The sequence below is a fragment of the Benincasa hispida genome, chromosome 12, assembly GCF_027475165.1.
Source record: "Benincasa hispida cultivar pf3 chromosome 12, pf3_genome.v1.1, whole genome shotgun sequence".
Taxonomy (NCBI): domain Eukaryota; kingdom Viridiplantae; phylum Streptophyta; class Magnoliopsida; order Cucurbitales; family Cucurbitaceae; genus Benincasa; species Benincasa hispida.
Genome location: NC_143489.1, coordinates 1973680 through 2045768, shown reverse-complemented (window position 1 = coordinate 2045768; position 72089 = coordinate 1973680). Strand labels below are relative to the sequence as shown.

The following is a 72089-nucleotide window of genomic DNA, read 5'->3' as shown; positions in this document are numbered from 1 at the left end:
TGGCACACTCATATTTGTTGTCACTATTTGTTGTTCTATTTCTAAATAACGGTCGAGTGTTTATGTTTTCTTTCGTAATTTAAAAATAATAAAATGTAAATTAAAATGTTCATATTTATATAATTATTATCTCATTCATTTAAAAATAATTAGAAAAAAAATCAATGTGTCCCACAAGGCGGACGTCGTCGATTTTGAGCTGGTTGTCGTCGTCGACTTCGAACTTGAGGTTGCTCTGGTTTCTCTTGATGTTACTCTGGTACTTTTGCAGGCGCTTCATAGTATAAATATTCATTATGCTCTCCATGGTCTCAGCCATGTTCATGCACATATGAAACGATGGACCAACCTCTGAATCATAATATCCTAAACCAAATGTTGGCATCATCATTATCAGACTAACATAATCAGTTTCACTCCCCGTCTGCATCATAGGAGGCAATTCTTCCACATTGTGGGCAACCTCATCAAACTCATCTTCTTCTTCTCGAATAGGTCCCCTACGTTTAAGAACTGGTAGAAGAACAATAGGTACATCGTACATATAATATATCTTCTCCATATAGCTCTGGTTGTTACTGCATATAGCAAGAACCTAGTTCGAATCATTTGCAACATTATGGAGTCTATTGTTATTCGATCTCTGTGAATTATAAAACGATTAGACAATATTTAAAATAAATTTAAATTAAAAATAATTAGACAATATTTATTTATGTATCAGATGACCCACAGCTACTCTCGGACAAGTAACGTAGCATCTTGTAATATTATTGTACCAGTCGATATAATTTTGAGTGACATCTCTATCAAATTGCCCAATAGAAACCCCTATTACAATAAATCAAGCACGATAGTGCCATCACACTTTTCAAAACAATCTCCAGTTTTAAATCGATGTCATGCAGTAGGGTTCAGTATTACAAGGCGATGGGACATCCTGCTGGAAACCGAATTGTCTCATTACCCCGTCAGGAAGATCTCACTCACCAATATGAAAACATATGAGAGACTTATTGTCCGCCATATGTTTTAACTATTTATACAGAAATTGAGCAAAGTGTCCATAACAACTTTGTGAGGCTCCCAAATAATCTAAAACATAAAACATTAAAGAATATTAAAGACAAATACATTAAAAATTGTATAAAAAATTTAATTTGATTCAGTACTAATGTACGTGATCAGGTTAAAGCAGATCAAATATGTATCTGTACTGACTAACTACAAGTGTAGCTATCCTAGTCACACAAAATTTGTCTCTCCACCTATATTTTTAAATTAATTTAGATTTTGAATTAATTAGATCAATTATATAATTTTTTTTTGTTAAATTAAATTGAATTAGAATAACATATCTAGAACCGTAGGCTCGTCCAGCTAATTGAGCGTCATTTACATGTTGGAGCTGTGGAGCGATTATTGAAAATCGTTCCCAAGCTCATAATTGTAAAAGTATCAGAGGCCCAACGATCTCACAAACTTCAGGTAAGTTGTCAGTCATGCTAAACATGCTCCACCCCAAAGATATTGTCCCACATAATAGAGGTTAGCTAACAATGGCAGGAACATCAAGTGAATAAAATGACTTAATTTATCAGAAAATAGACTTTCACCCATCATCTGTAGTATATATGTTTGCGTATATCTCATGACGGTTTCCTCATCCGCATCATCAGCGAGCTCACAGATTTGTATCCCTAACCATATCAAACTTAATCTCGCTCCTTTAATTTTATCGACGGGTGGGGTCACATCAAGGAACAATTGACAAATATGCAACCAGTCATCATACATCACTCTAGAGACCGGCTCACCATCAACAGTTAACCCGAACAACACTTCTATAGAGTGATAGTGCACTCTCTAATAGGCATATGAAATGTATGCATCTTAGGCCTCCATATCTCGACCAATGTTATGCTGAGATACCAATCTAGCTAAATGAATCCCAATCTGGCAATTCCATAAAATCTAGATGTACGAAGTAACGGTAGTATTCAAGGATGAAGTGGGATAGTGTGATGAACAACTGCCTCTCAACGTCTACAGTGAAAGAACTCTAAATCTAGAGAACCAGTGAGCGGAAGCAAATCGTTCTAAACTCCATTATGAAAGAACATAAACATTTACAATCAAACAAACAAACAGATTGTGCATTAAGGACTAAATTACAGCATGCTTCTTAATTAAAATAAAAAGAATCGAGTATAATACCTTTGAAGAACACTTTCTTCACGTATTCTCTCGATCGATCAGCAACGCGTCCAACAGCACGCACGCAACGAGCCTCTAGAAAATTCTCGATCATCAGCGAGTACAACTCAATCCTCGACCCTTGAACAGAATTGGACACCACCACACGATTACCTTGGTATTCTCGGTGTGAGAATCCAGGAGTTGTGGGCTCTGTATGGATTTGGATAGACGGAATGAGGAAATGAAGAGAAAGAATGATCGTATAGACAATCGAGTATACGATAGAAGAAGAAGAAACTTATCGTATAGACTTGATACTCGATCGTGTAGACAGCAAGTAACTATCATATAGGAAACTCGATGACTTATCATTTACTCTCTCCACAAGTAATCTTATTACCTCTTTTGTATAGCATGTGGAATGAAAAATGAAAAACTATTTTTCAACTTTTATCCCATAGTTAGCCATAAATCGTATATATCCATCCACTAATGTTGTTATTGGAGAAAAATAAAATACTAATTATCTCATAATTAATATATTATAAATAAATACAATAACTAACTTATCGTATTATATTTATAACATGTAGGTTTAATATTGCATCATATGCAACATATATACCATAGTTCTTTTCCTCTTTTATGGCATTTAATATAAATCATATTCATATTGATTCCTCCAATCAAATAATGTATAAATACATCAAATCAATATATCATATATAATTGAACTAATTTAATTATATCATATATAATCAAATTCTCTCTCATTAATTTGAACATTTCAAACTATCCCAATAACTGATTCTCAACATGAATTCATTGAGCTACCAAGAGGACCTTATGGACCTGTAGCTTGAAGCTCCAAGGATACGTGAATAACTGACTAAACTCTTTAATCACGGTATCTACCATCCATTAACTACCGGGCACTCCACTAAAGAGCGACAGCTGCACTCTTCGTGCTATAGATATATTTCTGTGTCCATTGGATATAACCAATCAACAATATGATGATCATTCACAAATTGCTCATAAGTACAGCTAGGCCAAATTGTCATTTTGCCCATGTAGTTACATCTAACTTCTTAAGTACCATTGATTCCTCTATTGAACAATATATCATAGTCCTACTATGATTAAATTCTTCTAGGGCCAAGAGAAGGTGTGGCGCCACATTGTTCAAGCCCCGGAATCAGCCCTTAAGGGAGCAATTTATCTACTTACCCCTACTTTGGGGAATGAGGGAATTCCATCTTGTATAGCTAAGTTTCCAGCTCCCTAATTAGACGAATCCCCAAAGTGGTAGGTTTAAGTCAGCGATCTGGCCACTCGTATCCATGCAAATCAAAGGACCACCCTCATAGGCAGAAGTTCACAACTCACTCAAGATTAAGATCATGTTATCTATGGTCATCCTAGTGAAATGAAAGTCTATGTCATGAATGGCATTGTATAACGAGACTATACATTTCGTGGTCTGGTCTCATACAAACTCATTTGTATAGAGCATCCCTGCTCGCATGTGTAATACACGAATGATCAGGATCAAACTATTTGTAGCACTTTAGAATATTTGTAATACCTAAAGTAGGCTAGTGTCACCAGAATAAGGTTTCCTCCTTTATACATATACTACAGACCATTTAGGTTATCACTTAAAGCACGATCCACTTGTATTCCTCCACATACATGTTTAAGTTACAACGATAACCAGGAATCTTAGTTTATTGGTTTGTGGTTAATGTAATTAAAATATCTCATATTTCATAGACTGAAGTGAATGAAATATCTCATATTATATACCACAAAACTGTTTGTTCATACATGTGTTTACAAACTACAGGACCTTACAAGATTTAGTACATCAACCCCAACATACAGGATATCTCGCCACTGGTACGATCTTGCCATAGAACTGATGATCAATGGATCGATTAGTTGTACAGAGCATTGAGATCAATCGGTCCTGGATTTAAAGTCACGATCTAAAAGAAAAAATATATATTTATTTCTCAAATAAATAATGTATAACTTAATAAAAAAATTAATGTATAACTTAATAAATTACAATAAAAAAATTAATTACACAATAAAATTATCATTTACACAATAAAAATAGTATTTACAAGATAAAAATATTAATAATAAAAATCTCTAATTATTTAGAGCCTGTCTTCGTAATGAAAGACACTCTCTTCGATTATGACCTAACTGATTAGAAACCAACAATGGGTTAGGATGTAAGACAAGCATATTAGGGTGTGTGATCCAATAATCTTCATGCAGTACAGGTTGAAATTGAGGAGAGTAACATGCAGCATATGTTGACAGTTTATAGTAGTCCTCAATAAAATATTTGTAGTTCATGTTAAAATGTAAGCAAACTTCCATAAAATATGAGCATGGAATTCCAAACGCTTGCCATTGTTACATGAACAGTACCACTCGAATCCTTTTAGACTCAATATTTGAACATTTCCTCCTTTAACATTGAGGCTGTGATGTCCAGTCTTCACATGAAACACACCTTCATATCAATCGTATGACTATACTTCATGTTTACTAGATCTTGCAACACATTTATTAATTTTTTCGTGTGTATACCTTAATATTTACTCACTTAGTATTATTATAAATATATTTGAACCATTTTGTTAATTACAAAAAAAAAAAAAAAAAAAAAAAATTATCAAGTGTATTTATCTCGCCGCTCTAAAGCTACCCTTATTTCTTCTCTTCTTTTTTCTAAATAATTTACGCACTTGAAGAATGTTATTTGAGCAAGAGTATTTATCGGCAACATTCGAGCTCCTTTGAGGACTCCATTTATGCACTTCGATAGATTTATTGTCATCCATCCATATCTGAACTCTACATCGTATGCTTTTACTCCATACCAATGTTGTTAAAAAAACTCAAACAGCTCTAATTTATTCCTTTGATATTCTCAATTGCTTTATTAAATTTTCAAATTTAGAATTGACATCCGACACGATAAACATAATTCTTTAATGTGTTGAATTTGTATTTTTTTATTGAAGTTGCTGATGATATGTCGTAAGCAGAATCGATGGTGACATTTTGGTCATGTCCAACCATTTGCTAGATTATTCACTGCTGAGATAATGTCAGCATGTCGATCTGAAATCAGACACAACTCTTCGTATGTAACAATATCTCTCAGATTTTTCAAGAACCATCCTCATGAGTCTGCATACTCCTCATTTGCAACGGTGAATGCAAGAGGAAGAAGATGCCCGTTTGAATCGACTGATGTAGCATTCAGTAACTTTTCTTGATATTTTCCATACAAGTGGGTATCATCTATCTGAATCACTGGCTGACATCTATTAAAAGCTTCTATACAAGGACTAAATGCCCAAAATGCAAAAGGGCAAGGATGAGATGTCCTTCAGTTGGCATTTCTTTCACTCTCCACTCCACACGTGCTCTGGGATTGGTCTGCTTAACCATATACAACCACCTGGGTAACTATTTGTATGGCTCATCCCGGTCACCGAACACTTTGGCCAATGCCATGATATCCAAATTTTATTTTTATGTCGGACTGCAGTTGTGCCACGCTAATTGATGGTTTTTCTCTTACAATATCACAAAACTTTAGTACAATCATCGATGAATCTAACTGCACATGACTTTGACTAATTTCTAAGTAAAAACATGTATGTTGACAACATACTTAATGATCTGAAACAAATCATGCGACTTTTTCTTTGTTGCATGAAGTCTCCATTTGAAACTTTCTTCCCACTTCTTACACCGAATTGTCCAAATCGTCGGTGTCGATTCTACAACCCCATATGGTGCGTGACACTTAATAGCAAAATATTTGACCGCGTGTTGTAGTATTTCTTTGTCTTGACAAATCATCCTCTTATACAATTGGGTATTGTCAACATCCATATGGGCTACAATTGGGTCATGTTCTCGAATACTATCTATTACATTCATATCCAAATCATTGAATATATCTAAAGGTAACTCATGTTCACGACCATCAAAATCCAACTCTTCAAATTCATCGTCCGTTTCTATTCTAAAATCCATGTATTGATTGTTAGCCACCATATCTTTATCATCACAAAGTAATGCAACTAATTCAGGATCATGGTCAATACATTGAGTTAGATCTTCAAACTAACTAAAGGGTGCATTCATGTTTATATCTATCCCTACCCTATTCACATTAACATATAAATGTATTAAATTCAGGAATAGTATCGCGATTGAGAAAATAAGTTCATTGCTTGTTCATTAGGAATAGGGAATGACATAAACCTTCCTGATCCTGATGGTGTTAGATTAGGATATTTATATATTATTTCTATCGGATTTGCTCTCATATCTACACCAAGTGACATCTCTACCATTTCAACGAATTGTTCAAAAACAAGTTCAGTGTTCACATTGATGCTAAAACTCCCACCTGGTGGTTGGTTATAATCAATTCAATCAACGCCATATATCATACTATCATTTGTAAACAACATAAATCCCAAACATTTGTCCGTCGTTTTCTAAAAAAATGATAAACAATACATTATTAATTATTTTACTACTTATCAAACTTAAATGCAACAATAATATAAACAAATATATATATATATATATATATATATATATAACACAAAAAAATTGTATTAAATAACATCAATATGTAAATATGTATTAAATAACATAAATATATAAATATTATTGAATTTAACAACTACTAAAATTCATTATGATTATTATGATATTTTATGAATCACTTAAATTCATAGTTAGTAACTTAGTTTAGTTATATTTATATTCTATATATTCATACTACCAACAGCATGTTTTAGTAATGTTGTTATATTGCAAATTATATATGTACTTCCTAACATTATAATATATATGACACATCACATAACTTTTAATTTTAAATTATATAAAAAAGCATATTTAAATCATAAAATATATAACTTCATATTTCCTAACATTATGATATTATTTAAAGTAAACAACATATTAAAAATTTAATAGCGATTTTCATGCTTTTTCAATATAGGCATACAAATCTTTTTACATTTTAAGAACATCTTTTAAAAGAGCAAGTTTACACTTAATTTAATTTTAATGCTCTCTTTCTTTAAAAGAGCAAGGTTACGAGTCTTCATATATAAGAAATTAAAATGATATATTTAGAATAATATAAATATTAAAAAAAACTAATAATAAATTTAAAAAAAAAGACAAACAATACATTTCTAATTATTTTACTATTTATCAAACTTAAATAAAAAAAACAACAAAAATATAAACAAAATATTAAAAGTATTAAAAACTAATAAAAAAAAACTTTGAACATCAAACTTAAATACTAAAACAATTGAATATTATAAAAAATATATATATTAAATAACAAAAAAATTGTATTAAATAACAAAAACTTTTAAAAATGCACTAATACTAAAAGAATAACACTAATACTAAAAAAATCTAATATTATTTAAAATGCAGAAAAAAAAATTAATATGGTAGGTCTAACATCATATAAATAAGATTATCAATATGTAAATATTATTAAACTCGACAACTATTAAAAAGATTAACTGACAAATCTACTAACATCAATATATAAGGAATTAAAATGGTATATCTAGAATAATATAAATATAAAAAAAACTCGTAATAAATAAAAAATAAACTCACAAATTCAATAGTAGTCTTACTTTTTTCCTTAAAAGTGACAATGGTTTCTCTTTTCTTTGTTATTTGTTATTCGGCAACAAAAACTATGAAAAATAAAATACTATGAGAATATGGATCTATAACTTATTTTTTATTTAAAAAAAAAAACTAAGAATTTTGTTGAGTAAACGTTACTTTTTTTTTTGTTCTTCGTTTCCCAAATAGCAACAAAAACTATATAAAAAAATATAATAGTATGAGAATAGGAACAAAATTTATAATTATTTTTAACAAAAAATTGAAACTTTGTAGAGTAAATATACAAACCTCACAATTTGATGGACAAATATGAGAAAAAAGATGATTTAGTAACAATTTTTGGAAGAGGAAGAAGAACGAAAAGATGATAGGCAAAAGAGTAAAAAAGGAAGAGTGGTTTTTTATAAGTTTTGGAAAGAGAAGAGAGCAAAATTTTGAGAAGTTTTAGAAGAAAAAGATGAACGCAGAGAGCAACGAAGGCGGTAGTAATGCAGAGGAGGAAGGTAGAGGAAAATTGTGATTTGAGAAGCTGATAGTGGGGGTTTAAAACATGGTAGGTCAACTTTTGAAAACTCGACCCACGGACTAATTTTGTATGCAGAATTGCAGGCTGGACAAGTGGAAAAAATAAACTAATCAAAGGTGAGTCAACTGGACAGGTGAAATGGGACAAGACATGTGTCTAGTGTTAAAAACTCGACTAATGTAGGTCGAATTTTCAACACTCATCCTTACTTCATTGTCAAGTTCTCAAAACTCGACTTAATCCCTTTCTCTTCCTCGGACGGCCAAACCACCATATATTTCTAAATACTTTAGAAACTACCCTAATTCACTAAATAGCTTTTCAAACTACAATATTTTAATAAAAACATCCTAATATTGTTCCCAAGTATATCACAAATTTATCATGTTAAACTAAAGTACTAAATAATGGAACATAACAAATTTCTATAATATCTTTTTTTTTTAACAATGTGGATGAAAAAATTGAACTTCTGACTTCGAGATTATACCAAATGGGCTATGTTGGCCAAATTTCCATAATTTGAATTTGAAAAAAAAAAAAAAACAAAAAAGTGGGTTATGCATAGAGAAATAAATGAACAGAGGTCAGAAATCTCACTCTCAAAGCATGCACAATCAATGCAGTACCAGAAATTTTGGTCAAAGATTTGCCAATGAAATCAGCCATTCCTTTCATCTTTTCACCTTGTACCCTTTCGTGGCTTTCCCACCTTGTTCAACATTTTCAACATTACCAAAGTCAAATCATTATTAATTTGATCTCAAAAACAAAGTTCATCCAAATTTTATTTAATAATTTGTTTCTCATAAAAATAAAGTTCCACCTTACTACCTTGATGTGTCCAATTTTTGCGAGATGATTCTATAAAATAAAATTAATTTTTTTTTTTTAAAAAAAAAAAAAAAAAAAAAAAAAAAAAAGAAAAAAAGTCCACTTCACCCGCAACAGATGAAACCCATTAATTAAAGAATTGTTTGACCCAATTTGTTTACAAATATAGCAAAATATTACTACCTATTAGTGATAGATCGTGATAGACCGATGTCTATTGCAGTCTATCGCCCACCGATAGATGTTTATCACAGTCTATTGTGATCCATCACTAATAAACAATGACATTTTACTATACTTGAAAATATTTTAACAGTTTTATCAATTAAAATAATTATCCTTAATTAAATTAATCAACAGCCACTGCCTTGTAATAATGAATAAGCAAAAATTGGGCAGATGGGGAGTTTGTGAACATTAGTGTGGGTTCATAACTTGATAATACAAACAGATATTCTACAAATATACAGTGACAAAAATAAAGATATCATCAAATTCAAAAGCTTTTCTAAAAACTGGTGTGCCAAATAGCTTCATCACCTTCCCCACATCTCTGGTGAACCTCCTCCATTCTCTCCACTGATTTGCAAATGCCACTGCAACTCCAATCAAATGATGCAGCACAAGGATTCCCAGCTTGGGCTTTCCACTCACAGTCTACAACATCCACAGTTAGTCAAATTAAATTCCTTATCTATAAACATAACTTTTTTGCATTTGGTAACCATCGAAACGATTCGACAAAATGTTTTGGCATTTGGTTAGTTTCGATGAAATGCGGTACTATCAGATATTGAATCAAGATAACTCTTCCATGGCCTAGATTTTTGGAATGGCGAAACATATTTAGACATGATGAGGTAGAAAATCCTTACCAAGTGGAGTGCCACAGCAAAGGCTCCTATCATCAATGTGTTCCACATCAAGACCAATGAACCATGAACCCAGGGAAACATCTTCATTTGCAAATTTATGTAGTATGGGCCTGGAGAAGAAGAAAATTCTTCATATAAGTTATGACAGCCAAATTATTACTAAAGTTTCGTTTGATCACTTCTTGGTTAGTTAATAATAAACTTATCACCTCTACTTTCATCTATTGGTTTCTTTGTTTTGTCAAATGTTTATTTAGGAAAGATAAAAACCACAGTAAAGAAATTACAAGAAAACAAACCAAATTTGGGTTATTAAACAGAGCCTACGGCCTAAAATGGTGAGCTACCATTCAGTGTCTGAAAGGACTTACCTATTAACTGAAATGTAGGTAGCCAAATCTTTGGAGATGGCATAAATTTGCCCAGTTGCATGTCTAAAATACTTGTTGCCTTCCTCACCAAATTTCCAGTATTCAGGTTCATGGTACTTTACCCCTCTGCAAAGAATTTATGGTGTTTAATATTTTGAAGTAACATTCCTGGGACTAACATTCTCAAGTATAGAGTATTTAATTTGCTTACTTTTGAGCAAGAACTGGGCCCGACTTCATGCAACCAATATAAACGCGTGGTTTTGATCTATGACGGGCCAAAGTAGAGCCGACCATACCTGTGATTTCTCAATCAGTTTAGTTATGGAGGACAATCTCAGCATTCCACCTCCAACATAAACACACAACGCACTCAAGAGGTAATAGAGCCAATAATCTTAGAATATGAGAATGCTAACCAAGATTTATGTGAACATCGTCATCAACTTTGATAAAGAAATCTGCATCCCACTTAGCAACTGCTGTTGAGAAGTATATTTGGGTTTTCGAGGATAATTCATGGTATCCTTCTATGTGGTTCTGTAAGAAAACAATCAAGTTCAAAGGTTCATTTAACTACGAATGTGTTATTTCAAATAGCAAGTACACAATCTGTATAAACCAAAGTAAATTGAAAGGTTAAAATGCATGGGAATAACTAAGCTAATTAAGAGCTATGGAAGAAAACAAAGTACATATTAACTACTTTAGTTTTGAATATAGCAACACCTTGAAACAACAATTAGTTATGTGTTAGAGTTAAATCAAGTATAAGACCAGCTGGCACATTATAGTGTACATGTGGTGGTTACGTTTGTTTTTTAAGTTCTGGCTGAGAGGAGCTGGAGAACATTTGACCACAAATCTCATGATTGTAATAATAAGAAACTTGAGCTCCAAGGGTGCACTCCCTCACATTCCCTCACAAGTCTGGGATGCTACACCCTTCCACCAATCTCCATATAATTCAAGGATCATCTATAATTATATAGCTTATCTATAACAGATATTTGGAGTCGTAGCTCTGTAGCCCAAAAAGAATCCTTGAACTACCATACCATTACAAAAGAAAAAACGAACGTAAAAGTCCTTCCTCTTTGAAACTACAGATTGCTTGACAAAAAATTGAACTTACAGATCGATATCAGGAGGAATCAGCAATTTGTTCTATTTACACAATGAAAAACTACCATACTTTTATTGATTATAAATACTAAACCAGAGAAAGGATTGTGTGACTTGGTCCAATAATGTCTGCTACTAACATTTCCTCAGACAATTGCTAGATCTCATCTTTCTGTATCTGCATCTGAGCATACCCTAAAAACAATTGCATGATCCAAATTCGTGGAGGTAGTAGTCCTGCAAGCATATTAAATGCAATGCCAAACTGCTAGAGTTGGTTTTATTTCATTTTAGTTGCGTAACTTGCATGGATGCAAAACCAAACTCTTAAGAATGTACCTTGCCATCATGGTTCCCATTCCTAGTTCCCAACAAAACACTACTGTGTATGCCCCAGCTTAAACCTTCATACTTCACAAGGTTTCTTTCTAGCCATTGTATCCCAGTTGCAAGGGTAGGAAGTCCTCGACTATTCTAATATCAGTTGGGGAGAATATGACTCCATTAAAAACACCCTCTGCTCATACTAGTATAACCATCTATCCATATTCTCCTGCGATCAACATTGGGATGTTAGCTTGTCTTCAAGGGTTTCTAGGAATGAAATTATATTTGACTAAAAATCCTATCATAAATATCACTTGGTCTTCAAATTTTCCTTGAAGTTTCATCATGTATGGATGTGAGTCCACATGATTTGAGTTTAATCAGACTCGGCTACTTCTATAGGTAAACTCTAAACCCTCTGAGCCATCTTCCTACAAAATTTTCCTCTTCTTGCATTAGCTTCTTCAGGCATTTGACTGTCACGTACAAGCAATTCATGCAGCTCCTTGTTCTTGCATCAATGGCTAATTGGAAATTTCTCATTATATGAAAGCACGAGTCATGTTAGCTTCTTACATGTAGTTTCAGATACGTCAACAACTACTTTTTGCAGTACAACTTTCTCCATCCCACAAAATCAAAAGTTGAAGGTGTGTTATCAAGAATTTTGCACTTTGCCAATGAAATTTGGATCGAGGATCAGTTGCCCTTGGGTCATAAGTGGTTTTGCATATTAAGAGAAAGTCTTCATCCTCCACTATTTCCATGGTTTCAATGATTTGATTCAGACCAACTGGTCGCAATATCCTCATCTCAGCTCCACTAACAAAATTGTCTTCCCATTTATTCTTTAGTATATTCATTTGTGGAGCAAATAACATTTTGAACTGACATCTATAAGCTTGATTGCTACCTTAGGTATAGAGATTTGAACCTCCAACCTCGAGAGGAGTAGATGCCCACTACAGTTAATATACAAAGTTGATAGAGTCAAGAATAGCCAACGGTTAGAATTAGTAAGAGGTAAAATTTACAAATCTTTCCAAGCATTCAAGAGGATAGACTCTAGCTTTCTCTCAATTATCATTGTCATTCCATAGATTATTTTAATTATTAATATCAGTTAGTAACTCTACCTAACAAAATGCAGATTAATTAAGCCAACCTCCCTAACACCCATAAGTGCCTCACCAGTTGCCAATAGTGATTAACTCTCTCTTCCCTCCCCACATATGCGAAATGCATCTATGGCCTATTTGGATCACAATATTAATGGTTACATACCAGTCTTAGAAAATCCTTATGTTGTGCATCCTCTGCATCAACTGCACGATCCAACACGCCACCAGGAGTTGCACTGAGAAAATAGCATGCTAAATTAACTATGAGATTATGAAGCATGAGATTTTGCAACAGAACAGATTCATGCAATAAGCACAATGCAGGCATTCATGAAAACTTTACCTATGTCCAATGATAAAGCGTATTATAATTCCCTTCTCCACCTCCAGCTTTCTTAGATCTTCACCTAAATTAAATATAACCACTTGTTGTGAGGAACGAGTTTGACTATTCAAAAAGAGAAAACAGTTGCACACAGAGTGACTATGCTATGGTTGAACCTTGAGGCATCCATGTTTCTCTAATAGAGTCTCTTCGCTTTCTGCTGCTGAAAGCCGTAATGATTCCCATAACAAAGAAAACCTTAGGTCGCTCCTTCAAAATCTTGATTCCGGAATCTGTAACCATAGGAGATCCTTCATCATCATCCGCTTTAGAAGCTCTAGCTGCGGCTAGCTGCACCTCCAATGATGAGATTGTTTTGTCTAACGTCCTGAAAAACTCATGTCATAATATGCTTCAAACTTAGAATGAACAATATGGCATTATCAACAATTCATTGTGCATCATTAAACTTGAGAAATGATTGCAAGGAAATAGAAAAGTTCCTTCAACAATACATATACAAGCATGAGAGTAAAACTTACATGATAACATCGTGGGTTTGTGATACTTGAGAAAGAATATCAGCCTGAAGGGAAGCCTCCTGTAACATGAACATGGTCATCAAGATATTGCTGTAAAGGAAAATTTGCAACATTTATTATACTCTAACTTGCCTTCTTCTCACAATTAACAATGGGCTGAGAAGTTTTTGATTGGACTTTCTCTAAAGATGCATCCTCCTCATCTGTTTCTACTGGATCGGGCACAGCCCAAAACCTATAAGACAAAGATAAAAAAATAATAATAATAGTAAATCAATCTACCAACTAACTTATCTAAATGGATAAAATTTCATAGCATGGAGAAGATATTGGAAATATGAATCTTTCTAACAATAATTAAGAATATGCACATTATCATACGTATAATTTCAATGTAGATAAAAACTCTAGGTTTAAAAGGAACAGCAACTAAGGGGCAATTCCATATCTTTACAACAAATCTAGCTAACTATCAGAGCACAAGGATCTCACTCTATTGATTTGAACTCACTGAGAGAATCTTTACGCATTACATCAAGAAGACAGGCATTACCTAAGAGTCTAAGACCATTCCAAAGTAAGAAAAGAAAAGAACTCACATTGCATATCTGCCCTGTGGGCCCAAATTTGAAGGTTTTAAGTTTGTAAAACAAAATGAGAGTTATCCATGTCCCCGTATTTCTTCTCAGTATCAGGTTCAAGAATATACTGATAGAATTCCAAACTAGGATTGGAGATTTTATTATATTCAAGTCGTACTGAACGATTACAAGAACAGAAAGAAAAGAAAGCTGCCCTGCTTCCTCTCACAGTAGAGAGCAAAGCTTCAGCCCCACTACAACTATCCCAAAATATTCACTAAATCTCTCCGGTCCTCTCCCCTCCCCTTTTAACATAACCTTCGTTTCCTAACTAACTAAGAGTCACTAATAGTCGTGGTCTCCATCTCCCCAACTGAAGCGCCTTCATCTTTTCCAACTTTTCCATTATTACCTTTACTCTTCCTCCTTTGATACTGAAATACGATCGGTGGCCTATCATTACCTCCTTCCTCCACATTTACCTTGTCCTCAAGGTAAAAAGTCGGAAATTGCTTCTAGAAATCATCCACTAACTCCCAAGTTGCCTCATATGCCTCGGCAAACCCTTCCATTTCACCAAAACTTCCCGTCCATTGTGCGAAGAATGAGGGCGATAACCCAACACCTCTTCTGGTTCAATCAACCATTTATGACTCTCATTCACCAATAGGTCCACTATTTGAGTTTCACACTGTTGTCCTACCACTTTCTTCAATTGTGATACGTGAAAAACAGGATGTATGACTGCTAATGGGGGAATTTCCAACTTGCAGGCGACCATCCCAATCCTTTCAGTGATTTTATACGACCCAAAGTACTTGGGAGACAACTTTACATACCACTGCTGATGTACAGAAATTTGTCAATAAGGTCTGAGCTTCAATAAGACCCAATCTCCTACCTGAAATTCCACATCCCATCTCTTCTTATCAGCATATTTCTTCATCTTGTCTTGAGCAACTCGCAAATGCTCTTTGAGAACCCGTAAAACCTCATCCCTATCTCTCAATTGCTGATCTAAAGTAGCATTTGAAGTACAATTATCACCATTATAAATCAAGGGAGGAGGCAGTCGTCCATATACAATCTGAAAGGGGGTCATTCCGGTCGACACATTATACGTGGTATTATACTAGTATTCAGCCCAATGCAGCCAATTAATCCATTCCTTTGGCCATTCAGAAAAGCAACGCAAATACATCTCCACATTGCGATTGACTACCTTAGTTTGATCGTCCAATTGTGGATGATAAGCCGTACTTCGATGTAGTTTGGTACCTGAGAGCTGGAAAAGTTCCTGCCAGAAATGACTCACAAACACCTTGTCTCGATCAGAAACAATGGACTTTGGAATCCCATGTAGCTTAACTACTTCCCTACAAAATACATTAGCTACAACTACAGCATTCAAGGGAGGTTTTAAGGCTAGAAAATGTCCATACTTACTCAAACTCAATTTGTCCACCACAACGAGGATTACATCATGACCCTTGGCCTTTGGTAATCCCTCTATGAAATCCATTGAGATGTCAGCCCAAACAACATCAGGAATTGTTAGCGGCATCAACAAACCTGCTGGAGACAAAGCCAAAGTCTTGTTCCTTTGACATACCATACATTCCTCCACGTATTTTTTAACATCCCTCTTCATTCCTTCCCAATACAACTCTCCTGATAAACGTTTATAAGCCCTCAAAAAACCATAATGGCCACCAAATACCGAATCATGTTATGTGTGTAAAATAGTAGGAATTAAAGTAGATGTTTTGGATAGAACTAACCTCCCTCTGGATTTCAGCACTCCCTGCTGTAAAGAAAAATCATGAACTCCCTCTTCCTTCTGTAGCACTCTGGTTTGATACTCTGTAATTTATCATCCCGTTCCACCTCTTTTTGGATGACTGCTATGTCTATCAGTGTAGGAGTAGTTAAGTTCGCGAGCTGAACATTGGATTCTACCCGTGATAACGCATCTGCTGCTCCATTTTCCAGTCCCGGCCGGCAAATCACTTCAAAGTCATACCCAAGAAACTTGGCAACCCACTTCTGATGTTGTGGTTGTATGGTTCTCTGTTCCAATAGAAATTTCAACGCCTTTTGATCCGTCTTGATCACAAATTTCCTCCCTAACAAATATGGCCTCCACCTTCGCACAGCCATTACCACAACCAATAGCTCCCTTTCGTACACCGGCTTGGCTCGGTCTCTCATAGATAAGGTGACTATAGAAGGCAATTGGTTGTTTCTGTTGAACTAGCATAGCTCCGATTCCATGTCCTGAAGCGTCAGTCTCCACCTCAAAAGGCAAACCAAAATCTGGTAATGCTGGCACAGGCAATGTCATCATAGCATGTTTTAACTTTTCAAATGCTTCCTGAGCCTCCTCTGACCATTAGAATGCCCCTCCTTTCAATACTTGAGTCAACGAGGCTGCAATACTCCCATGATTGTGCACAAATCGCCAATAATATCTTGACAGTCCTAAGAATCCCCGTATCTCCCTGATAGTTTAGGGTATTGTCCATTCCAAGATAGTTGTTACCTTCTCCGGATCCACCTCCACTCCCTTTCCCGAGATTATATGCCTCAAATATTCCACGCGCTCCTTAGCAAACTGACACTTCTTACGGTTAGCATATAATTCGTTCTCCCTCATAACAGATAGTACTACTTTCAGATGTTGCAAGTGATCTTCCAAATTCTTGCTGTACACCAAAATGTCATCAAAGAAGACTAAGACAAAGTGTCATAGGTATGGTTTAAAGATGGTGTTCATCAAGGCTTGAAAGGTGGAAGGAGCATTGGTTGGTCCAAAAGGCATTACCAAAAACTCGTAATGGCCTTCATGGGTTCTAAAACTTGTTTTCTCAATATCTCCAGGATGCATTCTTATCTGATGATAACCCGACTTCAAGTCTAACTTAGAAAATAGCTCCGCTCCATTCAATTCATCAAACAATTCTTCTACCACTGGTATAGGAAATTTGTTCGGAATAGTTGCATTATTGAGAGCTTTGTAATCCACACAAAACCGTCAGCCCCCATCCTTCTTTCTCACCAACAGTACTGGGCTTGAATACGGGCTTGTGCTGGGTCTGATAATCCCTGAATCCAACATCTCTTCCACTAATTTTTCCATTTCAGCTTTCTGCTGATAGGCATAACGATACAATCTTACATTGATTGGATTCGTCCCCTCCTTCAAGTGGATGTGATGCTCAATACTTCTGCATGGAGGAAGCTCCTCCGACCATTCAAACACATCCTCAAACTTGTGCAACAAGGTGGGTATTGATTCCGAGATGGTGTAGACTTCCTCTATTCCATACCATTCAGCCATTGATACGCCTCCTTCTATCATTCAACATTCAATTAGAAACCCCTGTCCTCCTCAATCCACGATCTCATCATGCTCTTCAAACTCACTCTCGCTTTCGTCAAACTCGGGTCACCACGAAGAGTTACCTTACGATTCTTGTGATCGAAGGTCATTGTTAAGTTTCGCCAGTCCACTTCTGTCTTCCCTAACGAATGAAGCCATTGCATGCCCAAAATCATGTCCACTCCCCCAAGCTCTAACGGCAAGAAACTATCCTTCACCGTCCATTCTCCGATCGTGACCTCCACCTTACACAATCCTTTTCCTTTAACCGCCGAGCCAGATCCCAAGACCACTCCATAATTTGTAGTTTCTATAATTTCCAAGAGCAATCGCTTCGCTAATCCTTCAGATATGAAATTATGAGTTGCTCCGCAATCAATCAATAACACGACCAGCTCACCCCTTATCTCCCCTTTGATCTTCATTGTTCGTGGATTGGTTAATCCCATAACTGAATTCAACGAAAGTTCAGCTACTATAGAGACTTCTTCTTCCATGGTCAACATGTTCAATTCTAGTACCTCTTCTCTCAGATCGTCCTCCTCGTACAGTTCCATTTCTTCCCCGGACGCATGCACCACCAGCAATCTCAGCTCTCTGAGTTCGCGTCCTTTACATCGATGTCCCACAATGTACCTCTCATCACACCTGAAACAGAGTCCCTTCTCCTTCTCCGCTTGAAATTCCGCGTCCGTTAATCATCAGGACGATCCTTCCCTCCGATTTTCCCCGATCGACACCCCTCTCAGTGTAATCGTCCTCATCGGAAATGATTCACTAGTTTTCCTCCATCTTTCACTTCTCCAATATTACTTATTTTATTCATGGCATCGCTATTTATTTTAGTACCATGCAGGGTTTGGATCTTACCTCCGAATGTCTTTGCCCGACCCGCTTCTGATCCCACATTCTCACGATCCTCAACCCGTTGGGCCAATGACATCATTTGCGCCAACCTGACCGATCCCCAGCATTCCACCTCTGCCTTGATCCATGGGGCAAGTCCATTTATAAATGTCTCCTCCAACACTTCACTCGAAAGATGCGGCAACAGAGCCACCAACTTATCAAACAAATTCCAATACGCCTCCACCGTCAACTCTTGCCTGATTGCTAAGAACCTTTCGCAGATCGATCTTTCTCTCAGCGATCGAAATCGAACCAACAACCTCTGTTTTAAGTCCTGCCAATCTTTAAACGGCTCACGTCCCTCTTTGGACCGGTACCAATCCAACGCTGTTCCGTCAAAACTGATCACTGCTACCGTCATTTTCTCCGATTCCGTCAGCTTGTGGATCTGAAAGTACCAATCAGCTCTGAATGACCACGAATCCGGATCACTTCCACTGAATGCCGGCATCTCAACCTTCTTAAATTTGCTTCAGTCACTCACCAATTCTTCTACTCCCAATTTGGCTGCATTATTCAACACAGTTTTACTATTTGATCCTTCCTTTTCCTCCATCGAGACTGTCTTACCTTTCGCCATTTCGGCCACATACGAAATTAGCATCTTCTGGGGCCTTTCCACTTGCATTCCCAATCGATCGATACTCTTAGCCAACAATGCTAAGTTCTCCTCAATGGTCAACAATTTCTACATCTCTACTCGGAGACCGAGATCTCCTGATCCAACAGTTCCAACTTCTCCTCAAATCGCTTTTGAGCCATCACTCCCAGGGGAATGCTCTGATACCAATTTGATAGAATTCCAAACTAGGATTGGAGATTTTATTATATTCAAGTCGTACTGAACGATTACAAGAACAGAAAGAAAAGAAAGCTACCTTCTCACAGGCGAGAGCAAAGCTTCAGCCCCACTACAACCACCTCAAAATATTCACTAAATCTCTCTGATCCTCTCCCCTCCCCTTTTAACATAACCTTCATTTCCTAACTAACTAAGAGTCACTAATAGTCGTGGTCCCCTGGGCAGAAGCGTCTTCATCTTTTCTAACTTTTCCCATATTACATCTCGCTACCTCTTTAGTTGCCACCCCCTACTTGCTCATTCGAAATGACTACCACAAGAAAGTCGCTCCTATCTCTAAGGGGGCTTATGCACTCCACGACTTTCTTATGTCATGAGGGATCTATTAGCAGCAAATTCCCCATACATCTCGAGGCACCTACCAAAAAGATACTCTGAAGGCTTCGGGATCGAGGTATCATTAGCCGAAGAAGACCCTGGCCAATCCACGTGGCCTGCTTGACGAACGTCAGCGACGGAGACATCATAAATTGGTCCGCGAGCATCGCAATAAGTCTTCTGTCCTACTACAGGTGCTATGACAACCTTTACCAACTCCGAACGATTGTCGACCACCAAATCCGCTGGTCTGCAATACTCTTCCTCCTTTGATAATGAAATCCGATCAGTGGCCTATCATATACGTGCTTCACTGCTTACAGGAAAATAATCCTTGTAAAGTTTAGGAAGTACCAACTTAACTTGCCACATCTAAGCCTTCTACATTTCCTTATCTCTCCGAAAATGAGAGATAAGCATAAAAGAAAAATGTGGATTCACAAAGACACAAAGTCCATCCCAGCTTTAGAAACTTGGTACTTTGTTTTCAGGATCAGTAAATAAAATTTGAACTTGATACTGACAATTTAACCATCCAAAATAATATGCTTTTCGTGCCATAGATCTCATAAGAGCACCACCATCCAACCAAAAAGCCGAAGTTCAAAAAAATTAATCTTTCTTGCCAACGCCACGACAAGATATAGTTCTCACAATTTTCTGACTACCGAGATTGAAAAATGCCAGAGAACCATATGAATATAAAGTAATCTACATCTACAGCCTAAAGAAGAAATCAGAAACAGGAATCTTCTGCGATTGGCCAGAAATTTGCAACACCCAATACCAAAAGATCCAGTTCCAGGAAGTCCCAAATGCTAAAAGAAACATAAAATGCCTTCACAAATCAAAGAACCCCATGCAGCCTAAAGATAATTTCCTTCTACTACTACCTATTCTCCATCCGATCAGCCAAATTTCTCAAAAGAACAGCTCAAGAACACGACCCACTATCCTCATTGAAAATGGCAACACCCCAACACCAACAAAAACATCCCATTCAGTACAAGATCTCAGGCACAAATGAGAGAGAGAGAATACCTGTCGACAACAAAAATACCCAGGAAGAAGCTAGCAATGCAAAACAGAAAAACCCATCTGGGAGAAAAGCCATTGGTGGGCTTATGAGGTCTGGTGAGACCCATTAGAGCCCAGAAGCTTCCAAAGCTCAACGAAGCGCTTCCAGGTTATTCTCTTGAGATTAAAAGCGTCAGAAAGAAGAACCGAAATGAACCCATGAAAGAAGAAGAGAAGAGAAGCAACAAAATCAGTGTCTTAAAGAGAAAGAGGATTGTGTTTGCCGTCAAAACATGGGGAATTGAAGAATGGTTTTTCCTTCGCTGTTCTCTGCTCTGTTCTGAGGTTATGGGCAGAATCGAAATGGTAGAATGTGATGGGTTTTTTTGTTTTCGAAATTCGATTGTGTTTTTGAATCGCTGGCTCACGGGAATGTGAAAAAATGGTATATTCATAAAGAATTGGACTCGGGTCTGTGCTACCCCACGTCAAGGTCAAGCGGTATCTGAAGCAAACAGCAGATGTAAAAAAAAAACTCTGGATTTTGGGGTCTTTTTCTTTCCATCTTTTAGCCTGATTTTCAAATTCTATTTTCTAAACCTCTATTTATAAACTTAAATTTCAATAAATAGAATTATATTTATGGCTTTACAATAATAGAAAATAAAAACATGTTCAAAAAATATATAAAACAACGTTTTAGTCCCTTTATTTTAGATTTTATTTCATTTTTAGTTTTTGCTCGTAAATGTCTAAATTTAGTCCTACAAATAAAGTAGCCTTTGTTGTTAAATTATTTAAAAAAAAAAAAGATAGCTAGCCTATTCACATGTGTTTTTTCATTATCTGAAAATTATTATTATTATTTAACCTATTTTAATAAAAAAAAAAATTCAAAATCTAAATTTATAAAGATTATCTTGACGCTCCAATGCATCCTTTATTTCTGCTCTTCTTTTCACGCATTTGAAGAATGTTATCTGAGCAAGAGCATTTATAGGTAACATTCAAGCTCCTTTGAGGACTCCATTTATGCACTCGGATAGATTTGTCATCATCCACCCATATCTGAATCCTTCATCATGTGCTTGAGTCCATTGCTATAAACTAATGTTGTCAAAAAAACTTAGACAGCTCCGATTTATTCTTTTGATATCTTCAATTGCTTTGTTGAACTTTTGAATTTGAAACTAATACCCGACACGATAAACATAATTTTTCAATGAATTCAATTTATACTTTTTATTGAAGTTGCTGACGATATGTCGTAAGCAAAAACGATGGTGACATTTCAGTCCCGTCCAACCATTTGCTAGGTTGTTCACTACTGCAATTATACCAGCATGTCGATCTGAAATTAAACACACCTCTTCGTGTGTTACAATTTCTCTCAGGTGTTTCATACTTAGTGATCTCAAACAAGCCATCTACCGAGCGGTACTGTTCATATAACAAGTGGCAAGCATTCGGCATTCCATGCTCGCATTTTATGGCCGTTTGCTCATATTTTAACATAAACTACGAAGATTTTATTGAGGACTACTATAAATTGTCAACATTCGCTCCCAGAAATATAGCCATCCCCACCCCCTCACGTCAATCCCACAAGCCTCCGTCTAATTCAAAATGATAACAAAATACATAGGTTGTTAGAAGCAACTCGAGTACACAGATACATATAGTATACCATCTCATTACTTTATTTCCTCTATGAGGGAAAAAGAAAAGTAATAAACCTGCAATCTCGAGGGTGGATACGTGTCGAAACTTCAACCTTCGACAACCTAAGCGAGATTCGCGAGATTTCCCTTGTCGATGGTTGAAGTTTCGGCTTATGTATTGTTTTCAAGTTTTTTTTTGTTCGTCGAGTTCTCAACGTTCGACCTCCACATTAGTCGAGCCCTCAACGTTCGACCTCTAGCCTTGAACTCCCAAAACAACAATATTTCTCTAATAAGTTTCAAAACAACAATATTTCTCTAATAAGTTTTGAAAACAACAATATTAATATTAAAGGTCCATTATTAATACATACAGTCTATAAAAGAAAAATAAAAGGAAAATAAAAGTTTGAATTTTTTATTTTGATTAAAGCTTAAGGTTTATACATATAAAGTTTAGTGCACACAAATCAATAGATAAAGAGAAGAGAGAGAAAAAGGAAAGAGAGAAATTATTATTTTTTTATAACTTGTTTATTTTAAAATTTGATTTTGGGTCTCGATGTAGTATGTTCTACACATGCCTAAGACTTGTTGGTTGCATTTTGGTTTTCTAGGTTGCCCATACCTTGTAACCATTAAAATAATTAACTAAATAATAAAAAAAAATCTTGACTCATTACAAATACAAATATTTTAATTCAAGTCACATCCTTATTTTATGGGACAGGGGATATGTCATTTTCACTTTATATTATAAATTTCCTAGGTTTTTATGAGACCTCGTGCTAAATTTAGTTAGATAATTAATGCATGTCAAAAAAGAAAAAAAGAAAAAAAATAGTCTATGATTGAATAAACATTTGTAATGTAGTTTGATTAAACATTTTTTTTTAGTGTTTCATTTTGAAAATAAATCATTTTAAAAAAAATGAAATAACCCTTAAAATAGTTTTTAAAATACTTTTTAACATTTATTTCAATCAGGTTTTATCAAAAGAATTTAAATTAAAACACTTTTTTTAGTCAATGTAAACAGACACTTATTCTACAAAGCATCCAATGACATATTTGGAAGTATTTTAGAAATGGTAATCTAAACAAAGTTGATTCATTAACAGTGATTTATTAAATATGATTTCTATACCCTCGTCTTTTGGGCTAAATTATTTATTTATAATTAATTTTGTAAAACTATGATAAATCACTTTGTCCAAATGATTTAAATTTAATTACAAGTATTTTTAAATGGTTAAATGTTTGTTTTGAAATGTGGTTATAATTTTAAAATCATAAAATTATGAAAAAGAAACATTATATTTGAGATTGAAAAAAATTGAGACAGGCAAACGGAAAATTATAAAGAGAAAAATGTTAAGAGGCAATAGAGACAAAGAAAATTTGAATAAAGAAATAAAGTTACAAAGATATAAGAATTTTGGGGAGAATGGCAAACTTTTATGGAGAATAACTTTAAAAGGAAAAAAAAAAAAAAAAAAACCTCGAGCGAGGAAAAAAATTCGAGGGCAGCAAGTTAGAGAAATAAATTTTAAAAATAGAGAAAAATTTTGAGAGAGTTAAAATGCATTTTTCAAAAATGATATTCTTTATTAAAAAAATAGAGGACATTATAAACATTTTAGAGAGAGAAAACTTGATAAACTTTAGAGAGAGAGAGATAAAAATTCTATAAAGAGACAGTTTTTTTAAAAAAAAAATTTATGACAGAATAAAGTGAAATAGAAGGATATTTCTTTAATATGAAATAGTAGTCTTTTTAAAAAGAAAGCACTCACAATCATCTTTCCAAATCATTTATTCATAATTAACAATTTTAGAAGGAAAATTTATTTTAGACATGTCAAAAGAGATTTTGATTCTTCCAAAATTACCTTAAAACATGTCCTATGTAAAATCTTACAAAATCTTAAAAATTATTATTATTTCAAATTAAAGAGCTATTATATGAGAATATTTATAAAGCCAAACCATAACTAATTAAATTCAATTATTACTACATAAAGTAGGTTACGTTGCTTCAATGTCAAGTAACCATATGCATGACGTTTTTGAAAATGTTAAGTAATCGATTGTCAAGTAAAATGTGATAATTTGATCTCAAAAATAGGTCAAGTCATATGTTTCCTGAGACAATTTTTGTGTCAAGAAACATAATACACTTGACATTGGTAACACGTCAAATTTATTGATTCTTCACGTTGATTACGTATCATATGATAGTTACTCTTGACATTTTTTATTTGTCAAATATATGTTTATTTTGACACAAAATGGTGGACAAATTATTTAATTTTTTACACGGTAATGTAATCTATACTTTTTTTTTCTAAATTAAACATATCAATTTTTCATTTCTCTGCATTACGTGTGTTCCAACAATAAGATAAAATTATTTCTTCAACTAAAATAAACAGCTGCATATTTGAGGTCTATTACCAACCCAAAATATCAAAGTAGCAATTCCATTCTTCTATTATCTTTTATATAATGAACGATTTCAAAATCTATTACAGTACATACTACCCTACCCCAATATGCAATAATTCTAAAATTTCAAGAACTATAATTTCCAATCATGTACTATTCCAAAATCATGAGACTACAAATATCTATCCTCTACCACATATTCTTTTCAAGTCTATAACCCATAATGTCTATTGACAAAAATATTTTACACAAAAAAGTACATGGGCATTTCCATTATAGCCATACACAAAATTTACAGCCAAATACATTGTCCATGATCTAAAAATTCAACCCCGCTCGTACTTCATCCAATTCAAATTACGAGTATGAGGTCCTTTAATTGTACCAACCTATATAAAATTTTAAAAAGTCAAATATACATTTTACACTATTTATACACTAAAAAATAAAAATAGGTCATATTACACTACTATAATATTACAATATAAGTAGTTTAAAAACATGCCACATTTGTGATAATGCTCTTGTCTTTAGTCATGATTTTTCGAATACATCTCATAACATAATACCCACATTTGACAGTTCCCACTTGTAAAGGACATTACAATTCAAAACCAATAATACATATTACATTAACATATGCACTAAATGTACATCATTTTATTAATTCTTTAAATGCTCTTATGCTTGTCTTTCCTACTTTCTAGAATGTGGTTTTTCGAGTTTTTTTCAAATTCTTTTGAGATTGAAAAATCGTCACTATCTTGCATTTGCCAAAAGAGTATAGTATAATATTAAAAATGAAATAAATTTTACACCAAATACAAAAAAAAAAAAAAAAAAACACACAAACACACACGAACAAAATTAACTTACATAATTGTTATGTATTTGATATCATCTCGCGAATTTGTTCTCAATGAGTTGAGATAGTACACCACGTCATCATACGCATTAATAACAATTAATGACAAATGGTCACTAAATAAAATACACAAGTAATTAGCATTTATAATTAACGTGAAAAAATTCAAAAATATCCGTGAAATCTCCACTTTATAAAAAAAAAATGTCAAGTAAGTAAAAGTTGCAAGTATTAAGTAATGAAGATTTTGTAGAGTAAGTTAATATAGTCAATACAACTGTAAAATTCAGTTAATACAAATATAGACTAACAAAATAACAACTTATGTTTAACTCACTTAATATTCCCCTTAAACACAAGCCAGAGAGAGCATAAAATTGATGCCTGCTAGTTGAGATGCGGAAAAGATGAACTGAAGCAACATATCTTTCCGTAGAACTTATTCACGAATAAAATGGATGTCCACTACGACATGTTTAGTTAGTTGAATAGCGAGGGTGGTACTGTACCAAAAATTTTGAAGATCTTGAAGAAGTTGTAGCTAAGGCACAATTTACCCTCGCTCAGTGGGTCGCCCTGACTCATCCCAACCCTAAAAAGTAAATGCATAAACTTCTTTTATGGTATTTGAAGCTCGTTACTTTTTAAAATTTTCCAATGTGGGACAATTGTACTTATAATACTTTGAGAGAGTATTCAGTTGTGTGAGTGATATAATGTTTTGAGAGAGTATTCTTGTAATTGGAATCAGGAGAGATTTATATGTGATTGTAAAAAAAATAAAAAATCACAAAATAAATTTTTTTTCTGGTTCATAGCTTTTTTCTCCCGTTTGAAGTTTTTTTTTTCGTTAATTCTTATATTTTCAGTTTTATTCTCTTTTTTAATTTCTCAATTATTTTTTCAGCTTATTCTTAGTGAGAGGTTGGTTTGTGAAATTAATGTCTACCTAATGTAAACTAACTCTCTGACCCTCTTATTTATTCCCATACTAATGATCCTAATAGATTGTTTGGTTGGGTCGCTCAACTTTTCCAAATTTTGTCACCTGAGTTGGTTTCTTACGAAAAGGATCATGTTAATTTTGTGTGCTGTGTATTTTAAACGATTGCACTCCTTCTCAACTAGTCTTTTGATATGACTCTATATGTAATAATAATAAAGAATATACATAGAAAGTGCCTATATATGACCACCCAATAGGATTGGCAATGTTAAATTTAGGATGGATAAAAATACTTATGGTTAATAGAAATTCACTTAATATTTACAAATTTAAAGGCTTATTTAATTATACCAAAAACTAAAATCTATCCCACATCTCAAATCATAATTTGAATAAGAAATCAAACTAATTCACGTATAATAAACTAATCTATGATTAAATTTGATTTTAAGAAATTTTTGTAAAGGTTTTCTTAAAAAATTCTACAATATATTATATATATATATATATATATATATATATATTGTCTTTTTTCCTGTAAGTAATTAATCAGGTCTCTATGGAAGGAAAAAAAAAAACAAAAGGACAGAAATGCAATATTTTTAAGGTTTAGGGTTAGGGTTAGCACTCTCCTTTCCATTTCTTCACTCCAACAACATTCTTAGCTGGAAATCAAACCTAGTTTCATCTTCACAGTTAGTCAAATTTGTCAAGTTGCAAAGAAATACTTTGTCAATGAAATTTATATATTTATTTACTAATAAAAAGGAAAGAGATGATTATTTTAAATTTGATTTAAATCCTGTTTGATCTTTAAATTATCAATTTTGTTTTATTTTAGTCCTTAAAATTTTAAAATATTTATTTTACTCCCTAAACTTTCAAATAGTAGCTATTTATGTGTTTGATGTTAAGATTCCGTTAAAAACTAACAAATTGATGATGACATGGCTGATTTTTGTGCTATGATGTGGCATTGTAATTAGATTGTCAATTAATTAAGTGAGTCGGGCATTTGGGTCAAATTTCCGTATTTGGGTAATTTGGATTTTAACACACCCACTTCCCTTCAAGTGTCGAAGCCTTCACACCATTACAGTTTATCGATTATTCTTCTCATTCTAAAAAACAACACAACTTTGTACTTTTGTAGAAGGAGAACACGAGAGAAATAAGATAGATATTCCTTTTATTTCGGGGTGAGACTGTTTATTGTGAGTGTTCAGTCCACTTATTGTATAAGCAATACTTATTTTCATTTAAACTTTTACCAAAATGTTGGGTTTTATGTTTAGTCCAATTGAAACTAATTTGGGTTGATCCATCTCGAAAACCCTAAATTTTCTTTTATGTGATATGGGTATGATCTAAGAAGGAGGAGGGTAAAAAAAATACAGAAAACGGAGAGAAATAGAAGGAGAGCAGTGTAGTTCGATGTTGGAGATTCAACCATTGGATCATATTGAATTTTGGTCAGCCTGTTGAGAATATATAGGGCCTCGTTTTGAACGGTTAGATCATCGTTTTGAGTTTTGGTTTATCTATAGTCGCTACTTAACAGAACTTGTAAAATTGGGTAATATTTTCATTATTTTTATCTCTCAATCATTGATCTCTTATGTATGAAAGTATTGGCAGATTGTGAATCTTTGTACGACTAATTTTGGTTCATTTTCCCTCAATTTTATCGAAAGTTGACAAGTGACTCCTCGCAAGTCCCATGGTTTATACTCTTCACATCGAGGAGGTTTTCCACATATATTTCGTGTGTTATTTGTTTTTAGTCTTTCAAAATTTTATGGTTTATTGTTGTTCATTATTAGTTGATCGTTTGGTGATTAACTTGTAGTGTATTGAAGTACTATTGTTTGGTTGATTATCTTAGAGGAGATCCTAGTAACTTGCTAGTATATTATTTGGGTCTTTATCACTATCGTCCTTGGTAAAAAATGGTGTGTGTAAACTCGTTCTTTTACTGCTGTGGGGATTTATGCTTTCTTTTGGAATTAAATTAAGAGTGTTTGAGATCATAACTGGGTTTTAAGATTTATGAGCAAAATAACCTATGTATCCTAATGACTTTTCAAATCCAATCCATTTTATGGAAAGATGCATTTATTTTTAATTTTCTTTTTCAGAAAGATCATGGAAGATTTGGAAGTTAAAAGAAGGAATTAAACATGGAAAGGAAAAGAAAAAAATCAATAAATAAAAGAGAATTTTCAAAGATTTTTTTAAAAATACTATTTATTAAGCAGAATATTTTCAAAAATAGAAAAGGTGGAAAATTATTTAGATAAAATAACAAAATTTTAATCTTTTTTAAAGTCTATCTATGTTTATGAGTTTTTTTTACACTATTTTTATAAATAATTTGACATTTTTTTTTTTTTTTGTATTGGTGAAAATTTTCATAGTACTCCCTGAACCATCTCTTTACCAAGTGCAAGTGTGGAGAAAAGTCTTCCACGGAATTTTAGCTAGGTTTATCTTAGGAAAGAGGTTAAGATCTATCAAATTGCCACACAAATGTCTCCCCTATAATTTTAGTCAGAATATTTGGATGGGCAAGAATCCATTTTACCCAATGTTCGGTCCTTAGTTGACCCTATATTTACATTAGGAGGGGAAAAAAATAGGAAAATTCTTATAAATATAAAAAATAAAAAATATTTACATTTTATACCAAAAAAATTTCAAGAGTGTTTTGTATTTTTAGATACTTTTGTAAATATTTTTAAATATTTTTTTTATATTTAAAAAAGCCAAAAAAATACAGGGTTGATCTCTAGATTTTGGGTTAAATTTGTATTTGGTCCCTAAATTTTAAAATATTATACAATTAGTCCTTAAATTTTAATTTTGATTTCAATTTAGTCCCTAAAATTTTAAAATCTTACACTTTTACATTTGAAATTTGAGTTTTGTTTCAATTTAGGTCTCTATTTTTAAAATTTTACATTTTTTACCTCAATTTTTATGAATGCTCACTTTTAATAATTGATGTCAAAGTCTATTAATTAGTTCAAAATAATTATGAAGTAAAATATTAAATTTTGCCAACAAGAGCATAACTCAACTAGCATAGTGTTCATACTATCAACCTCGAGATTTGAGGTTTGATTCTCCTTTCCCACACTTTAATTACAATACCTTTGCAAAAAATAAAAAATAAAATAAAATAAAATTTTAAGTTTCATTTTAAAAGCAATGAAAAATAGTGAAACTTAATCAATAATAATTAATTTAATGATTTTAAATGTATCAACATATATCAAGGGTTTGACAAAAAAAAAAAAGAGTATTTATCAAAAATTGATATTGAAAATATAAATCTTGGAAACAAACTAGGGGCCAAATTGAAACAAAACTAAAATGTTCATGGTAAATGAAACATTTTAAAACCTGAGAATTAATTGAAATCAAATTTATAATTTGAGAACTAAATATGTATCGTTTTGAAACTTAAAACAAAATAGAAATTTAACCCAAAACTAGGGACCAAAAATATATTTTCCCTCTAAACATGTCCTCAATCTCTTTGTTCTTTAACCAAATTTTAACATCAATAACTAAAATAGATATTATTAAAAAATTTAGGGATTAAAATAGACGTTTTAAAAGTTCAGGATCAAAATGGAATAAAATTGATAGTTTAGAGGTTAAAATAGGATAAAATCTTTAAAATATTTAATTAATAATAATAATAATAATAAACTGTTCAGCTGGCGTACGTGTTGTACTGTTCCCTCCTCCAAGGCCCTTCGTAACGTGATGGCGTTCCCAGGTACAAAACATCCCATCTTGAATCGTCAAGAATAAATTATTATTATTGTTATTATTTTTAATTGACCTTAATAATTATATAATTTTTAAAAATAAAATCAAATTAAAATTAGAAAATTTCTACAGATAGAAATAATATCAAATTATTTATAAAAATAACAAAACAAAAAAAAAAATGGATAGACTTCTATCAACATCTATCTCTATTTTTTATTATTTATTTTTTTAAATATTCGTCATGTCCTAATTTTGGCCCATAGTCAGACAAATTTGATTCCAAAACCCATTTAGTAGTGAATGCAATTGATATATAATAATGAACATGCAGATCAAACAATCCTCCAATAAAAAACATAGCTTATAATTGTTGGTGATGATACTCGGGGTTAAATGCAAGCGCCTCTAGATAGATCAACTATTTCATCTGTTCTTCAATAAGGATGAGTTAGAGCGTATTCAATAGTAATTTACTGTCCTGGATCAAATGTTAGCATAAAAATACAATCAATAGACCAAACATCAATAGTTGCTGTGTAATGAGATGAACTAAGTAAGAGCTCTGGTGCAGGGTACCATCTAGTAACCACATATTATATCATAAAGTCAGTTTCAGAAGTAACACGAGCAAGTATGAAATTGCATATTTTCAGGTCACAGCTGACATTTAATAGCAGATTGGAAGGTTTCAAATCTCTGTGCAGAACATTAGCTGAATATATGTACTTCAATCCACAGAGAATCTGGTATGGTAAATACTGACAATGCTGCTCTGATAATGCTTGATTTGAACGAATTATTTGTTGAAGGTCAATTTCCGTTAGCTCATATGCTATATAAACATCATTAAAAGTTTCCCCTAGAGGCGGAGGTATGATATCCCTAATTGCAACAACGTTTTCATGATCCATATGCCGAAGAAGTTTGATCTCACGAAGAGTTTACTTAGCATTCATCTTATTATTAAACGCATCAGCAATCTTCTTGTCAGTATTTAAACACCACACAAGAAGGAGATGGAAAAGGGTGAAAGGGAAAGATTTTACTATTTTGTGTAAATACTTTCCCTTATTTTTATATTTTTGAATATCCCTTACAAATATTTGTTGAGTAAAAATTTCAATATCTAAACCTTAGATTGATAATTTGGTTTATGGTTATTGAAAATTAAACTGAGTACTTTAAAAAATCAAGCTAGGAAAGCAAGATGAAAACTATGATAAAGACGTATAGTAATAAAACAAATCCAATTTTTTTTTTTTAAAAAAATGTTATCTAATTACGAGGCTTAAATTTTAAGTTTTTGTGTCTAGAAGATATTTAAATTTTTTTAACACAACAATTGCGAGGATAGGAATTAAACCTTCGATCTCTAGAGAGAATGTCATATCAATTACCGTTTAACTAGACTCACTTTAGCAGGATCTCTAAAATTTAAACATATATGATAAATCTATTAACTTTCATGTATGTGTTTAATAATTCCATAACTTTGAATTATGTATCTAAGCTCATTAACATGTTCAATTTTTTAAAAAATTTAACTGATCTACTAGAAATAATTTTTCGAGAAATTTAATTGATCTACAAGAAAATAGGCGGCATGGTTGCTCCACTTATGTATCGGGAAAAAAATTGTAATGAGATTTGTGAATGTAAAGAAATGTAGAATAGATCAACATCTCTATTAGACATAAAATTCAAAAATATTTTTTTAAAAGGTATTGTAATTAAAGTGTGGGGTGGGGGAATCAAACCTCAAACCACGAGATTGATAATATAAACACTACGCCAATTGAGCTACACTCTTGTTAGTCATAAAATTCAAAATTCAGAAGTGTATTAGACATACTAATAAATGTCGAATAGATCAATAATCTATTCGACACACAATTCATTATCTAGAGATCTACTAAATATAAAATTGAGAATTTAAGAATCTATTAAATTACCTTTTAAAGTGGAAGGACCTATTAAAAATAAAATTGAAAGTTGAAAGATTTATTAGATAGAAACCTACAAATTTAAACACTAACCTTTAATTTAACCAAACTTAGTTAACTTTTGTATTTATTCTATTTTAATCTATAAATTTTTAAACGTATTATTTTGACCCCTCAATTCTGAGTAAAAGAATTGTTCTAGTTATGTTTATATATAATATAATTAAAATAATTCTTAAACTTGATTTCTTTATTAGTTGATGAATAGATGTCTGAACAAATATTTAAAGTTACATATACGTAGGTCATAGGTTGATTTTAAAATGTGCTGAAATTTATGTCAAATAATTAATGAAAAGTTAATGATGATGAAAACTGAATTAAGTGTTAATGTAAAGTTTATGACTAAGAGTATTTGAAAGCTTAAAATGATAGTGTATATATAATTAGACCTGTCCATTAAATATAGCTCAATAAACAAGATATTAATCTACATTTTAAAAATACATATACAAATAGTTTAAATTTGGCTTTTACCTACTCAAAAAAAAAATCTATTTTCTTATATCTCTTACTCAATCCAAAACTCAGTTATAGTTAAATTAATAAAACATAATACATCAACTCATTACCAACTTTTGAAAAATGGTTTTTGAGATTTGATTAAAGTATATGGACCAAATTCAATAATTTAAAATTATAAAAGCTAAATTGAGAAACATGAATTAATACTACAATTTGATAGGACTTAATCTATACAAATTATAAAGTACATGAGCTAAATTGTTATTTATTAAAATTTAAAGACTAAATCGTTATAAATGTGGAAACAAAAAATGATTTTTAACCTTTAAAGAGTTTTTTGTTTTGTTTTTTTTTCAAAGGCTTTTAAAAGTTAAAGAATTCAACTTCTAATGTAACCAATTTAAATTATCGAGACAATTTAAAGAATGTGTATATTAGTTTATTTATTTAAAGAGAGTGCCACTTCACTTAACATGATGAACCATTTTGGATAAGATTGCTTCGAGAAAATGGCATATGGATGGCCCAAAAATGGAGGATTGAAGGTTTTGAAAAAAAAGGTTTATATTTTTTATTATTATTATATTTATATTTATTATTATTATTATTATTATTATTATTTTGCTTTTGGCCCTTTAGCTTACATCATTATTGGGAAAAATTACTAAAAGGACCAAAATTTAAGTGCCTTCTTCTTTCTTCTTCTATTTCTCGTTTCACTGTTAGATATATTTTCTTTAATCCAATCCAAACAAAGAAAGTGAAGAAATTGAATCCCGTGCGAAAATGTGTGAACACTCGTACTTCAATATCCGTAGAAGAAAAAAAGAACAGAAAACAAATATGCTTGCTGTAATTTAATAAAAAAATGTATAAATATTCACTTTTGAAGATTGTTCTTCAAGTGATTCTCCTGTCAATATGTTTCGAATACCACCAGTAATGTATCTCCACTATTCTCCGATAGAATCGTGACTCGTGGGAATCGAGGAAAAGAGAGAATTCACTATTCTCCGATAGAATCGTGGCATGTGGGAATCGAGGGAAAGAGAGAATTCACTATTCTCCGATAGAATCGTGGCTTGTGAGAACCGAGGGAAAGAGAGAATTTCTTGAGAGAATGAGAGAGTTGAGACTAGAGAGGGAAAATAAGATTAAAAAAAAAAATCAATTTTCTTATCTCTTTCTTTATTTTACGATAAGTTAAGGGAAAGAGAGTTACCTCTCTCCCACTAACTACCAATAACTCCTCACATGGGGAGTTATTTATTTATGTATTATTATTAATATCAATTAAATCAAAATTTAATTTACATTAATTAAATAATATTTATAAATCTAATCTATTAAATTTTAATTAATTAAATATCAAATATTTAATTAATGATATATTTAAATCATATTTAAATATATTTTCCTCTCCTAACCTATAGTTTTAATATGCGTCTTATTCATATTAATTTTTTACCTATAATTTTAATATAAATCTAATGTTTATTATTTAAGATTTGAATCTTATTCAAATATTTTATTTTTCTCAAGTTTAATTTTGAATATAGTTCAAAATTAATTTTATAATATAATGTATCCATATACATTGTATTAATTGTATCATATACAATTATATTTTCCAAATCATAAATTCAAATTCACCCAAAACTTTAACAATTCTATTTTTCTACCCTTAATGAGTTAGCAGGGAGATCTAATGGACCTATAGATTAAAAGCACCAATGATACGAGATTAATTAATTAAACTCTTTAATTAAATTAATCAACATTCATTAACTGTGGGTAGCTCTACTAAAGACCCACACCTGCATTGTTTGCACTGCAGATATATTTCTGTATCCATAGATTTAATCGTTATTGGTATGTCAATCCTTTACTAGTAGTTCATAAGTACAACTGGGTCAAATTACCTACCCCTGTAATTACCTATAGTTCCGTAATTCCCACTGATCCTCTAATGAACAACCTATTTATGGTCCTACCATAAACAAAATCCCTCTCGGGCCAATCAAAGGGAAGAAGCCCCAGTGTTCAAAACTTGGTAGCATTTAAAGGAACAACTCGTTTACTTTCTCTAAAGACAAGAAGGTGTAAATTCTATCTCGTGTAGTTATGTTTCCAGCTCCCCACTCAGTTTTTTCCCCAAAATGGTAGGCATATTGAGTCGGTGAATTGGGCCACTCACACCAATACAAATCAAAGGACAGTCCCTCATAGGCAAGAGTTCATAGTTCACTCAGGATTGAGATTGAGTTACCTACAGTACCCTATGAAATATTAATCTTTTCAATCAACGGTATTATAGTGAAAGATTAATTATTTTGCGATCTAGTCTTATACAAACTCTTTGTATAGAATACCACCAATCGCAGTCTATTACATGAACAACTTGAATCAAATTGTTTATAACATTTACAACACTTGTTACATTTACAAAGTGGATCATATCAATAGTGTTTCCAGGATAAGGTACCTAACCTTATCTATATACTATAGACCTTTTAGGTTATTACTTGAACACGATTCAACTGTATATCTACCACACATTGTTCAAGTTATATTACATAACAATGGATCTTAGTTTATTGGATTAAGTTATGCAAGACTAATAAATGAATAAAATATCTCTTTATCTTATTAATAAATAATAATGTTACAAAATTACAAACTACGAGATTTATGACATAAATCCCAACAATCTCTCACTTGTTCTAAAGCTTTAGTGGGGTGTATAATAAAATAACTATTACAATACAATACAGTTAACAATACAATAAACTATGGCATATTGTCACATCTCCTCCCGAGCCTTATCACCCTGACCCGAAAGAGGATGTGAAGACAACCAACACCTCCCTTTTGTGATATCAACTTCCCGACTTCATCAACTTAATAGCTAGGTTAACAAACAAACATTATAACTCATTAATAATTATGAATGATTAAACATATTGTTTTTCATGTTTTAACCTAATTATCCTAATGACTTCCAGTTAACATGATCCGATTCCCGCCCTATGAGATAGTACCACTTCAAACCTCAGGTGGCTTTTTCCAGAACGACCCGCTTCTGCTACCTGGGGGAGAAAGAAAACAAGACATGGAAAATGTGAGCTATAAGCCCAGTGAGTGGTGCTTTTATCAGAAAATAAGTTTGACTTCAGAAATTCATTTTGGGAAAAATAATTCCAGAATCAAACAAGTATCACATAATAGAATGTAACCTCCCTAGTCGGTCAATTGGATATCCTTGGGATGATCATGTATTTTTCCTAGGTATTCTCTGTGAATAACCCACAATGGCTAAAGTGGAAACAATCTCTACACTCTATAACCCGCCAAATGTGCAGATGTCGACAATTCCTGTTAGACATACTTGGGCATACTGACATCCCAGCCAGATACCCTGACAATATCAGCCAAGCATCCATAAAGCATGCTAACAATATCTCAGATACAAATCCAGTTTCCAAATGCAATTACACACGCATTATGACAACAATACAACAACAATCAAGTCCATAAAAAACACATTTCCCGATCATGCCAATAATTCAAATATAACCTATATATATAATCACATATATACATAGAAATCAAACATACAAAAAGTAGAATAGCCACTCACAGTTCCTCCTGTTCTGTTCCTCAAGAATGCCCTTAACCTACTCCTGGTCCCGTTTCCTTGAATTCCTCTTGTTTCCGAAGAAATTCCAAATTAATCCATCATTCCTCCAATAATCCCAAATTATATACAAATAACCTTAAAAATTAAAATAACTAGCTTACCCACTTTAAAATAACAAAAAAATAGGCTTAACTTCTCCAAAACAGCCATTTAGAGGTTATTTTGGCAAGTTGAGGGCGCTGGGCAGCAGGTGGGCGTGTCTGTGTGCGCAGGTGAGCAAGGAGGCACGCTGATAGGCGATAACTCTCGCACAGGCAGCGTTGGGCGTCTGGGCATGCGCCTGACTGATCGTGTGCAAACTGGGCGATGCGCACGCAGAGGCATGCGCTAAGATGCGTCCGTACGTGCTGGCGTGCGTTCGTCCAGATGCACGTCTAGCAAGGCGCACGCGCTTGGGCTGGCGAAAACAAGCGACAAGGCAGCTGGGCGACAACCTATGCGATCAACTGAACCACCTTGCTATCAACGCAAATTCCTTCTTCTACAGAACTCCAAACGCAATGACAGTCCAGGACCTCTCACTACACTTCTTTCTGAGTAATTTACACCAATTTCACTCAAATGGCCCGAGTGACTTGTGAGAGTCCTTCGTCCTAAACATCCTATTTATAGGCATCCAAAGTCCTTCCAACTCAACACCTTCTACTTGGTTGCATGATCAAATGTTCCATTTTCATGCTGCTAATGCAACCCTTTGCCACATTGACACTGATGTGTCTTTCTTTCCCTTAACCAACACATATGTCCTCCCTTGCATGTCCTCTCAGGTGTCTACCTCAATTTTTATGAGATCTCAGACTTCCCCTAGTTAGCCACATGTCCGGACGAGCTGGTACTTCAGACTTGCTCTCCAAGTCTACTTTGTCAACGCATACACCACTTACCATGGTCGCAAGACTTAGCCATCGCATCCCTCTTTTGTGCCCATACTAACCTGAAGTCCATAGCACACCTTACTTCGTCGCATACCCCATTGGCGCATAAGTCCCTTTGGCCTAGATCACCGCATACTCCATCGCATGCTTTAATGCCTAACCCCCCTTGCACAATGCGCCCGTGAAGCCTATTATAACCTTCATTGAGCTAGTCATCGCATAGCCTTATCGCATGGGCTTTCCCTTGCCTTCCTATGTGCCTTCCTATGTGCCTTTCACAACTTAACTCTTATCAACATGGGTTTCCCATTGCGCTGACAGTGGAGTTACTATTCTCAATTTATATATATATTTGTATAGCAATGTCGAAAATAAATACTTCACCCTCAAATTTAAAATGTGGCAATGTCCTTATTGCCAAAAAAAATTAAAATAAGCCATGCGATGGTCATAGAATGCGTTGTAAAGAGAGTTTGAAAGAAAGCTAGTAAACCCCTAACTTCTAGAAATATTTCATGAGGTGACTATCTTAAGATTAAGTTGACTCTCGTATATACGAAAGGCATAGAAGCATATTTTTCATCATTGAAATCATACTTGACAAAGAAACAGAATGCGGTAAGCTACTAAATTTATCTATTTGTTAAATGATTGCGGTAATCAAGGAGGATGCAGTGATAAAATTTTGAAAAGTAAAATGCGATGTGATAGCGCAAAATTTGAAATAAAGATAAGGAAGAATACACCCCCAAATTCTGCGTTGTCGCCCGTATTGTGTATTAATGCATCCATCCTTAAGACGATCTTTGCTTCTGTGGATTGCGATGATGGAATGAGATCATTTGCTTCTTCTTGTAATATCTCCGCAATCCTGTGCCTTAATCCCTGTAAATAGACAAAGAGGGGGTCAAATGAATTAAAAACAAAACAACATTTTTTTTCTTGAGAAAGAAATTATAAGAATGAGTAAGATACAGATAGCTTGAATAAAAGTAAAGTGACGAAGGGATAAGAGTTCAAAAGTCATGTAAGAGGGTAGTTCGGATTTTTCAACTTTGTGGAGGCTGTTTCTGGCTGGAAATCTCCTCCGCAATATGCCTTGATCCATTGTCCATTAACTTTAAAATGTTTGACTACCATCCTCGGTGATCAGTTCCACTTCACCATGTGGAAATATTTCTTTGATGATGAAGGGACCGAACTAGCGTGATTTTAATTTTCCCGAGAAGAGCCACAATCTTGAATTGAAGAGTAAGATCTTTTGCCCGACTTGGAGGTTTCTAGCACATATGCGTTTGTCATGCCAGCGCTTGGTGCGCTCCTTATAAATCTTCGCATTTTTATATGCGTTGATCCTCCATTCTTCTAGCTCGACCAGTTGCATTTTTCGCGCTTCCCCTGCCTTATTCAAATTAAAATTTAGCTTCTTGACCGCCTACAATGCTTTATAATCCAACTCCAAAGGCAAATGATACGCTTTGCTAAATACCAACGCATAGGGGGACATACCAATTGGTGTTTTAAATGCGGTTCGGTATGCTCACAATGCACCATCAAGCTTCATTGCCCAATCTTTCCGCGAAGGTTTTACTACCTTTTCAAGTATCAACTTAATTTCTCGATTGGACACTTCAGCCTGGCCATTCGTTTGCGGATGGTACGCGGTGGCCATTTTGTGAAGAATATTGTACTTGTGCAGCAGCTCCTTGATATTGTGATTGACAAAGTGTGATCCTTCATCACTTATGATGACACGGGGAGTGTCAAAACGAGTGAAAATATTTCTTTTGAGGAACTGGGAGACTACCGCCGCATCACTTGCAGCACATGCTATTGCCTTTACCCACTTGGAGACATAATCGACGGCCAATAAAATATAGTGCTTGCCATGCGAAGGAGGGAATGGCCCCATGAAATCAATCCCCCATACGTCGAATAATTCCAGCTGCAAATAGTGTTCATTGGCATTGCGTTCTTCCATGAAATATTGTCGGTGCGTTGACACCGATCACATTTCATTGCATAGTCAGCAACATCCTTAAATAATGAAGGCCAAAAGAATCCACTTTGCAAAACTTTGGTTGCAGTGCATTGCCCTCCAAAGTGCCCTCCATATCGCGAATCGTGGCACTGTGACAATATGCGTTGTTGAGCAGTATTTGGTATGCATAATCGAATGATTTTATCTGCACCTCTTTTATACAGATTCGGCTTATCCTAATAATAATGTTTGCATTCATGCTTAAGCTTCTTCTGTTGATGGTAGGTGTAATCTTCAGAAAATTGTTCACAAACCAAATAATTAACGATGTCCACATACCAGGACAATTCTTCTATGTGGAACAGCTGCTCATCCGGGAACACGACACTCACCTTAGATTTGTTGCGGTCAACCTCGGGATTTCCAGTTTAGATAAGTGATCCGCAACTTGATTCTCTATCCTCTTCCGACCAATTATTTCGATATCAAATTCTTGAAGGAGGAGAACCCATCTGATCAGCCTCGGCTTTGCGTCCTTCTTTGTCATTAAATATTTAATTGTTGAGTGATCAGTGTGAATGAGTACCTTGGTTCCCAATAGATACGCCTTGAATTTCTCCAACGCAAAAATCACAGCCAGGAGTTCTTTCTCAATGGTGGCATAATTTATTTGAGCAGGGTTTAGAGTTTTACTCGCATATGCGATGGGATGCAAAATAGTTTTCTTCTTTTGCGCTAAGTCTTCCCCCATCGCATACCCACTTGCGTCGCACATGATTTCAAACGGCAGTGTCTAATCTTGCGCAATCAAGACGAGCACGATAATCAGTGCATCTTTTAAAACTCTGAATGCATTGAGGAAATTTTTGTCAAACTCAAATTTTCTATCAGCCTCTAACAACGCACTCAGTGGTCATGCTATCTTAGAAAAATCTTTAACGAATCCTCTATAGAATCCAGCATGCCCCAAGAAGCTTCGAACAACCTTTACGCTGGTTGGTAGCGGGAGTTTTTTAATTGCTTCAATCTTTGCTTTGTCCACCTCCAACCCTTCCTGGGAGACTTTGTATCCCAACACTATACCCTCTTTTACCATGAAATGACATTTTTTCCAATTGAACACTAGGTTCGTCTCTTCACATCTCTTTAGAATTTTCTCCAAATTGGCTAGGCAGACTTCATACATGTTCCCATAAACGGAGAAGTCATCCATAAATATTTCTACTGATTCCTCGAGATAATCTGAAAAGATTGCCATCATGCACCTTTGGAACGTGCTCGGCGCATTGCAAAGGCCAAACGACATGCGACGAAAAGCAAATGTCCCATATGGGCAGGTGAATGTGGTCTTGTCTTGGTCTTCAGAAGCTATCATGATTTGATTGTATCCGGCATACCCATCCAAGAAGCAGTAAAAAACATTCCCTACTAGTCTGTCTAGCATTTGATCAATAAATGGCAAAGGGAAGTGATCTTTCTTTGTAGCCGCATTCAACTTGCGGTAGTCCATGCATATGCGCCATCCAGTGATAGTCCTTTGCGGTATTAATTCATTGTTCTCATTTGGGACTACCGTCATTCCACCATTCTTCGACACACATTGCACGGGGCTGACCCACGTGCTATCTGCTATGGGATAGATAATGCCCACATCCAGCCACTTGATAATCTTCTTTTTGACGACCTCCTTCATCGCAGGGTTAAGTCTACGTTGATTTTCAATTATTACCTTGTGGTCGTCCTTAAGACGAATGTGGTGCATGCAGTATGCGGGGCTAATTCCTCTGATGTCAGCGAGCGTTCAGCCAATTTCTCACATATGTTTCTTGAGAATGCTCATCAACGCATTCTCTTGATCTTCATTGAGCGCAGAGGAAATTATCACTGGCAGCTTCTCATTCTACCCCATAAATGCGTACTTCAAATGAGTTGGTAGGGTCTTTAGTTCAAGTGTTGGTGGTTCCACCAGGGAAGGTTGCGTTGTTTTTCTTTTTTTTTTTGCTCTTCTCATTATGTTGCGTACTTCTTTGTTTGTTTTTGCTATGATCGCATTGCAGGCAGCTACGGATGCGTTGGCATCCTGTTCTTCATACTCTTCATCAGAATTTTCTTCTTAAATCAAATTCAATTCGTCATCAGAATCCTGCAGGTCTTCTTCATCCGGAAATTTCATGGCACAGATATATTAAATTTGAGCTTCTGTCCATTTATACTCAAAGTGATTTATCCCTTGTGCATATCAATTTGAGCACGACCCATTGATAGAAAAGGTCACCCTAAAATGATGGGCACATCTTTTTCGGCCTCATAGTCTAGAATGATGAAGTCAGCTGGCAAAATAAATTTATCAATCGTGATCAGCAAATCCTTCGCCTTACCTTCTGGATGAACCAGACATCTGTCAGCCAATTGGAGAGTCACTGATGTGGGCACAAGTTGCCCCACATTTAATTGTCTAAAATTGATAGTGGCATCAAATTTATGCTAGCCCCCAAGTCATACAGGGCTTGCCTAGTATAGAGTCCTCCTATGTAGCAAGGAATAGTGAAGCTCCCAAGATCGCTCATCTTTGGTGGGATAATAGATTTGGAACTTTGCGTTAATGACACCGTGGCAAATTTCCTAGCCCCTCTCTTCTTAGTTACCATGTCCTTCAGAAACTTGGTATAGGCAGGCAGTTCCTCAATCACTTCACTGAAAAGGATGTTAACATGTAATTGCTTTAACATAGGTAAGAAACGTTGGTACTGTACCTCTTCATTTTTCTTCTTCCTTAGTCTCTTCGGGAAGGGTGGTAACTGAACTTTCACGGTTCCCGTTTCATTTGATTTTGAGGTTGACGCAACCTCAGATTCTACTGCTTCATTTTCTCTTTCTTTTTCTTGCATTACCACAATCTCAGGCTCAGTTGTGATGGAAGTTGGTTTATTTTGCTCATTCTTTTCTCCCTCTACAATCTTTCCACTGCGCAATGTCACAACTTGACATTGTTTCTCACCTGAACCCCCTGGGTTGCGTGGAAGTTCGGTTGAACTTGGCAATGCCCCTTGCGGTCTAAACGATCACTCGACGTCTAAATGATCGCACACATTCTCTAAACGATCACTCAGCTTTTCTAAACTATCTCTTAGTGTGCTGAGTTTTCTAAACAATTGCTTACTAAATACTAGACGATCGCTTAGTAAAACCTACACGATTGTGTAGCTTTCTCTAAACTATAAGCATCCACTATACGATAGCCTTCTCCCACTTGCTTATCATTCTACACGATTATCTCTTTCCTCTTTCCTCTACCAATTCCAACAAAGACCACTCTTTGGATTCTCACTCCGAGAATACCAAGGGCTCTAAGTGGTGGTGTCGTCCCTACTCCTGCTTGTTCATGCGTTACCGTTAGTGTAGACAATTGTGCTGCTGGTAGCCGACTGTTTGCTGGATGATAAAGAACGTAGAGGTTTGCTTCCGTTGGGATGAGTTCGAAGTGAAGAGAGTCTTCAACTGGTGCGTATACTCAATCTCTTGTATTTTATTTATCAAAGTATGTCGTTAATTAGTGTAAAATTGCATACCTATTTATTAGAATATTTGTGTGGTAATTCAGTCACAATGAAATAGGAAAGATCTGAACACGCTCATGGATATGTATAAGAGTTCCTTCAATTGGTATTAGAGCTAGGTTCTGATATTCAAATTTCATTGATGCAACGAATTGCAATACATTCTTGGTGGATGCATATCTGCTCTGTTTAATTGTTAAATTATTGTGGATGTGCGGATTAATGGAGTTTTCTGGGATGTTTCCTCAGTTTTATTTAATTCTTTTTCATTTTCGGTTGAATTAAAAGGCCCGTGCATTTTTGGGCATTATTAATCGTTATCGAGTGTGTAATCAAAATCAGTTTGAGTCTTGAGTCGTTCGTGAAGAAGATCGAAGCAATGGTTTCTGTTCTTCGAGGTAGAAGACTATCAAGGGTTAATCGGGTCGTGTAGACGATGGGATAAGGGATCGCTGAGTATCGGATGCTCTGGTATTATTAAACGTGCGCGCACACTAGATGATCGTTCAACTTAATAAGCTTCTTTGCTTAGTAACTGACTAAACGATCGCTCAGCAACGCATAGTAAATCATTTACCTTTCGTCGCGTTAAGCGATCACCTAGACAATCAGGCTTTACAATTTCGTTGTCGTATAAGCGATCGTTTAGATTTTTTGCCTATTGTCTAGTGTGCAGTGTTTACCTTTGGCGTTTACTAAACGATGGATTTCTTCTAGTAGTTCAAGACCCGGCTTGCCTGTGAACCGATTTTCTCAACGGAAAATGTAATAGATAGAGTTATTTCATTCTGGTTTTTTGTATGGGTTCATCTTGGTCCATTAATCCTTGGTTTATTACATGCGATGTATGGTTTTTATATGTCGTATGGTATGCACATATAGTAAATCCCACCTTAGGTTATGCATTGGTCATGCATCATCTCTTTATTATAAATGCTAGTTATGTTATGTGATACATGAAAAGCATTGACATGCATCATCTTTATATTATAATTGTTATAGTATAAGGGTGAATGGAAAGCATGTTTACTTGGTTATTACACAACTTGTGGCAAAGGGTTATACCCAGGTAGAGGGAGTCGACTATGAGGAGACTTTCTTTCCTATTGCCATGCTAAAGCCGATCCGCATCCTTCTATCCATTGTAGCTTATTATAATTATGAGATCTGGAAAATGGACGTCAAGATGACCTTTCTTGAGGAGATCATTTACATGGTGCAACCCAAGGGATTCATAGCCCAAGGTCAAGAGTAAATGGTTTTCAAGCTGAATCAGTTCATTTACGGGCTGAAATAGGCATCTCAATCTTGGAACATACGGTTTTATACTGTGATCAAGTCGTATGGTTTTGACCAGAACGTTGATGAACCTTGTGTCTACAAGAAGATCATCAATTCTTCAGCAGTCTTTTTAGTGTTGTAAGTAAACGATATACTACTAATTGGGAGTGATGTAGGTCTACTGACTGCAGTTAAGAACTGGCTAGCGACCCAATTTCAAATGAAAGATTTGGGAGAGGCTCAATTTGTTTTGGGTATACAGATCTTTTAGGATCATAAGAACAAAGTGCTAGCATTGTCTCAGGTATCGTACATTGACAAGATGTTGCTCAAGTACTTGATGTAGGACCCCAAGAGGGGTCTATTGCCGTTTATGCATGGAGTCACTTTGTCTAAGGATATGTGTCCTAAGACGCCTCAAGAGGTTGAGAAGATGAGACGACTCTCATATGCGTATGTCGTTGGCAGTTTGATGTATGTGATGCTCTGAACTCATCCAGACACCTGCAATGCTGTGGGCATAGTCAGTAGGTATCAGTCTAAACCAGGCCATGGTCATTGGATTGTAGTGAAGAACATCCTCAAGTATTTTCGGAGAACAAGGGACTACATGCTCGTGTATGGATCTAGGGATTTGATCCTTACTGGATACACGGATTCTGACTTTCAGACCGATAAGGACTCTCACAAGTCCACATCAGGGTCAGTCTTTATACTTAACAGAGGAGCTGTAGTGTGGAAAAGCACTAAGCAGGGGTGCATCGCCGACTCCACTATGGAGGCGGAGTGCATAGCAGCTTGTGAAGCTGCTAAGGAGGCCGTTTGGTTCAAGAAGTTCTTGACAGAACTGGAAATTGTTCTAGATATGTCTAGGCCCATTACCCTCTATTGTGATAGGAGCCTAGGAGTCACAGGTGTGACAAACACATAGAGCGGAAGTATCATCTGATCCGGAGATAGTGCATCGGTGATCGTCACGAAGATTGCTTCGGAGCACAATATTGTTGACCCATTTACGAAAGCTCTCACGGCTACAGTGTTTGAGGTTCACCTTCAGAGCATGCGTCTACAAGATTGCCTGCGGCCTACTGAAAAAGAAATGTTGACGATAAGGTTCGATGTTGAAAAGTTCAGAGCATATTTGTTTGGTGTGGCAACAACAATCTACACAGACCACTCCGGTATTAAGTTTCTGATGGACAAAAAGGACGTATAACCCTGGCTGATTCACTAGGTACTGCTACTTTAAGAGTTTGATGTGAAAAACAAAGACAGAAAGCGGACTGAGAATCAGGTGGCTAACCATCTGTCTAGACTGGAAAGCAGAGAGATATATGAAAGATAAGTTGAAATCAGATATGCGTTCCCTGATGAACGCCTACATAAAATTGAAGACAAGGAACCTTGGTATGCATATGGTTAATTACTTAACCATAAAACAGTTTCCTGAGCACTTCAATGCACAACAGAAGAAATGACTTATACATGATAGAAAATTCTATTTTTGGGACGAACCGTTTCTCTACAAGCAAGGTCCTGACTTCATTATGTGTCGATGCGTTCCTGAAGTTACAACGCATCCTAGCTAAATGTTATGATTCTTCTTATGGGGGTCATTTCGGAGGACAAAAAACTGCTGCCAAAGTATTTCAATTTGGGTATTTCTAGCCCACCCTTTTTAAAGAAGTAAATGAGTATGGTCTGAAATGCGATCCTTGCCAACACACTGGAAATATCTCTTCGAAGGATGTAATGCCTCTGAACAACATATTGGAACAACATATTGATTTCATGGGACCTTTCCCTCTGTCTTGCAGACAACAGTACATCTTGTTAGTAGTTGATTATGTATTAAAGTGGGCCGAGGCTGTAGCTTGTGCCAAAAATGATGCGGCAACCATTTCAAAATTTCTAACCAGAAACATTTTCACGTGCTTTGGAATGCCTAAGCACTGATAAGTTGGAACAACTAAGGTTTTTAATGATAAATTCTCCTTATTTTTAGAAGAAACACATGAATTACTCAAACATTAGCAAACTCATGCAAAAGAAGTTTTATTACTAAATACTACGGCACTAATGCATTGAATTGCAGGATTTCAACGAAGCTAACGCATAATCAAGAAAGTTTCGTAGGGAGAGCTCTAACGCATGGACCATGCGTCGGAGAAAATTCAACACAGAGAAGATTCATTGATATAGGCTGATTGTGTCACATCACCACATGCAAGTATGGGCACTTGCAGCAGGCGGCATCTGAAAAGCTTCCGAGTGTCAGGTGGCTGACCAGGGCATGAACTTTAATGCTGCCCATCACCAAGTGGACATGACCAACGCCTATAAATAGATGAAGTCCCTCTAGAGTTTGCAGTCAGGACATAGAAATTTTTCAAGACTCTCATTCTCTATATAGCGTAGTCGTAATTTTAGGTCTTTAGAAGCTGTGCTGTGCTGCCAAGATGATCAGAAGGGTTGAGAACCACCACCACCACCGGTCAGGGAGCGGAGGAAGCCAAGCTTGAGAAAGACACTTAGTCCAACTTCTATACAAGTGATTGTACACAATAGAATTGAGCCAAAGAGATATAAGAGATTATACTCTACGGCTTGACTCAATTCCTTTCATCTCATTTATCGCTTTCATTTCATTTGATTGAATATTGCTTTTGTAAAGACAATTTGCTTCTTTATAAATTCATATATTTGATCCATCACACTTTGCCATTGTTTGTTTCATGTTTATGTTGAATGCATTTATACTTTATACAAAACTTCATTTCAAATGCTTAAGCCGACTTGATCAATTGGTGAAAGCATCCTTAGCTTAGATTATTCGAGAGAATAGATAAGCCAGCATCAAGTAGGACGCCTAGTACATCTAGAGATAGACTTACTAGTGATTATTGCATTCTGTGTTAGACGCATGCATCCTAGAGATAAGTTTTGTATGTTATTCGCATTGAGAAATGTTGAATGAAGTCTAACGCATAAACAAAGATAAGCAAATCATCCCATCTCATCCACATCACACTCTGGTTTGTGTACACTCATCTTAGACCGACGCATATCACTTACATTAAAATCCATTTTCGCATGATCTATCACTCACTACTCAACTCTTTTGTATCTTTTTGCACAAGCACAACACTTTAGTGTAAATAACATATTTCTCTCATACATTTAGGAAACCCCTATAATAGCTACAATGCAAGGTCTGCGTTAGCTTAACTGAATCCTTGAGTTCGACCCTAGACTTACCAGGAACCTAAATTGGATTTATATTTGGGTCTGGTTTAGGAAAACTTGAACGTCAATAGTGGAGTGTTGTGCGTTCTGTTGCATATCTCTAACGCACCAATGCGTTACAATCACATAAACGCATCAAAACATCAATGCATCATTTATACTTAGAACTTATTCTTCCAATTTATTTTATACAATACACTCCTAGCATGAATCACGATAGCAAGGAACAAGTTTTTCGCACCGTTGTCAGGGATTCAGAAACAAAATTAACAAGAAATTTCATTTGTATCTGTTGTAAGAACACTTAAGTCGAGGGAGTATTACAAGCTAAGCCTAAGCTTGTGAACGTTTATGAGCAGGGAGAGCACTCTTGAACTTAGATACGAACTCGAGATTGAAAGGGCCTTCCGACGTAGAAATCGATCTCATCGTCGTTGAAGGTTGAGGCAGTAACTTCTCAGACAACAGAATAGGCAAATCAGAAACTAGCTCATGCTGCATAAAATCCGATCTTTATGGCGAACAGTAGCACACGTCCCATGAGGGAGTACGCGTCCCCTGTACTATATGATTTCTCTCTAGGAATCATATATCTCAACTCCAGACGGAACGAGGTTCGAGTTGAAATCTGTAATGGTCCAAATGCTCCAGACTGCTGAACAATTTGGGGGTGGTCATGGTGAAGATCCTCACGCCCACATGAAGCATTTCCTGGAAACGTGTAACTCATTTGTGATTCCAGGAATCACCCCAGAGGCGATCAGGCTGTCTTTGTTCCCCTATTCTTTGCGTGATGATGCAAAACAATGGGTGAGCTCACCGGAGCCTAGTGAAATCACCACCTGGGAGAAGTTCGTGGAGAAATTTATGCAAAAATACTTCCCATCTACCACTAACACGAGGAGGCGTCGAGAGATTATGAACTTTGAACAAGAAGAAGCTGAGACCTTAAGTGCCACATGGTAGCGTTTTAAGGGCTTGGTTAAAAATTGCCCGAACCATGGATTACCACTAACTATCCAAATGGAGACATTTTATGGAGGATTGAATAGAGCATCACAGATGGCAGCCGACGCAGCAGCGGCTGGTGGAATTATGGATAAATCTTACTCTGAAGCTAAGGAGATATTAGACTGTATTGCTAAGCACAACATGGAATGTGTGGACGATACGTATGATGGAAGAGCTAACAGAAAGAAGAGGTCTCAGAATGTTAATTCTATCGATTCCAACGCAATAGCCACACTATCTGCACAAGTGGCTAAGATGACCAGCCTTTTGCAGAACATAACGCTATGAAACGCATCAAATTAGCAAAAGGTGAATCAGGTAGAAGCATTTGGGCAGCCCATGGTCAGCTTTGTGGGCTGTGGAGATCCTCACTCCTATGCGAATTGCCCACAAAATCCTTAGTCAGTATGTTTCATTAAAACAACCCATTTTCCAATACATATAATCATAGATGGAGAAACCATCCAAAATTTTCTTGGATAGGAGGAAATCAAGAGGAGCACCACCTAGGAGTGAATCAACAGCAAAGACATGAACCGCCGCCTACATTTCAACCAACGCATCAGCCACACCAATAGCCCTTTAATAGAGGAGGACAGACGTCGAGCTCAGGATCTCTGGTTGAAAACCTATTAAAAGAGTACATAGCCCAGAATGACGCATTGCTGAAAAGCCAGACGTCGTCTATCAGAAACCTGGAAATACAGGTAGGGCAGATAACGAGCGAGTTAAAAAATAGGCAGCCGGAGTTCTACCTAGCAACACTGAAACACCTGGGAACAACAATAGAAAAGAGCAATGTCACGCGATGACTTTGTGAAGTGGAAAAACTCTTGAAGAAAGAAGAATGAATCCAAGAAATAACAGTCCTTCAAAAGAACGCAACACACGTTCAATGGCAGTAGAAGATCAAGAAGAAAGAACGCCTGAGACCATAAGCCATTCAGAACCAAGTACGTCTAACACGGGAAAAACTATGGTGCCGCTAAATGCACTATTCTCTAGACGTCTGATGAAGAAGAATGATGAACAACAATTCAAGTGCTTTCTTGAGCTCCTGAGGCAATTGCATATCAACTTTCCACTTATAGAGGCCTTGGAGCAAATGCCAACATATGCCAATTTTTTTAAGGACATTTTGACAAAGAAAAGAAGAGTCAGCGAGACAGAAGTAATCGAACTAACGCAGGAGTGCAACGCGTTAGTAAGCAACAGTCTACCTAAGAAATAGAAGGACCCTGGGAGCTTTATAGTTCCTTGCTCGATAAGAGGATTGGATGTGGGTCATGCATTGTGCAATTTGGGAGTTAGCATTAATCTCATGCCACTCTCAATCTTTAAGAAATTGGGAATTGGCGAAGCATAACCCACTTCTATTTCTCTTCAACTTGCTGACAGAACAATCAAGTACCCAGAAGGAAAGATTGAAGACGTTCTGGTAAAGGTTGACAACTTCATATTCCCAGCAGACTTTATTATCTTGGACTATGAAGCGGATAGGGATGTACCAATTATCCTTGGACGCCTCTTTCTAGCTATTGGAAAGTTTTAATAGATATGCATAAAGGAAAATTAAATATGCGCGTAGATAATCAAGAGGTGAAGTTTAATGTGCTAAGCGCATTAAAGTTCCTAGATAGTGAAGATTGTCAGCTGAACAGTTTAGAGTTGCCTGAAGAGAAGACCCATGTATGCGAGGTCCTCACGTTGAAGGAGAACCTGAAAGAACCAGAGTCGTCAAGTCTGAGTGTGTGGCAGACGAAACCAACGCGTCCATCGCTTGAGGAACCACCAGAACTTGAGATGAAACCATTACCTAGTCACCTGAAATATGACTTCCTTGGAACCAACAAAGCTTTACCTATGATCATTTTCGCGAATCTTACTGAGCCTAACGAGCACTCTCTCTTGCAGATGCTAAAAAAGCACATGCGTGCAATAGGTTGGACGCTAGTGGATATCCGTGGCATCAGCCCTTCTTATTGCATGCATAAGATCAGGCTGGAAGAAGAGAAGTCAGGATCGATTGAGCCTCAAAGAAGGCTGAACCCCATAATGAAAGAAGTGGTCAAGAAAGAAATTTTAAATGATTGGACGCGGGAGTCATCTATCCTATATCCGACAGTAGCTAGGTAAGTCCAGTCCAATGCGTTCTCAAGAAAGGGGGAACAACTATGATAGTCAATAGCAATAATGAACTAATACCTTCGAGGATTGTCACGGGCTGGCGCATCTGTATGGATTACAGGAAGCTCAATGTGGCAACTAAGAAAGACCACTTCCCCCTTCCTTTCATTGACCAAATGCTTGAAAGACTTGCTGACAAAGAATTTTATTGCTTTCTTGATGGATACTTTGGTTATAACCAGATTTTGATTGACCCAGAAGATTAGGAGAAGACAACATTTACCTGTCCCTTTGGAACATTTGCATTCAGACACATGCTCTTTGGGCTGTGTAATGCACCTGGAACATTCCAAAGGTGTATGATGGCTATCTTCTCGGATTTCTTAGAAAAGATCATTGAAGCCTTCATGGACGATTTCTTAGTCTATGGAGATTCATTCCAATCATGCCTAGATAATTTGGAGGCCATCCTCGCTCGATGCAAGAAAACAAACCTTGTGCTGAATTGGAAAAAAGTCACTTCATGGTGACTGAAGGAATTGTCTTAGGCCACAAATTATCTAAGGTTAGGTTGGAAGTGGATGAAGCCAAGATAGATGTTATAGCAAAACTTCCACCACTATCAAATGTTAAAGCTTTACGAAGTTTTCTAGGGCATGCTAGCTTTTATCGAAGGTTCGTTAGAGGATTCTCTCAAATTGCGCGACCTCTGAGCGCATTACTAGAGGCGAACCAGCCTTATGATTTTAATGAAGACTGCTGTGACACGTTTGAGACATTGAAATATGCGTTGACGACAGCTTCGGTATTATAGCACCGGATTAGATGCAGCGTTTTATTCTCATGTGCAACGTGAGCGATGTGGCAGTAGGAACAATGTTAGGGTAGAAGAAGAGAAATTTGATACATCCCATCTCTTACGCGTCCAAAACACTGGATGACTTTTAGGAATGCTACATAACCACTGAAAAAGAAATGTTAGCTGTAGTGTTTGGCATTGAGAAGTTTAGATCCTACTTAGTTGGTGCGTCAGCCACCATATATACAGACCACTCAGCCATAAAATTCCTGATGACGTGAAGCCAAGACTAATAAGATGGTGCAACTGTTAGAGGAATTTGATATTGATATTCAGGACAGAAAGGAAACCGAGAATCAGGTGGCTAACCACCTGTCCAGGCTAGAACATCAAGAAATGTAAGATCAAGAAAGTGAAATCAAGGACGCATTTCCTGATGAAAGCCTGTCTAGAGTTGAAGGCAGGGAACCTTGGTACACGAACATAGTCAATTACTTAACTACCAAGCAATTCCCTGGGAACTTCAACTCTCAGCAAAAGAAACGGTTAGTACATGACAGTAAATTTTATTTTTGGGATGAACCATTTCTTTATAAACAAGGCCCTGACTCCATAATGCGTCGATGCGTTCCGGAGGAGGAGACACAATGCATCTTAGCTGAGTGTCATGACTCTTCTTACGGAGGGCATTTCGGTGGGCAAAGAACCGCTGCGAAAATCCTTCAAAGCGGATACTTCTGGCCCACCCTCTTCAAAGACGTGAGGGAGTTTGTTCGTAAATGTGACCCCTGACAACACACCGGGAATATTTCTTCAAGGGACGCAATGCCCTTGAACAATATTCTCGAAGTTGAGCTGTTTGATGTTTGGGGTATTGATTTTATGGGACCTTTTCCTTTGTCCTGCGGCTAACAGTATATCCTGCTTGCAGCAGACTATGTATCAAAATGGGTAAAAGCAATAGCTTGTGCTAGGAATAATGCGTCCACTATTTCCAAGTTTCTTACCAGGAATATTTTCACGCAATTTGGAATGCCAAGAGCCCTGATAAGTGACGAAGTCACACACTTCATTAATCACATCATCTCTAAATTAATTTCTAAATATAATGTTGGGCACATCGCTACCGCCTACCACCTACAAATGAATGGTCAAGCTGAAGTATCCAATCGAGAAATCAAATCTATCCTAGAGAAAGTTGTCAACGCAATGTGGAAGGACTGGGCACAGAGGCTGGATGAAGCGCTCTGGGCCTACAGGACTGCCTACAAGACCCCTATAGGTATGTCTCCATACTCTCTAGTATTTGGAAAAGCTTGTCACTTACCTTTAGAGTCGGAGCACAAGGACTTCTGGGTAGTTAAGAAGCTAAACTTGAACTTGGACACCGCGGGCGCTCAACGCAAACTTCAGCTCAATGAGCTTGAGGAGTGGCGATTGAACGCGTACGAGAATAACAAGCTTTACAAAGAAAAGACAAAACGTTGGCACGAACAACACATTAGTAAGAAAGAGCTTGTTGTTGGCGAAAAAGTTCTATTGTTCAATTCACGTCTGCGTTTATTCCCAGGGAAGTTAAAATCCAGGTGGTCAGGACCCTTCATCATTAAGACAATCTTTCCATATGGAGCAGTGGAATTAACACGGGAGGATGGCACCAACGCATTCAAAGTAAATGGCCAAAGAGTGAAGCCATACTTTGAAGATGGACTGGAACGTCAAAAGTCATCTCTCGCACTACGCAAAGCCAGCTGAGGCTCGCATCGAAGCATCCCTGCGTTCTCATCACCATATATTCCACGGACGCTTCCTCTATCCTTGTTTCTTTTTGCATTCTATATTTTACCTATGCGTTTGAGTTTGTTGGTTGGTTTGTTTGTCTGTGTTTTAAGATTGATTGTTCTTTGTTTTTGCCTTCATAAGTTAGAAAATTTACTTTTTTTTTTTTGAAAAAAGTTATGTATAACGTCAGACTCAAGTCTAACGCATGGCCCAGCTGAAGGGACGCGTCTTGAAAATACAAAGCACTCGAGTGCTTAGAAACCCAAGAACGTTGCTTCAACTTCGCATTTATTATGGACGTCAGGTGCCGCCTAACGTCACCCCATTTTCTCTCTCTCAGCCTATAAAAAGATCAAAAAGTTTCATTTCTTCTTCTTCCCTACTACATTCGAGCCCTATGTGAAAAAGAAAAAAAAAAAAAGAAAACCCTAGCGCTTCTCCGTTTCCCTCACCGCCGATCTACTAAAGCACCTCTTCGGCCACAATGTCGTCTGCATCAGATAGCCAGAACCAAACCATGAGCTTTGAGAACAAGTCACCAGTAAGTTCCTCTGTTTTGATTTCACCTCTATCGAGCCCTCGAAAAACCTTCAAAGCCCCTGTCCAATCCAAACCTACGCATGGCGGAGCAACCTCCACCTCCTAGTGGTCGTCTTGGTCGAAGCCTACCACAACACCCACAAAACCTCCCAAAACCACCAAAGCCATCGCAACCCTTCCTGCCAAGACTCCTCAACCAAAATCCAAAACTACCCCTAAGCCAAAGCCCAAAAAACCTTCGAAACCGAGGCAGCGTCCGTCATCTAGGCTGCCAATAAGCCCTACACCAAGCCTGCCCCACCATCATTCATTCCTAACATAACTCCAGTGGGTGCAATGCATGACCCAATTCCAGCCTACCTTCACAATGCTCCATCGCTAGTCGTGTGTCCACCGCCTCCATTTTCAATCCAGCCCTTAGCCACCATCTATCTAGTCGAATCAGACGCGTCAAGCCAACCGCCGCGTTCACCCATTGTCATATCCTCCCCTAGGTCGCCTCATACTCCATCAGGAACCTCTCCATTTACTCTACTTAGACCCCCCTCTGACAGTCCTGCGTCAGAGCGTAACCTTGAAGAGTTGGTGGAATTGGCTCGACTGGATGAGTACGAAGTGTTTGGTGCTATTTTGGCGAGCCTCAATCAAGGCTAAGAGGAACAACAAATGATGCGTTCCGACCCACCTAACGCATCACTTGAATTGGACGAAGCGGAGCGGTATGCTATGATGCTCGAAGAGGAGTTAGAAGAGGAAAAATTAGAAGAAGAATATGGAGAAGAAGAAAAAAGAGTTGGCCCAAACACGTCTCAATCACGCCAAACCGACGCGAATGAAGGGCCCTTAAAATCAATGAGAGTGACAAGGAAAAGAAAATTAATATTGGAAGAAGAAGATGAGCAATCGGCATTCGGTTCTGAGAATGCAACGCATGGGAGTTGCTCAAGGCACGACACACTAGAAAAGGACTTGGAAGAGTATCAACCCGCAAGGTAAGGGCGAAGGAAGATAGCTCTCCAAAGGGAATTGGAGAATAAATTGAGAGAGCTAGCAAGGGAAGCCAAGGAACATGCAGCGGAAAAACGCAAGGTAACCAACGCATTACCTAAGAAGACCTCGGGAAGAAAGCGTCAATTCAGTGATATACTTGTAGAGAAAGGTTTCTTTCCCGAGCACAAGCTACTGCCAGTATATATAACGAAAACCATAAACGCAATAGGTTGGAGTTAGTTCTGCGTTGGGCACACACAAATTTGGCTCAACCTCGTCCGTATGTTCTACAGCAGTGAATTTGACATGGAGAAGAATACAGCCTTTGTTGATGGGGTATTAGTACGCTTCTCAGCCGACAAGATCAATGAAGTATTCAACATCGATAGTAATCCGAACGCAGAAGGTAATCGCATCTTGGAGCAACCAACGCCAAGCCAACTAGAAGATGCGTTAAGAACGATAGCCAAACTTGGAATCAAGTGGCAAACATCTAGAAATGGAGAAAAGATGCTAGCTTCCAAGAACTTAACCCCTGACGCGAATCTATGGTACTATCTGATCAAAAGAAGCATCATGCCTACAATGTATGATGAAACACTATCAAAGGAACGCGTCTTGGTTACCTATTGTATCATGCAGTGCATCCCTTTAGATGTTAGAAGAATAATAAGGGATTAGATCAAGGCCATCGAGACTAAACCACGAGGACAACTCTACTTCCCATGGCTGATCTGTGCACTATGTGAATGCGGGGGCATCCTTCTGGGGGATGATCATGAAAGGATCGATGATTTGGTAGATATCAAGTTAGTAAGGCGTTTACTTCGCGGTTCGCCACATCAACCTGCCTTACCTACCAAAGAAATGGCAACCAAACCTCAATCGTCTAAGTGCGCCCCCAAAAAAAGACTCGTCCAGATTGTTGAACACGACGATGAAGCTTCAGAGCATGAAGATTATGAAGCAGAGCTTGAACTTACGGGTGAAGAAGCGTAGCCAAGCCTCAACTTTACTCTCCATGACTCACCAATGGCCCCACCAAAAGGGAGTCTTGATCAAACGCATCAAGAACCTACTAACATAGATCAAGACATCTCTTGTTCTCTTCCTTTGTGCCTCCTCATACATCTCTTGTTCCCTTCCTTTGTGCCTTTACCAAGTCCAATTCCTAATTTTGTGCCTCCTCCAACCATCTCTGGTTTGTGTACACTCATCTTAGACCAATGCATATCACTTACATTAAAATCCATTTTCGCATGATCCATCACTCACTACTAAACTCTTTTGTATCTTCTTGCATAAGCACAACACTTTAGTGTAAATAGAATATTTCTCTCATACATTTAAGAAACCCCTACAATAGCTACAATGCAAGGTCTGCGTTAGCTTAGCTGAATCCCTAAGTTCGACCCTGGAATTACCAGGAACCTAAATTGGATTTATACTTGGGTCTAGTTTAGGAAAACTTGAACGTCAATAGTGGAGTGTTGTGCGTTCTGTTGCATATCTCTAACGCACCAATGCGTTACAATCACATAAATTCATCAAAACATCAACGCATCATTTATACTTAGAACTTATTCTTCCAATTTATTTTATACAATACACTCCTAGCGCGAACTACGATAGCAACGAACAAAGAGACTTGCATTTCACTAGGATAACCATAGGTGTCTTGACCTGAATCCTGAGTGTGTTGTGAACTCTTGCCTATGAAGGCAATCCTTTCTCCTACTCAATATACCCATCTTTTTTAGGATTCGTCTGATGGGGAGCTGGGAATACAACTTCACAAGAAGAAATTCACTCTTTCTCTATTGTTAGAGTAAATAAAAAAAAATTACTCTCTTAGGGTTGATTTCGGACTTGAACAATGTAGCGCCACACCCTCTCTTGGCCCGAGAGTAGTTCGCTTATAATTAGACTATAACTTATTGTTCATTAGAAGAGTCAGTGGTACATAAGGAATTAGATGTAACTACAGAGTCAAAAAAGTAATTTTGGCCTACTTGTAAGGGTCGACGCACTATTGATTGTTTATATCCAATGGACATAGAATTATATCTATAATACGAAGAGTACAACTGTTGGTCTTTAGTAGAGTGACCGACAGTTAATGGGAGTTGATTTATTTAATCAAAGAGTTTAATTAATTAACCAAGTACCATTGAAGCTTCAATCTATAGGTCCATAAGATCCCCTTATTAGCTCAATCGGGATTTATGGTAATCGAATTAATTTGGATTAATTCGAACTGCTCAAATTAATAAAGGGATTTTATTATATAATATTATAATATAAAGCTTTATTTGAGAGGAAATTAATTATTTAAATATGATTCAAATATTAATATGAATATGATTCATAGAAATTAAGTGAGAAAATATTAAACTATAGGTTATATCATATATGATAACTAATATATATTTATGTATATATATATATAATAACTATGTATATATTATTTTAATTAATTAAAATTAAGAAATTTGTTTTAACTAAATATAAAATTTAATTATTTATGAGAGAATAATTTTGAATAACTCCCAACTCCCCCTTCCCCCTCCTCCCCCATTATTTTCTCATATTAAATTTATGGAATTGGAAATGCAAAAGGTATGGAAGATGATCTTCGTCTTGCCTATATAAGGACACATTGTGTTGTCGTTGGAGTGAGTTCTTTTTGGTGTTCTACTTAAATTATTTCCTCAAATCCTTTTTCCAAATTAATGTTGAAACCCACAACTCTCATCAATTCTCTACTCTAGAATAACGAGGTTTCCGCGTAGTGGTGTTCGATTGATTGCTGAGATTTCGATCGAAATGTTCATTGTGTTCGAGAATTAGATAGGAATTATCAAGAGACTAGTCTTCAAGGGTGTGTGATCTCTTGATCTCTTATTCCTCTTTAATTTATTTACAAATGCATGCTTGTTAAATTATGTGTATTGTAACGACCCAGATTTGAACGCATACAGGAAATTAAATGTCAAATAATAAGCGGGACGAAATTTTATTTAAAGGGGTGGAAATTTAGAAGAAGAAAAAAAAAATAATGAATAATTGGAAATTGGAAATTTACTCATTATCCAAAAATAATGAATAAGGGAGCAGAATCAGGGAGGATTAATTGGAAGTTGGACGCTAGCTAATTTAGGAAACAACGGGCAGTAGATAACTTTTGTTTGGACACTACTCATTGGAAGAATTGGAGATGAATTAATTGCCCATATACTCTTAAAATTTGAAAGAGTTAAAAAGAGAAAGTGGAATCCACAAGCAGTGAAGGCAACCACGCGTGAAAACTAGCGAGATTGGAGAGAACATTGGAGGGAGCGAGAGTAAAGAGAGCGAGATTCTTAGCGAGAGCGGGAGTGAGAGCGCGACCGAGACCAGCGAGAGCGAGAGCGCGACCAGCGACAGCGAGAGTGAGAGCGGAAGTCGCGAGAGCCAAACCATCGAGAAAGCTGGAGAGAGCGAGATTCTAAGAACAAAAAGAGCGAGATTTGGACAAAAGCGTGGATCATGCGTTGAATTTGGCCACGATCTTATAGATTAGAATACAAACAAAGAATGATGACGTAAGGGCAAATGTTAGCCAAGATTAGGTGTTTTATTGAGAGGAATTTTTAAACCCTAAGTAATTTTAAAGAAGTCACCTGTAGGATGATTTGTCACACTGAGAAGAGTTGAAAACTACTATAAATAGGACCCTTTGCCGAAGATTTAACCCATTCTCAAACAAATCTCAATAACAAAGAATCGTGTGAAAGAGTAAGTGTGAGTGAGGAAGTTCTGTGAGATTAAAAGAGAAAAGCTCAGGTAAGGTTTGCCCAAATTTCTTCCCAAATTTCCTTCTAGTTTAAAAAGGGAAAGCTCTACTGATCAAATCATAAAGAAAAAAAAATAAGGAATAACTAGATCACTGTAAGTAGTTTATCTCACCTCTCTTTAAGTGTTATATGGTAGTGTACCTTTATTATGTTGCATGATTATGTTATTGTTATGTTACATTACATGTTTAGAACACGTTTCTCTACAAGGGACCCCATGCATTATATTTGTTCACGATCATGTTAAAATCAAGTTTTAATTAGGTGTAGGTTATGCTTCCAGGGCTGGTAGGGTATGTATGGTTGCACCCCTCTAGTCTAATCTTACGTTTATGCTAATGGTTGATGTTGGATGCTACTCTGGCCCTACTGACTACATGACCCGTAATCATCAGATGGGTTAGTTTTCGCTTAAGTCCTCATCTTCCTATCAGGGCGGAGAAATTTATGCTTCTAGGGCTGGCAGGGTATGTATGGTTGCACCCCTCCAGGCTTAATCTTACGTTATGTTTATGCTAAGGATTAGCAGGGTATGTATGGTTGCACCCCTCTAGTCCAATATTACGTTTATGCTAATGGTTGATGTTGGATGCGACTCTGGCTTTACTGACTGCATGACCTGCTGATCATTAGATAGGTTAGTTTTCGCTTAGGTCCTCATCTTCCTATCAGGTCAGAGAGATTTATGTTGGAAGCATAACCGACCACCACATGTTATTATACGTTTTCGGTCCCAATCATATGTTTTCATGACATGTTGCTTGTGATTGTGCATTTGGTCACTACCCTACGTGAGAACTACTTACTGGGTATATTATATACTCATGCCTATATTTTTACAGACTTTGTAGGTAAGGACATAGCGTAGATGGCAAAATTGGACGTCGCTCAAATGGCCAACCATCAAACTCACCATTATAGGCATATGCATTTTGTACCACCACGCTATTGTTTTATAGATCCTGGTGTTTTAATAAATAAACTTTTTTATATAGTTTTCTATCTAATTAATAAAATTTAGATATGTTCTTCAAAATTTCACCAAACTCATCTCATGATAGAAAAGTCTAAGTATGCATGTCGTAACGGTCGGATCATAAAGTGTAAGGATCCGGTCGTTACATATATCTTGTTTCCATCTTTTATATTTTCTGTATGTTCTGTAGAATTAGAAATAGGACATGATTGCTTCCGCAATGGGTACTCGGTATCCTTCAAATCTAAGATGAAGAACATAAAGTGGATAAAGAATCAATTGTAGTATAATTCTGGGACTTCTTATATACAAAAATTCCCTACAAATAGTTTTGAGTCCAAGTTGTTCGGATAGAAATATTAGGAATAGGGGCACCATTTATCAATTGATTTTGATCATTCTCTATATTCCAACATGTTACTGCGATTGAATCAAGCTCTTCAAGAGAATATATTGCATCTGGATGAGACCATCTATCTACGAAACTTAAATTGAAATCTTCAAAATTCAAATGGCAACATGAAATACGACTTCAAATCTCCAAAGTACAAGGACAACAACATAATACGTGATCAACAGTTTCTAGTTCTTTACAGCAAAAAGGACGGTAAGTATGTATACCTGTACCTCTATGATGTAACACTACTCTCATAGGAAGAATATTGTGAAGAGCACTCCCTATAAATGAAGGAATTCTGAGGTCCATAGCGGAAGTGGGGATCGACTCAATTTTTAATTTTCACAGAATGAAAAAACTACAGAGAAGACATGCGAGCGAGGGTATTCTATAAAAAGAGTTTGTATAAGACCAGACTGCGAAATGGATAGTCTTTCTTCATAACACTGTTGTTAGAAGAGACTTACATTTCACTAGGATAACTATAGGTGACTTGACCTTAATCCTGAGTGAGTTGTGAACTCTTGTCTATGAGGGCGATCTTTTGATTTGTATAGGTAAGAGTGGCCAAATTAGCTAACTCAAGGGTCTTAAACATTGAGGCCCCAACCTCTCATTGGCTCGAGAGGTTTTAGTTTAGAATTATACTATAAACTCTTTGTTCATTAGAGAGATCAGTGGTACTTAAGGAGTTAGATGTAACTACAGAGGTAAAATGGTAATTTGACCTAGTTGTAATTACGGGCGATTTGTGAAGGGTTGACTCACTATTGATTGGTTATATCTATGGACACAAAAATCTATCTATATTGCGAAAAATGCAATTATCAATCTTTAGTAGAGTGCCCGATAGTTAATGAACATTGATTAATTTAATTAAAGAGTTTAATTAATTAATCTCATATCATTGGAGCTTTTAATCTATAGGTCCATAAGGTCCCATTGTTAGCTCATTAAAGAAAAAGATGAATGATTTTAACTGTTTAAATCAATTGATGGAATAACATATTAATGAGATTAATATGATGTGGTTAACTATAGATCTAATCTATAATTAAGAGGAAAACATTTTAATATGATTCAAATATTGAATTCTTATGAATTAGATTCATAAAGAATTAATTAATTAATTTTGAGAAGTGGGGCAAATAAACCTATGATGTTTGTTAATTAATTAAATATATATTAAAGTGGATTTAACATAGTTATTTAATTAATGGACTCATTAATTAAATAATGGTTATTTAATTAAATTAGCCCTAAAGGTATTTATGGAAAGATATGGAGAAGGTCACCATATAAATTCATCATTATGTCCATATTAGGAAGAGCAGATTCCTTTTGGTGAAATGAAACCCTAACCTCCAAATTAATCTCATCCCAAAATTTCTCTTCTCCATATTCTCCATTATTCTTCCTCAACCAAGGTGTGAGATACCACTCTTCTCCCCTTGATTCCTAGAGAATAACAAGGTATCGATTACGGTGGTGTCTATTGTACGTTGGAGAATCATTTTGGAGAAGACGACAAGGAAATCGTGAAGAGATTGGGATTTGACGAAGGTATGTGATCTTCTTCTTCCCTTTTTGTCTCTCTTCCAAGCAAGTTAATCTACAAGTTTATTCTTTTTTTTTTTAGTTGCTAGTTTGTTTCAATTTAAATCGAAAAGGCGAAATGCAAGGCGTTCACACGCTTTCACTTGGGATTCGATCCCTTCACCTTCAGTGTGTGTCCAATGCAACCACATTGAAAGCAAAAATCAGGGAGTCGTTCAAGTTGAAAATCAAACCATCTACCTTATGGATGACTCCCTATCTTCATTTTGATACCACGATGAAGAGGCTTAGATATATTGATTAAAACCCGAACTCTCATATTTTCTCTCCAACAAAAATTTTCTTGATTAGATTCTACATCTATGAACTTCCCGATCCAATTGCAAAGACTTTTTGTCATGTTAACATCTTGAAAACCTAAAGGAAGCTCCATAAATCACACCCAAAAGGTGACAAAAACAACTACTATATTTATCTAGACAATGTCATGCTTAATGCATAATTGATTTTCAATAATATACATAATATAACATTTATATTGTAACTAATGAAAACTATATAGCATACATGCTTTTAATCCTACATTAAAACATTAAAATATACAAACTATATTATAATCATGCAAACTATATAGTATACATCATGCAGTTACATACTTTTAAGTATAACTTAAACTTTAAATATAACAACTATATTTAAATATGATGCATGATCATGCTTAACCTATAGTGGGTTTTTAATCTATGTGGCATACTATATGTAACATATAAATAATATAATTAAAACATACATACGCATAATAAAACTATATAACAACATTAACATACCAAATATTGGCACCGTAATAAAGACATTAAATTAAATTACACTAATTTAATTTAAAACACAAAAACTGTCTTCTAATTGTTGGAAGGAAACAACCACTTTCGTGTTTGAAGAAAGGTATCACATTCATATTGTAAACTAGCACGATCTTTCCATGACGCATAAAAAATAACAGACAGTAGTAAAAAACTTTTAATTATGCACAAAAGATGACGAATGGCAAAAATCTGCCCTGCAACCTCTCAGGTCTGCACCCCAAAATCTGTTTTTCACCTCTGTTTTTGGCCTTTTTCACAGCAAACACTTTGCCATGAATAACCCAAACTTACAGACTCGATTTACATAATAAATGTCCAAAACATCGAGCCTTTACATTGATTTTATCAATGGAAAAACAGTAATTTAAGTGCGAATATAATTCAAAACATCTATTATGCAAACCTTCATACATTTTCAGGAAAAATGCATAAAAACACCTACCATATTTTTGTCTTTCTTTCTAAAAACGAAAAATTGAAAGCAAACCTGGCCCTAATACCAGGATCGAATCCCATGCAAATGTATGTGAACGCTCGTGCTTCAATATCCATTGAAGAAAACAAGAACAAAAAACAAATAAGCATGATGTAATTTAATTAAAAAAATGTAGAAATACTCACTTTTGAAGACCGTTCTTCAAGCTATTCTCTCGTTAAGATGTCCCAAACACCACTACTAATGTATTTCCACTATTCTACAGGGTGGCTTGTGGGAGCTCTTTTGGAAGTATGAGGGAATGAGAGAATTTCTTGAGAGAATGAGACAGTTAAGACTAGATAGGAAGAAGAAGATGCAAAAAAAAAAAAACTCAATTTTCTTATCTCATTCTCATTTCATGTTGAGTTAAAGGAGTCCCATTAACTCCCAATAGCTCCCCACATGGGGAGTTATTATTAATATAAATTAAATCAAAATTTAGTTTAAATTTATTGAATAATATTGAATAAATCTAATTTATATAATTTAATTAATTAAATATCATATATTTAATTAATATTATATTTAAATATATTTTCCTCTCCTAACCTATAGTGTAATATGAATTTTATTCATATTAATTTTTAACCTATAGTTTTAATATAAATTTAATTTATATTATTTAATAGTTAAATCTTATTCAAATATTTTATTGTTCTCATATAATAAAATTTAACTTTGAATCTAATTTAAAATTAACTTTATAATATAATGTATCTATATATATTTTATTAATTGTAGGGATGTTTTCAAATATGAGAAAACAAATCAAAATATTTACAAATATAGTAAAATTTCACTGTATATCTGCGATAAATAGACACAGATATCAGTCTATCACGATCTATTTTTGTAAATATTTTTAGCAATTTTGTCATTTAAAATAATTTTCCATAATTGTATCATATACAATTATATTTCCTAAATAATTTCCTAAAGTTTTAATAATTTTATTTTTACCCTTAGTGAGCTAGTGGGAAGACTTAATGGACCAAATTAAAAGTTTGAATGACACGAGATTAATTAATTAAATTAATCAACATTTATTAACTGTGGGTCACTCCACTAAAGACACACAACTGCACTCTTCGCACTATAGATATATTTATGTGTCTATGAATTTAATTGTTGTCGGTAAGTTAATACTTCACGAGTCGTTTGTAATTATAGCTACGTCAAATTACAATTTAACCTTTGTAATTACCTCTAGTTCTTTAAGTCTTAGTGATCCTCTAATGAACAATCAATATATAGTCCTACCATAAACAAAATCCCTCTCGAGCCAATGAGAGAGAGGGGGTTATATTGTTTAAGATCTGGAGTCAGCACTCAAGGGAATAACTCCTCTACTTTCCCTAAAGACAATAAAGAGTAAATTTTATCTTGTGTAGTTATGTTCCTAGCTACCCACTCGGTCCTGGCCCCAAAATGGTAGGCATATTGAGTTGGTGACTTGGGCCACTCTCACCCATACAAATCAAAGAACATTCCCTAATAAGTAGAAGTCCATAACTCACTCAAGATTGAGATTGATTACCTATGATCATCCTATAAAATATTAATCTTTTCAATCACGGTATTATAGTGAAAGATTAATTATTTTGCGGTCTAGTCTTATACAAACTCTTTATATAGGATACCTCCACTCGCATGTCTATTACATGAACGACTTGAATCAAATCGTTTGTAACATTTACAACACCTGTAATATTTACAAAGTGGATCGTAACCATAGTATTACTAGGATAAAGTACCATATACTATAGACTTTTTAGGTTATTACTTGAATATGATCCAACTGTATGTTTACCACATATTATTCAAGTTACATCCAATTACCATGAATCTTAGTTTATTGGATTACTTATGCAAGATTAATAAATGAATAAAATACCTCTTTATTTTATTAATAAATAATAATGTTTACAAAATTACAAACTACGAGATTTAGGACATAAATCCAAACAGGAAGAACCTTCTTCTTGCTTCTTCCCGCTTCTTCTTTTTCTCCTCCTCCTCCACCAATTAAAGATGGAAGATGGAGCGTGAATCAAAGCGAAACCAAGGAGTGAGAGAAAGAAGTGAGAGCAAGAAGTGAAAGCAAGACCAATGAGCGAGAGGAAGGAGTGGGAGTGAGACCAAGAAACAAGGGGAAGAATCCGAATGAAGGTAAAAAGTCAAAGAAAAAATTATAGTTGTTTGGTGAGGAATGAGAGGAAGGAGCGAGGAGCGAGAAACGAGAGAAAACATCGAGACTTCATAGGAGTATCAGACCCTCATGCACATTTTAGGATTAAATGAGTACTTTTACATGTGGTCGACATCAACAAAATGCCATTTCGTTTATTTTTTTTAAACTTTAGGCTTAATTTTAATTGGACTCAAGAAGGGATCATCATACAAATTTTCTAATTGCTTCCCCTCTCCCTATAGTATGGATTCTTCCAAGAGTGGATCAAATTAGCAATTTGACAAAATGCCAAAACCAACACGAAAATGTGTTAAATCTTTTACTTTTAAAAAAATGTTTATTAAATATATTTCATAATAGTAACTAAGTGAACCATATCAAACAATTTATTCTGGTTATAAATGGTTTTATTTTCATCCTTTAAATTTTAGAATGTTTATTTTTTAATTATAATTTATTTATATAACTAATTTTTGTCATTATTTGTTTAAGGTCAAATTGCAAAAACCACTCCTGAATTAAGGTGGTAGTTACAATTATATCCTAAAACTTTTTATTGTAAAATTTGAGCTCTCAAACTTATTTAAGTATTAAAACCGAACCCTCAAACTTGTGTAATTGTAAAAATAGCGACATTTGAATAAGTTTGAGAGTTGAATTTTTATCATTTGGAGGTTCAATTTCTACAACTATCGTATGTTTAAGAGTTCGATTTCAACACTTGTATAAGTTTGATGACTCAATTTTTACAATTAAAAAATTTGAGAGTGTTTTGTAACTATCTGAAGGGAAAACCATCAAACGTTTTTGCAGTGAAAAGCGAGGATGGATCCTAATTTCGTATTTCACAGAATTTACAAAGTTACATAATTAAGAAGAAGAAATTATGCATTAAAATTAAATTTACAACATGCTATTCAAAAGGAAAAAAAGGAGAAGAATGACTTACCCTTTGAAGAACAAATTCTTCACGATCTCCCTCAAACGGATCACGATCTCTTCTTCCAAAAGTGACACCACCAAAAGAGGAGCCTCATGTATTCTCCTAGGGTCTGAGAATAGGCAGATGTAGGCTTTGTCTTAGAGTTTTGGAAGAGGAAGGAGATGAAGAGGAGGAGAGCGAATTTTTCAGATAACTTTTTCTCTATGTAATTTCCTTCAGAGAGAACATTTCTTCAGAGTTTCAAGGAGGATGAATGAGCATTAGACATCTTACATCCCTTTCCCACATCGCATACTTAGTTGAGATAAATTAGGGGGAGGGAGTTATAGCTCCCCATCTTTAATTAATTAATATTATTTTAATAAAATTAAAATAATTATAATTATACATATAATTACAACTTTATTATATATATATATATATATATATAAACTATATGATATATCCCATATTACACATAATCTATAGTTACATATTGTATCAAATGCCATATAACTTATAGATTTATTTTCTCCAAATTATACATGACATTTAATTTAAATCATATTTGCACTAAATTCACTTATATGAATCTCATCCATATAATTTGAATCATATTCAAATTCCTCTCATATTACCTTATATCATAATTTATCAAATACAATATATTAATTATATCATCTATAATTAATTTTCTCAATTAATTTAAACAGTTCAAATTAATCCAAAATTAATTCTCAATTAAATCCTTAATGAGTTACAGAGGGAACTTATGGACCTGTAGATTGAAGCTTCAATGGTACTTGGATAAGACGAGAGTTGCACTCTTCGCACTACAGATATATTTATGTGTCCATTGGATATAACAAATCAACAGTGCGATGACCCTTCACAAATTACTCGTAAGTACAGCTGGGGCAAAATTATCGTTTTGCTCCTGTAGTTACATCTAACTCCTTAAGTACAATTGATTTCTTTAATGAACAATAAGTCATAGTCCAACTATAACCAAGTCCCTCTCGTGCTAGGAATTTTGATATATAGTGTGATAAAAAAAAACAGTCCCATTTATATCAAATAAACGAATACATTTATCACACTATATATCAAAATTCCTACAGAAGCTAAAAAAAAGTACATATATATCACAATATATATATAAAAAAAAAGGAAAAAATAAAACTAAAAGTTGAATAAGGTTTGTCGTTCATCTGCTCTGAGTCCGTCGTTCATTTACTCTGAGTCCGTCGTCATTCATTTGCTTCGAGTCCACCGTCGTCGTTTATTTGCTCCGAATCAATCATCTTGTCGTCCATTCCCTCTGAGTCCGCCATGACCGTTCTTGTCGTCCCGTGCTCGCCCCGTCGTCAGATTGGCCCACGCCATCCGTCTTCCACTTGTAACTCACATTGCCAGAAGGAGAAAAGAGAAGGAGGGAGAAGGAAAAAAGAGAGGGAGGAGGAAGAAATGACCTTAAAGAATGAGAGAGAGAATATATGCATGAAGGAGAAGTAATATGCACGGGGGAGACAAAATATGCATGTGCATGGAGGAGAAAGAATAATATATATAAATATATATATATATATAAAGGGATTTCTACATAGAAGGCCTAAAGAAAACCTATATTTCATAAATATCTTAAAATTTGAATTTTTTTCAAAGATGACTTTTAGGGTTAATTTTGGACAATTATACATTTTTTCATTTATTTATATCCGATTTTTTATATATTTTTTCCTATTTTCAAAGCTACTTTAATGATGGGGAGAGAAAATACATTTATTATAAAAAGAGAAAATGCATTTAATATAATTTTTCTCATTTATTAATTCGAGAGAGAAAAAAATTTACTGTATTTTATTTTCCACTTTTCAATTTGAAAAAATGCATTAATAAAATTTTATTTTCTATCTACGTTCGATTTCACGTATCAACTTTTTTTTTTTTTAGATTAATAATTATTTTAAATATACCTTAGAGCATTTTTTACAGATTCATGTTTATTTTAAATACACCTTAGAACATTTTGTTAGGTATTTGAAAATATTCTAACGAATATATGAAATATACTACAGTTTATAAATTAGAGATTGACTCAATGTTTGACAAAAATCATAGTATAAACCAATATATGAAATATACCACTATATATAAATCTTTATAAATTTCATTTACACCAGAGTATATATATTATAATACATGAAGTATAAATTAAAAAAAAATATTCTCGTTTATATAAAAAAAACAAATACATATATCACAGTATATATCAAATTTCTTACAGAAGCTAAAAAAATACATATATTTAATATATATATATATATGTATATATATATATATAGAAAAAAATAAAACTAAAAGTTGAATCGGGTCCGTTGTTCGTCTGCTCTGATTCCGTCGTCGCTGTTCATTTATCCCAAGTTTGTCGTCGTTGTTCATTTGCCTCGAGTCTGCCATCCTGTTCATTTTCCTTGAGTCTGTCGTCGCTGTTCATTTGCTCTGAGTCTGTCATTGTCATTTGTCCGCACTAAGTCTGCTATCGCCATTCTTACCGTCCCATGTTCGCCCTATCGTCGGATCGCCTCACGCCATTTGTCTCCCACTTGTAACTCACACCATTGGAAAGAGAAAAGAGAGAAAAGGAGAAGGAGAAAAGAGAGGGATAAGAAAGAAATGGTCTTGAAGTATGGGAGGAGAGAATATATGTATGGGGGAGAGAGAATAATATATATACTTTGTATCAATTTACCTTTTGTCTATTTGAAAAGTTTTCAATTTTAGTCTTTGTATGATAACCTAGTCATCATTAAAAAACACATTATTTATAATTAGAAATTGACGTAGATTCACCAAACCATCTTCCAACTATGTTATTGATTTTCTCAAAATAAAAAAAAAGAAAAGAAAAATGAAAAAAAAAACTAATATCAGAAAAAAAAAACTATGTTATTGATATTGTTTTGGCCTCTAATTCCTTATTTTGACATTTTTATAGACTTTTTTTTTTAAAAGACACAAGTCGTATTGATATAAGTTTCTTTTTTCTCTTTCGATTATTTTTTTAGTGGTTAATGTTTAATTTTGAAATGATAATAAATAAATTAAATAACTAAGGTCATTAATAAAATTTAGGTTAAATGATAAATTTAGCCTATATCATCAAAATTTAAGAGGTATCTAATAAATCTCTATTTTTATATACCAACTTTCAAGTTTGTGTAATAAATCTTTTATATATATATATAGAAACAAGAATCTATTACATAAAAACTAAAAGTTTAGGTGAGATGGAAATTGAAGATTTTCATAGAATGAACATTTAAATTATCACATTTTAGATAAAGTAAGATGAGCATCTAAAGAGTTTTTAGATGAGTTCATGAAACATTAGTTTTTGAGATTCCCATATTGATGACATCATCTTTTTATTTTTTTATCCTTATTTTTTTTACAAATATTTTTTTTATATATATCATTTTTTTATTTTTTATTTTATATATATATATACTAGGTTGGCAATGAGGCGGGGTGGGGTCGAGGATGCACTCCCCATCCCCTTTTGCGTTAGGATTTGTAATCTCCGTCTCTATGCCCTATTCCCCGTTTTGAGGAGTTGGGTTGAGAATCTTTGTTCGAGAATTGGGTCCCCACAGGAAAAAGTTGTAAATATTTTAAGTAACAAGTTAGTGTTATTATTATTTTATTTATCTAAATTAATAATAGAAAAATATTTTAACATTTTTATTTGAAATTTAATGAAAAGTTAAAAGTTAATTATACTATGAAATTAAATTAATTTTTTTTAAAAAAAAAAACAGAAACAATCTTTTAAGTATATATATAAATATAAATAATTTAAGACTTTTTACATAGAAAGACCTTAATCCTAGGGTCAGATTATATTATTATCTTCTATACTCCATTTATTTCAGAAATAGCTTAATGAACTAAAATTTCTCACTAATGTTGGGGTCTATTTACTATTAAGATCTCATCCATATTTTTTTATAAAACAAAATAAATAAAAAAAATTACTTGGTATCTCTCTCATGCGTAGCCTAGGATTTCGTGTATATGCGCATTAATAATCATTTTAAAAAAATAAAAAGAAAAAAAGATGTTCATCCTTATTCTTTATCCTCGTTCTCCTTTTCATCCTCATTCTCATCTTCTTCCTCCAAAAATGGCCTCTCTCCTCTTCACAAACCCCACCTCTATGTCCACCACAGCTTCCAATCTTTTGACGACACATTTCCCTCCGACACTCAAATCTCGTAGCCATGAGTTTTTTTTTCACATCTCGTTGTCGTGGGTTTCTTCTTCAAATCATGTGATTTTTCGGGCGTGGATGAGCAGATCTAGCGTGGGACAATTTTCCCAAGGTGAGGCAAGGATATTCGACGCGGGGTGATTTTTTCTTTTTCTTTTTCTTTTTTTTTTGTGGAGGGAGGGGGAATCCGGCATGGGACGAATAGATGGTGTGAGGTTCTAGATGATAATGGTTTGATGACAATATATAGGGTGATTTTTTATATATACTATGATATATACTATCATATGGTATATATATATTTGTTTCCGATATATAGGGTGATTTTTTTTATATATACTGTAATATATATTTTCAAATTTTCATTGAGACTTTCTGTTTTATGATATATACACTAATATATATTGAACATTAAGTTCATTTGTGATTTATATATATTCATTTTCAATATATAGGGTGATTTTTTATATATGCTATAATATACATCTTCAATTTTTTTTTATTAAGACTTTATGTTTTATGATATATATTGAACATTAAGTTTATTTGGTTATGTTTTATGCTATAATATACATCTTCAACTTTGTTTGTTTGAAAGTCTTGAGATTTTAAATTGAATTTGAATCGGTTACATTGATTGGGAATTAACGATTTCTATTAGAGAGCTTCATTTATATTTACTTAAATGGAATTTAGTCTATCTTACTAGTATATTTTATATATTAGTAAAGTCTAACACAAATATTCTAGCGTATATTTAAAAATAATCATGAATCTAAAATATAGTATGTATGAATAATAACAAAATATAAATGACCTCAAAATAAACAATGGACTATAATAGACAAACTCAAATAAGTCAAACCAAACCATCATATAAAATTTGCATTAAAATAACATAAATATCAGATATCGAGGAATATGTTATAGGCACATAAGCATACCTCATTAGAAGGACGTACATATCTGAATAATATGTCAAACAAATAATGGAATATATTACCTGAAAACAAATTGTACTCAATACAAACAATTGTTATTAGGGTCGAGATTGAGTGCTACTTCTAGAATTGTTATTAGACCTCTGCCTACTAGCAATTTCGATAAGGTTTTGACACACATCCCAACAAATAAAGATTACATAATTGAAAAATTCCAAAGATGGCTGATAGGACAGGACCCATGCTTGGCATTTTATCCTTTTGGAATCTTTCTTTTTTTGAAAAAGATAAGATTACGATAAGATTTGTCAGTGGGACAAGACCCCACTTGACCTTATCTCATCATAGTGGGAAAAATAATAATAAAGCAATAGAACACAAAGCAATAATAAAGCAATAAAGATATGTCTGCATTATCTTCAAGCACGCTTGATAAGATCTTCAATTGATAGCTATTGATGATGTCACCCAGTTTCTCCTGAATGGCTTTTATTGGAATGACTATTGAGTATATCTACCATATTAACTCTTTTGAGACTATGATCCAAGGTCTTACTCTT

At 34.9% G+C, this 72089-nt stretch overlaps 2 protein-coding genes, 1 non-coding gene and 2 pseudogenes across 4 annotated transcripts; all 5 read right to left on the bottom strand.

Annotated features, from left to right (window-relative positions):
- Positions 1-161: 161 nt before the first annotated feature.
- LOC150031695 (uncharacterized) lies at positions 162-1027 on the bottom strand (annotated as a pseudogene).
- Positions 1028-9605: 8578 nt separating this feature from the next.
- Positions 9606-21574, bottom strand: LOC120068153 (Galactosyltransferase family protein). 2 transcript variants are annotated; one of them, XM_090308670.1, is made up of 12 exons: positions 21058-21280; positions 14566-14606; positions 14099-14201; positions 13967-14025; positions 13601-13812; positions 13443-13506; positions 13263-13335; positions 10946-11066; positions 10738-10825; positions 10527-10652; positions 10156-10265; positions 9606-9937 (listed from the first exon to the last, which is right to left on the bottom strand). In XM_090308670.1, exons 1-12 carry the CDS (start codon positions 21130-21132, stop codon positions 9789-9791), a joined length of 1221 nt encoding a protein of 406 aa, XP_090164796.1. In that variant the 5' UTR covers positions 21133-21280; the 3' UTR covers positions 9606-9788. The 2 variants fall into 2 exon arrangements, with proteins under 2 accessions (XP_090164796.1, XP_038875782.1); XM_039019854.2 differs by lacking the exon at positions 14566-14606 and having other exon boundaries at positions 21060-21574.
- Positions 17785-19422, bottom strand: LOC150031694 (uncharacterized). Its single transcript, XM_090308671.1, is given in 2 exon segments — positions 17785-18671; positions 18800-19422. Coding segments are annotated over 2 exon segments (1242 nt in total). The 5' UTR covers positions 19290-19422; the 3' UTR covers positions 17785-17919.
- Positions 21575-31208: 9634 nt separating the features above from the next.
- On the bottom strand, positions 31209-48347 carry LOC120093026 (mitogen-activated protein kinase homolog MMK1 pseudogene; annotated as a pseudogene).
- Positions 48348-48749: 402 nt separating this feature from the next.
- On the bottom strand, positions 48750-48853 carry LOC120068632 (small nucleolar RNA R71). Its single transcript, XR_005479269.1, has one exon. It is a non-coding gene; the product is annotated as a small nucleolar RNA R71 (small nucleolar RNA).
- Positions 48854-72089: the final 23236 nt, after the last annotated feature.

Coding starts and splice junctions, on each gene's coding strand:
- LOC120068153 (XM_090308670.1), bottom strand. CDS start 21,132: ATGGCTTTTCTCCCAGATGGGTTTTTCTGTTTTGCATTGCTAGCTTCT. Junction 14,026..14,098: donor TTGTTAATTGTGAGAAGAAG/GCAAGTTAGAGT, acceptor TTCATGTTACAG/GAGGCTTCCCTTCAGGCTGA. Junction 10,266..10,526: donor ACCTACATTTCAGTTAATAG/GTAAGTCCTTTC, acceptor CTTCTTCTCCAG/GCCCATACTACATAAATTTG.